At 31.6% G+C, this 70,160-nt stretch overlaps 10 protein-coding genes across 16 annotated transcripts in view; 6 read left to right on the forward strand and 4 right to left on the reverse strand.

Moving 5' to 3' along the window:
- The window catches only part of LOC114178480 (TSL-kinase interacting protein 1), a 7,084-nt gene extending 5,049 nt beyond the window's left edge, over positions 1 to 2,035 (forward strand). Inside the window, exons 11-14 of the mRNA XM_028064413.1 lie at positions 1 to 306; positions 608 to 1,015; positions 1,090 to 1,224; positions 1,473 to 2,035. The exon at positions 1 to 306 is cut by the window's left edge and continues 55 nt beyond it. Coding sequence (XP_027920214.1) covers positions 1 to 306; positions 608 to 1,015; positions 1,090 to 1,224; positions 1,473 to 1,703 — 1,080 coding nt within the window. The 3' untranslated portion in view covers positions 1,704 to 2,035. The remainder of the gene's footprint in view (positions 307 to 607; positions 1,016 to 1,089; positions 1,225 to 1,472) is intronic.
- Positions 2,036 to 6,412: 4,377 nt separating this feature from the next.
- Positions 6,413 to 11,838, reverse strand: LOC114179496 (DNA-(apurinic or apyrimidinic site) lyase 2). Of its 4 annotated transcripts, none has more exons than XR_003603479.1 (10): positions 11,494 to 11,838; positions 10,625 to 10,843; positions 10,416 to 10,501; positions 9,882 to 9,997; positions 9,700 to 9,780; positions 9,082 to 9,282; positions 8,443 to 8,603; positions 7,665 to 8,365; positions 6,862 to 7,132; positions 6,413 to 6,499 (listed from the first exon to the last, which is right to left on the reverse strand). XR_003603479.1 is itself a non-coding variant. In XM_028065852.1 (9 exons), exons 1-9 carry the CDS (start codon positions 11,735 to 11,737, stop codon positions 7,061 to 7,063), a joined length of 1,881 nt encoding a protein of 626 aa, XP_027921653.1. In that variant the 5' UTR covers positions 11,738 to 11,838; the 3' UTR covers positions 6,774 to 7,060. The 4 variants fall into 4 exon arrangements, 2 of the variants coding, with proteins under 2 accessions (XP_027921653.1, XP_027921654.1); XR_003603480.1 differs by having other exon boundaries at positions 6,413 to 6,544; XM_028065852.1 differs by lacking the exon at positions 6,413 to 6,499 and having other exon boundaries at positions 6,774 to 7,132.
- Positions 11,839 to 20,932: 9,094 nt separating this feature from the next.
- Positions 20,933 to 29,671, reverse strand: LOC114178371 (calcium-dependent protein kinase 28-like). The gene is made up of 12 exons (XM_028064225.1): positions 29,082 to 29,671; positions 28,797 to 28,927; positions 28,615 to 28,656; positions 26,635 to 26,746; positions 26,459 to 26,537; positions 26,120 to 26,289; positions 25,856 to 25,982; positions 22,667 to 22,782; positions 22,275 to 22,382; positions 22,090 to 22,152; positions 21,694 to 21,864; positions 20,933 to 21,469 (listed from the first exon to the last, which is right to left on the reverse strand). The coding sequence occupies exons 1-12, from the start codon at positions 29,385 to 29,387 to the stop codon at positions 21,311 to 21,313; spliced, it is 1,584 nt and encodes a 527-aa protein (XP_027920026.1). The 5' UTR covers positions 29,388 to 29,671; the 3' UTR covers positions 20,933 to 21,310.
- Positions 29,672 to 33,187: 3,516 nt separating this feature from the next.
- On the reverse strand, positions 33,188 to 36,345 carry LOC114179503 (naringenin,2-oxoglutarate 3-dioxygenase). Its single transcript, XM_028065861.1, has 3 exons — positions 35,801 to 36,345; positions 33,801 to 34,229; positions 33,188 to 33,705 (listed from the first exon to the last, which is right to left on the reverse strand). The coding sequence occupies exons 1-3, from the start codon at positions 36,164 to 36,166 to the stop codon at positions 33,403 to 33,405; spliced, it is 1,098 nt and encodes a 365-aa protein (XP_027921662.1). The 5' UTR covers positions 36,167 to 36,345; the 3' UTR covers positions 33,188 to 33,402.
- A 10,725-nt stretch (positions 36,346 to 47,070) lies between these two features.
- Positions 47,071 to 48,700, forward strand: LOC114176300. The gene is made up of 3 exons (XM_028061287.1): positions 47,071 to 47,237; positions 47,321 to 47,760; positions 47,979 to 48,700. The coding sequence occupies exons 1-3, from the start codon at positions 47,165 to 47,167 to the stop codon at positions 48,519 to 48,521; spliced, it is 1,056 nt and encodes a 351-aa protein (XP_027917088.1). The 5' UTR covers positions 47,071 to 47,164; the 3' UTR covers positions 48,522 to 48,700.
- Positions 48,701 to 51,113: 2,413 nt separating this feature from the next.
- On the forward strand, positions 51,114 to 51,918 carry LOC114178004. The gene has a single exon (XM_028063665.1). It carries the CDS (start codon positions 51,153 to 51,155, stop codon positions 51,684 to 51,686), a length of 534 nt encoding a protein of 177 aa, XP_027919466.1. The 5' UTR covers positions 51,114 to 51,152; the 3' UTR covers positions 51,687 to 51,918.
- Positions 51,919 to 52,666: 748 nt separating this feature from the next.
- Positions 52,667 to 55,806, reverse strand: LOC114178002. 3 transcript variants are annotated; one of them, XM_028063663.1, is made up of 7 exons: positions 55,444 to 55,806; positions 54,106 to 54,506; positions 53,978 to 54,005; positions 53,653 to 53,717; positions 53,366 to 53,541; positions 53,134 to 53,214; positions 52,667 to 52,961 (listed from the first exon to the last, which is right to left on the reverse strand). In XM_028063663.1, exons 1-7 carry the CDS (start codon positions 55,631 to 55,633, stop codon positions 52,910 to 52,912), a joined length of 993 nt encoding a protein of 330 aa, XP_027919464.1. In that variant the 5' UTR covers positions 55,634 to 55,806; the 3' UTR covers positions 52,667 to 52,909. The 3 variants fall into 3 exon arrangements, with proteins under 3 accessions (XP_027919464.1, XP_027919463.1, XP_027919465.1); XM_028063662.1 differs by having other exon boundaries at positions 52,677 to 52,961; positions 53,644 to 53,717; positions 55,444 to 55,804; XM_028063664.1 differs by having other exon boundaries at positions 52,910 to 52,961; positions 53,644 to 53,717; positions 54,106 to 54,903; positions 55,444 to 55,589.
- A 3,243-nt stretch (positions 55,807 to 59,049) lies between these two features.
- Positions 59,050 to 60,960, forward strand: LOC114175460 (fe(2+) transport protein 1-like). Its single transcript, XM_028060218.1, has 3 exons — positions 59,050 to 59,670; positions 60,001 to 60,150; positions 60,655 to 60,960. The coding sequence occupies exons 1-3, from the start codon at positions 59,050 to 59,052 to the stop codon at positions 60,958 to 60,960; spliced, it is 1,077 nt and encodes a 358-aa protein (XP_027916019.1).
- A 764-nt stretch (positions 60,961 to 61,724) lies between these two features.
- On the forward strand, positions 61,725 to 64,531 carry LOC114175461 (endoglucanase 2-like). The gene is made up of 6 exons (XM_028060219.1): positions 61,725 to 61,962; positions 62,044 to 62,329; positions 62,415 to 62,850; positions 63,308 to 63,455; positions 63,629 to 63,795; positions 63,873 to 64,531. Exons 1-6 carry the CDS (start codon positions 61,725 to 61,727, stop codon positions 64,200 to 64,202), a joined length of 1,605 nt encoding a protein of 534 aa, XP_027916020.1. The 3' UTR covers positions 64,203 to 64,531.
- A 2,166-nt stretch (positions 64,532 to 66,697) lies between these two features.
- The window catches only part of LOC114178717, a 9,614-nt gene continuing 6,151 nt past the window's right edge, over positions 66,698 to 70,160 (forward strand). Inside the window, exon 1 of one of the 2 annotated variants that reach the window (XM_028064775.1) lies at positions 66,698 to 66,852. The gene's annotated coding sequence lies outside the window, so the exon portion shown is untranslated. Of the gene's footprint in view, positions 66,853 to 66,929; positions 67,166 to 70,160 lie in introns of those variants that run through there. The other variant, XM_028064774.1, reaches the window with a different exon arrangement.

Consider the following 70,160-nt stretch of genomic DNA (forward strand, 5'->3'; position numbering starts at 1 on the left):
GCATCCGGCTCCGTCCTCACGCAATCCAAAAGTAGTGTGTATAATTCTAAGGATCAGATTGTGAATTCAGTTTCATTTCCTACGCCATCAGCTAACACTCATTCCATGGAGCTCTCTGAAGGTTGCAGAATATCCATGAACAGAAACCATACTCTCATGACCTCTTCATCTGGTGTGCCCAACACCAGAGGCAACAATGCTTACCTCAATACAAGCTCTGAGGAATCTCGTCGTCCTACAGCCAACACATCGTGGCATGAAAAAGATGTCAGGGATGGAGCTGTAACTACGCAGTTAGAAGACTTGGTAATTGCAATCCTCTCGATCTGTTTCTTCTATTAGCCGGGTAGTTCTACTTTAGACTTTCAACTTGTGCCGAAGGATCTTAATTGGCTGCTTTATTGTACTTTTTTTGGGTCTCATGATATAAATTTTCTCATTTATTGTGAGCTTGGGCTTATCTTCCCTCCTGTTTTAGATTGTTATGTTTCAATTATGCACTTCGAGGTTGAGCGGTATACATTAACGAGGCTATTTTGTATCTGATCATTTGAATTGCATAATTTGTTCAATCAACTTCCATAACTTTTAAGTTCTTCATATTCAGGATGAGTTAAGATTAAGCGGTGGAACAGGACTGTCAGCTGGAGAATGGGCTGACAGTCTTACCAACATTAGCGTGGGGGATCTACTTTCAGGAGTGTCCCAGGATCTCGAAGATGACTGCATCAATCGTCCTATTGCTGAGAATTGTCATGATGTTCAGCAAATTCCTTTTAGTAGCGATTCTTTTGATGCTGCTATTGCTGCTCACATATCTAGACACCAAGACAAGATGGGACAATCGTCGCTGGCAGCCCATATGTCTTCCATCTGGGATGCTGAAGAAACTTGTGATGCCTTTTTATTTCGAAAAGATCCCATTCTTCATGCTGATCGTCCTTGTTTGTCTCCACTTGCTTCTTTTGAGTCCGAGAAAAAGGTTCCTGAAAGAAGCTTTGAGAAATTGGATGAGGTAGTGCGTCTTAACTGTTATTACTAGACATTGCTTGCGAAGTGAAATTTTAACTTTCATAGTATTTATTGCAGTTGTCACCTGAAAGGGAGGGGCTTGGGGATGATTTTGTTCAATCAGACCGTATGCCTATGGACAGTTCCGAGTCCGATGCAGATATCCAGGATCATTTAGGAAAGGATTTTAGTGCGCTAGCAGATATATATTGGGTATTTTTCTTCTATACTTCGGTTTTTTTCAATGTTAAAGTCCACGACTTCTTTGTAGCTGTTAGATTCACTTAAATACAATTCGTTGGAAGCTTATGTCAGGGAGTTATTACCATCTTATTTACATCCTGCTACTCTGAACTATCAAACAAATAGTTAATCTGATCTTCAAGAACTTTTGAACTGTTAATATACAGTGCGTCTGACTTTATTTCTCACTATGTTTTTTTGATTCTATCATGTGGCAGCCCGATTCCTTGGGACCTTTGGATTTGGATATACCATCATCAACTAAGTACCATACCGGAGATCTAATTTTTAGTGACAGTCTTAGTGGACTGAATCGCTTGATAGCAAGCAGCCTGGATGCATTTCAGAATTGCTCCTTTTTTGGGTTTGACAAGAAGGAAGTACCATCAACAGTTGAGGCTCGAGAATCTGCCACTCTCTCAGATTTTAAAATTGGAAGTGGTATCTGAGACTCATCATGACCGGATCTTGGTAATGTTTTCCAATTCTGGCATGAACTGGGTTGAAGTTTGTTAAGAATTAACAGTTTTCCTTAATCTTACTGGAGGGTACATGCTGAAGAATTGTACCGAGTCACTTCAACTCTTCCTGTATATGTTTCTCTAATCTGTCTTTCTTTCCTTTTGTACAAAGAAACTGTAGAAATTCTCCTTTTTTAGTTGAACATACATTTTTTATTCTCTGCTTCTGGATGTTGTATTTTCAAAGGACCGGGTTTTGCAACTCCGTGGCATGGACTATTTTTAAGCTAATGGACTTTTTCTTTTATTATGCAAGATAATGGACAAGAAAACTCACTTTTTCTATTATCTGATTTATCTTATTATTTCTTTTGATAATGCGTGGAAGATAACTTGCGTTAGATACATAACCAATGCATTTGGCAGATTTAAGTTAGTATAAAAACTGGTAATTCATTTTTGGAACAAATTGTTCCACTCAGATTTCGTATGAGGTTTTAAATGATGACGGGAAGGCATATGATGACCTCGCAGGATCATATTCATAATCAATATATATGTCGCCACGGAAAGAATAATCTTCTCATAATTGTTTTTACTTCCATATATTCAATCAAAATCTCTTACCAATTTAAGCATAAAAGATTCTTTGCAAATAGATTTTCTCGTAATTTGGAACTCGATTTTATATCAACCTAATCAAATACCTGAGACCGGCCGGTCAAATCCGATAAAAACATCATGTATAAATTAGAATAAAATATTTATATTTTGTTAATTTATTCTTCAATCATGAATATTGAGATATAGATAAAATAAATATTATTGAAGTCAACATTAAATTTATTTTAATAAGAATGATACGATACAGTAAAATATTAAAATTATTATTATTGATATTTTATCAAACGGATGCAGTTATTTTTAATGTATAAAGCAACATGTTTACTCTGATTAATTCAAATCACCAATGGACTCATTTATAAGAAAGAACAAGAAAATATGTTCATTGAACTTAAATACAAAACTTTCAAATTTAAAGTTAAATCAATTTTAAAAAAATACTTTTATATTCAATTGCAAGAATCATCTCCAAGACTAATTCAGAGAATATACTCGTGAAATCAAGAATATTAAATAAACTCAACTACCACTTTTGTTATAGGCGAAACTTGTAAGATCCACTTTATTTTCTGCCCTTATTTTTAAAGGCCCACCCTAATTAGTTGGGTCTAAAGGCTAGTCCATAAAGTGTCAAAGCTCCTAAAACAGCCAAGGTCCTTCATTCTGCACTCATTTGCCAAAATTAGTGCTTTCACGCTTATCTTTCTTCTCCACAAAAACTCTGCTAGGGCTCAGTACCACCATGGTCAAGCTAGTTCGAACTCATTCCTTCTTCACGTAAGTTATCCCTCATCTTGTACTTCCATTTTGTCTAGCATTGTTGTCTTGATTCCAACAAGGGTCCCTCTTGGTAACCTTGTTTTCCTCTGTTCTAACATTTTTTCCAGCTTAGTAAGTTGTTCCCAGAACTGTGGTGCTCACTGTTTGGGTATACGAGTCTTTTGGCTAGCTCTTCCCAGGTAAGGGAAGTTAGGATTTTTTTTAATGCTTTTATAAATAATGTGCCTGTTTTGGTTCTGTTGGGTGCTCTTGATGATTTGATGTGCTTTTGATGGTGTGAAAATAATTTGTGTATTATGGATGAATTTTTTGCTTTGCATGCGTGAGAGCAGGTGAGATCTGCTATGCTCGCCTAAGCGAGTTATTTTTCGCCCAAACGAGAAGCTCTCGCCTAAGCGAGAATGGCAGTAACTCTCCCCCCTTTGGTTTCGAGTGCTCGCCTGAGCGAAGGCCTCTCGCTTGAGCGAGATGGGCTAGCTTGAGCGAGAACTCGAAGTACTCTCTGTTTTCAATCTTGCTTAAGCGAAAGCTTTTCGCTTGAGCGAGAGACCCTGTCGCCTAAGTGAGAGCTCCTTAGCTTGAGCGAGATTAACAACACAGTTGTTTAAATGTTTGTATGCTCCCATGATTGATTTGTTTACCCTTTTAAAGCATGAAATATGATGCCAACGTTTTATACAACGTGCTTGTGTTTTCTTAAATTTTTGTTGTTTGGGATTTTGTGTTTTTACATGTTGAAACCAGTGAAAATCTGTCAGTTTAGCTTAAGCGAGAGATTTTAGCTTCAGCGAGATCAGTCTAGCTTAAGCGGAAATTTCTAGCTTAAGCGAGATCAGTCTAGCTTAAGTGAGAATTTCTAGCTTAAGCGAGAATTTCTAGTTTAAGCGAGACCAGTCTAGCTTAAGTGAGATTAGTCTAGCTTAAGCGAGAATTGCTGTAGAATTTTAATTCCTACTTTAACTTGAACTTGTGGATTGATTCAATTACTTTTAAAAGCATGAATTGGGCAAATGAGTATGAGTAGAATGGTTTATGGTCTGTGATTGATAAGTTTAACATGATCTTGACATGTGACTTGTATGAGATGGTTGGTAATCAAAGTGGCATGGTGTCGGTATGAATTACACTTCTATATTCATGGATTAGGAGGGATGATTTGGAATGGATTCAACATGGAACATGTATGAGGATGGATTATAAAGGTTGGCATGAGATTTATAAGCATGATAAATATTACATGATTGTTTGAATATGATTGGTATGTTGTCAGGACCCGTAATTCCATGAGCCTCTAGGTGAGACCTTATGGTGGTGCTTCAGTGGTCGGGACGTAATTTCATGACCCCTGTTAGTGGGAGTTCATGGTGGTGCCCCATCTATATAATTTAGTAATAATTCAAGGTAAGGTTGCATCCTGACACTCTAAGGAGTCAGTTAGTCTCACATAGAGCGGACTGACTCTTGTGGTGAGAGTAGCCGGAGGCCTGAAATTCATCAAGGGCTAACCTTGTGTATGGGGGTTGAGACATTGTAACACTTAGCTCGGGGGTGAGCAGAGAAATCCACAAGTGCAAGCATCCACTGAATCCGACTAAATTATATGTATCCGGATGAGTCGAGTTTGAGTCTTAGTGTATTGTTTGAAAGGTCATAACATGTTTGGATGAGATGTACTGATTGGAATGTGAAATAACATGTAATTGTATGATAAACTGCTTTGTACTCTAGCTTACCCTGTTGCTTGTTTGATTGCTTGTGTGTGGTTCTTCTCCTTTTGCGATGATCATCAATTTATTGATGTGAGCAGATGCGAGGAACACCGGCGTAGCCCATCTGGGCTAGATTCTACTGTCTTGGGCTTTCTCATAGGGCTATGGCCCATATACTATTTTGTCCTTTAGTACTTTAATAACTACTGTCAAGTTCTTGTATTATACTTTGTATCTGGCATCGTGGTGTGCATTGGTTTCGTCTAGTTTTTTTTTTTTGGATATTGTAAAGAGTAGTGGTTATACTTCCGGATTTGTTTCTTCTACTATATCGGTGTGACATTTCATTTAAATTAAGGATATTATTTAAATGGGGTGTTACAAAACTAGTTAATTTTTTTAGGCTTAAATACCTTTTTCGTCCTCATTTTCGTAGTATTTGTTGCGGATGGTCCTCATTTTGACAGAATGTTTAAAATGGTCATCATTTTTACCAAATGTTTAAAATGGTCCTCATTTTCGCAATTCATGTTTTATTTGGTCCTTTTATACGATGTCGTTTAAATTAGTAACGGAGCACTGTACATGTGACACTGTTTGTATTGAGTTTAAGTTGCATTAAAGTGTGTTACGTGTACTGTACAAATGACTAATTAACGTTAACTTTTCAATTTGGGAGAAATTTTGCAATTAGGCCTTGAGTTGGATTACAGTCGCGTTTTTTATCGTTGGAGGCGATTTCTTCATCTTCGTCTTTCTTGAGCTCGAATTTGCAGAGGAAGCAGCTAATACTTGTCATTTCATTGTTGGATTGCAGTCGCGCTCTTCATTTCAATTTTCCAGTTAATCATCATCAACGAGGTAAGTGAGTTAGGGTTTTGTAATTCTATTTTGGAGTTTGTTTGTGCCCAAACATTCCTTACCAAAACCCTAGCTCCCCTATTTATCCCCAAATATCTAATTACCATGTCTGTACAATACACGTAACACACCCTAATACAAACAGTGCCACATGTGCAATGCTCTGTTACTAATTTAAACGACGTCACATAGAAGGACAAAATAAAACAAATTGCGAAAATGATGAACATTTTAAATATTCGATTAAAATGAGGATCATCCGCAACAAATACTATAAAAATGAGGACGAAAAATGTATTTAAGCCTTTTTTTTATATGAAATAAGAGGAAATATAACGTTTATTTCAATCATTGATAAATACATAAAATTTTCCGTCCAAATTATAGACAATCTTTACAACATTTTAACTATTACTACTGTACAACGAACCAAAAGAAGAGTAAACCTGGCTATGGATTTCTGTAGCTATGATTCTGCAGTCATGGATAATGTTTGCTGAATAAGCTCCTGACGAAGTTGGTTGCTTCTTCCATTGACAAAACTTGAGAATCAGTTTCAGAAGTGTTTCTCAAACATAGTTTTCTGCCAAATCCAAACCCCACCTATATGTTAACGCTTCTGCAACACCAGGTTCAAACATGCAGGAATAAATTTTGAAGCTCATATCCAAACCCCACAATCTTCCTTTAACAAATTCGAAGACTTGGGATTTAGATCTTCCAATGAAATAGTTGTTGGAAGACCCAAGTATTTATAATGCTTATCCATTGCTTTGATATCAATCACCCTTTCTAGCTCAATGGCCAAACCTGTCATTTGTCAAGATTCACTTTCTGCAGTACAGTAGCTCTCTCCTTGGATTATTAAAATTGTAAATTTCAATAATTATTGTAAATATTGAAATGATTATCTTATAATAATTTCATGACATAATTATAATGCAAATCTTTGTATCAAATTGATCTTGCTGTCTTTCTCTATTTAAAAATAGAACAAAGATTAAAAAAAAGTTTATACTCTGCGTATTGATTTCTTTGTATTGGTCAGAATTTGTTCAAAATCATAAAATTATATGGGTCAGACTTTTTATCCAATAAGCTTCATTCACAATTTTATAATCTGAAATACCAATAAAAGAAAGTTTTGCTGGGAGTTGTAGGCTCTAACACACCTCTTTTACATATATGGTTGCAACAGCTGATTTTACACAACAGAAGAGAACCCTACAAGAGTACTTGTCTTGAGGGTGGACATTCTTGAAGGAACTCAGTAATGATCATAATCATGCAAAACTGGTATTTTAGATCCACATAGTCGTTATGAAAGAAAGTTGGACGAGGAGGGTTTATGGAATCATCCATTCTCTTCCATTATTTATTCCTAGACTTTGAAGAAGCCCATCCAAAGTAACCACAATTTGCTTCAGGATTAGACGCAGGGCCCTGTAAGTAGAAATCACTTTAATATTTACCACCTATTACGTAGGCTGGTGTTACTCAAATTAAGAAATGACAAACCCAAAAAACACAAGGTCAAACAGAAAAATATAATAACATAACCCGTACATACTCGTGACAAGCTCAAAGATAGGTCATTAAAACAAGTAATGCTTATTATTTTTCTTCACTTATTATATGGTGCAAGTATGCTAACTCTTACAAGACTGAATCCTCATTTTGGTCCTAATATATATGACCTTTCAATTTAGTACCTAAAACTAAATTGCTGCATCATGGTAAACTCTACGAATCTAGTTTACTAATCATCAATAAATTTTCATAAACTATTGAATTTGACAACCTTGAAATCAACTAAAAGATCAATATTGTTTTAATTTTAACAGGTGACTAAAGTCCTTAGATTGACAGATGGATTGAGTTGATTCCTCACAAAACTAGAGTTCAATGCAGAAAAATAACTGTCAGAGTAAGAAGCATAATCAGTGCCTAAAACCACTCAATGGAAACAGATTACCTCAGCGCGAGCACAAACATAGAATCTGCGGCCAAAATTTGGTCCTTGTTTCTTCACTACCCGAGCAATACAAGGTTCCTTATGGCCCTTGCAAATAGGTATACTATTCTGCATCAACTGTTGTATTCTTTGCCACTCTAATGAAGCCACATTACTCTTTTCTTCCTTTGTGGAACTATCCTTTGACCCAGCTAAATCCTGATCATATGCATCAGTATCCAACGAACATTGCCTGGGACTGATACTGTGATCAGAAACTGTAGGAGTTTCATGTAACTGAGGGTTGGGTAGAGAAGGTTCATCCTGACTATTTGAGAAATCAGTATACGAGGAGCAACTGATGTCATTGTCAAGATTTGTACTTTTCTGGAAAAATGACCGAAGTGAGAGCTGGGACCATTGACTATTTCTAGCTTTTTTGTTGGGTTTTTTACACTTGTGCATTATTGATTTTTCACTTTCATTCACTGATTTAGAAACAGCCTCCTGAGAAGAACCTCTGGAAAGTTCATTTGGTTTCAAAATGCTACCTTCATAAACCTGTCTTGGAAGAAATCGACATTCATTTGGACTGGTTGCAGATGAAGCAGCTTTGTTAGCTGGTTCTTCTCCCTCACAAGTACTATGCATTGCAATGTCTTCATGTGCCATCTTGCATGATTTAATTTGTTCAGAAACTTTCCTTTTCATCAACACTGACACTGCAAGAGAAGGTTCGTAAACAAAAAATTGTGTATAAAAAGAAACTCTCATCCAAAGAAGAAACGATGTTTGGTACCCAGAGTTTGCTGTATGCCATGAACCATGGGAACATATCTAGCAGATAAGGAAGGAGTACTGTGCAGAGCGACCTCAGAAATTTCATGTAAAGACATAAAAACTGGAGCATGATCAGATCCTTCCAGTTTAATGCTGCGCCCTTCCTTCCACCTATGGGCACTGAGCAGATCATGCAACTAAGTTATATCCCAACCTTGAGGAAGACACATGCAGCACATATGCATCCAAATATTGAGCCATTTAACAGAGTAAAGGTGAATAACCACACTATGAGTTCAAAACAAAATAAAAAGTCTATTAAAATTAAGAAGTGGACTTTTAGCCTAATTCAACCTTAAAAATCAGTTTGTAAGGTGAGGTTTGCACTCACTTATATATTGTAAATTGACCTTATTTTTAATCGACGTGTAATTTTCAATAGAATACAAAGGAAAACTATGAAAAGAGAAAAATAAAAACAAGTTATGAAAGGAGCAATACCATCTTTGCAAATTTCATAAATGTGTAATATCAAATGATCCAAAACACAAGGGCATGTTAAGTTTCACAAAGTACATGACATTTACATCATAAAAATAACCACCTAGGTTCACAGGCAAAAGAGCTTAGGATTCCACATACAAGGCTTGCATAATACCTCGGTATGCTTTCAGGCTTACACCGCTTGTACTGTGTCATAATGTCACATTCGTTGACATGACATCTTACAAAACAATGGCATTGCAGGTCATCTGAATCATGTAGGCATGAACCGGCAAACAGAATATGGTCAATTCTACTCCCAAAGTTGAATACTTCTGCACCTGTACTTTGCGACCAACAGGTGTATGCTTCCCTTCTGCATACAATCTCGAAGTGTACATATATAATTTAAGAAGATCAATACTTGTCATATTGAAGGTGTGATCCCATAATATTGAAAACACCATGTAACATTTGAAAAGACAAGAACGGAAATATGGAGGATGGTACATTACTAGCCAGTAGCCGCATGGAAGAGAAATGTGTCAGACAAAAGACTAAATATAAGATTAAAAGTTAAAACATAGTTCATTATTTAAGAAAAAAAAATTCTTGTAGTCTGAATTTCAAAAAAGACTACTTCAATATGAAAGTAAAAATAATATAATCCCATATTAAAGATGTAAATTCCCATAAAAAAAATAATAATGCTGATTAAGTATCAATATCACTAAATTTTCCAGGAGAAACCTACAGATCACATCTGATATTTAGAAATACAGAGTATCCATACCTGTCAGGATGTTTAGCTCTGAAGACATCACAAAATTTACCACCGTTTTCAATTAACATTGATTTGAACCATTTTCTAAATCTACATATAAAAATTCAGGAAAAAAAAAATTAAGACAACTATTAGCATGTGAGATTTAATACCACCAAAGATGCCTCATAGAATTCGGGTAGTAAACTCACTCATTATTTTCAAAATCAGGTCCTGCATCACATCGATCAATTGCAAATGGGGCAATATTGAGATCACCAACAACAAATATTCTCCTTCCTTGATGCAGGAGAGACTCCCATCTTTTCTATTAAAGAGACTATCAACATCAATCAACCAGAAAACAAGAGAAATGGAAAGTTTCAGTTTTGTAAAACTTAACAGAGGCACAAGAAATGAACATCAAACATAAACTACAATATTGATGTCCTATATTTTTAAAAGTAGATTTTCTTCTTTTGATATTTAGTGTTCACTGAATCATATTGATTTACAGGTAAAACAAAATAAATAGTAATATACTACTTTTAAAAACTAGCTTTATAGTTACTTCGCTCTGCTCTGAACACGTTCTGATGGACAGACAATATTCCAGTCAAATTTTCTTAGCAATGATGCAATTGGATGAACCAATTCAAACTTTTCAAACATACATTCTAATTATTAACTTCTGAATTTGGTTGAATAATTTACGGATTCCATTAACATATGAACATTCCAAATACCTGTAATACGCTGTAAAATTTTTGCTTAAATTGAATCCTCTCCGTGTCATCATTTGCAGCTCGAGGCCCATACACATTGAAAAGAACTGAACAGAATTGAAAACATGTATTCAATACGTCAAAAAAAAATATATACTTCTTTTTCTAATCACACTAATGTATCATGCTTCACACAACTGGTTTCAATTTTTTCCCTCCCGTGTACTCACCAAAGTGTGTGTGATCCGTGATAATGCATCGCCCCTCACTATCAAGACTTATAAGCTCATCTTTCGAAAATTCCTTTAGATCATCTGTCATGAACGGCAATTCATCTTTGCTAGCTTGAGAGTTTTCCAGAAGTCCAGTAAAGCCTTCTTCTGCTGCCAGTGGCAATGCCACTTCATTACTAGAAAATGCTGATTTTACACGACAAAACGTAATAACGCCTGCACACACAACACAATATGTTACCTCAGAAGTATGATTTAGACACTTTGTAGCACACTCTTTCAAAGAAGTTCTTTACAGTTTAAAAAAATTATTAAAAAATACAAAATTGTGGAGTCTCACTTCTTATCAAGTAAGTGTCAATCATGATAATGTAATTTTGTTTTTTGTTTCCCACAAGTTTCCTCCTTTTACGCAATCCTGTTTGAGACAAGGTGAGGTACCAACAAGCTAGAAACTTGTCTCACCATGATGGTGGAGACTGGCCCTTAAACTAGAACCAACCTTAAGGTATCATAATTTGTAATTTTCTATAGGAAGTAATACCCTCTTCTTCCACTTTCTATTATTGATAAAAAATTATTGAAAATTACAAAAATCAGGACAGAATAATTAACTACTTGTGTGACCCAGTAAATTTTTGTGATTTCTAATCAATTCTAATTCACGAGAGAGAGAGTTCAAAAGAGTGTGCTAATAACATATTTTTCTTATCAATATATTTTTAAACAATAAAAAAGTACGCATTTGATATGCTAATGAGCATTGATACATAAAAACCAAAGAAGCAATAATATACTCTGGAAAAAAAAAAAATAGGAAACTAAGTAGGGCATTTTAAGAATGAATGAGAGAGGGGAGGGGTTACCGGAATAGCCAGTTCGGCCCCTCTGGGAGGTGCGGGTGCAGGAAAAGAAGGATTCGTAACCGTCGGCCATGATCAAGTCCGCCGTAAGTTCCTGTCTCCGAAGTTTGGTCTCCTGAAAACAAAGGATGTCGGCGTCGAATGAATTTAGCAGATTCCGGAGCGACCCGAACTGCGATATGCGCTGTCTCAGGCCATTCACGTTGTAACTCACAATCTTCATTCTTTCACTCTGTCTTCTTCTCATTCACACACATTACAATTTAGATTTTCAATTTCTTTTCTTCTCTTTACCCCCCTTCCTCTTCTCTCCTCCCCAGCTATACGCAATTGCATATGAGTTTATTTCTTCAACAATTTTTTCTTAAAAAGAAAATACAAAAGTATCCCAATTCCAAATATTGCTAACTATTTTTTTTTTTTTAATTTAGGCTTAGACTTGATACTAGTATTTCTTCCTCCACCTTCATAGTTTTCTTTCTGTACCTCCATACATTTGAAAATTTCATTTTTTCTTTAATTTTGGTTTACATAATAGAAAACAGTTTGGGAAATGTATAATATAGAATATAAAAAAATACAGAAATTTAATTTTTTATGTTTTAAATTGTACGATCCAGAATAATTTTTTATTTTACACTTTAAATTATATAATTTAAAATAATATTATATTTTGAATTATACAATTTAAAATAAAAAAATAAATTTTGAATTATACAGTCTAAAATATAAAATAAAATAGTATTCCAGGGGATTATAAATTTAAAATGTATTTTTAAAGGTAAAATGAAAGTTGTGGTAGGAGAGTGACGCACCTGCTTTATGTGGTTGGTTGAATGAAGGGGTTGCAGTAAGAAAAAGAAGATGGGGTTGATGTGAAGGTGAAGGTGGAAGTAGAAGATTGATGATATGCAAGAAAAAAGTTGGTTATGAAATATCTTAATATTGTTTTGTCCAGATCTTGAGTTTTGAATTCCTAGTCTTCTCCATCAGTGGGTGTTTGCACTTCACTATCATTCCAAAGGACGATAATGATCTCATATATAATCTTATACCATTTCATTTTAGTCCATCAGATGGTCCTAATACATAACTTGCTTCTATTAAATTTATGTAATTATCCATGTTATTTAATCTATTAATATATATTATAATAATTATATATTTATAATTATTATTTATTTTCAATTAATAATAATAATAATTATTATTATTATATAATAATTGTAATATTATTATAATAATTATATTATTATTATTATTATTAATTAGGAACAAAATTCAAATAAATGTAGTTTTGTAATATGTTACATGTTAATTTTTTTAAATGAATTAATTATATAAAATAAAATAAATCTAAATGTAAATTAAATCTAAAATAAATCTAATTAATTATATTTTTTGTTTGGTAAATTAAATTGTGTATATTTAAATTATTTTAGGTTTTTATTGAAAATATTAATAAATTATTGCATGTTATTAATGATAATATCAATAAATTATATTTTTCTAATTTTAAATAACGATTTTAATTTCATTTTAATATTATTTCTTCTATTTACATTAATGTTGTGTTTGGATTGAAGTGTGGATTTGAGGGAGTTAATTTGTCATGATTTGAGTTAATTTTTAGATAAAAATGGAGTTGTTTGAATTAAGGAAAATATAGTATGATTTGAGTGGATATGATATGAGTGGAAAATTTATGAAAATTTGTATATGATGTGATTTATAAAATTTAATAAATTATAATTTTTAATAAAGTAAATTGTATGATTACTATGTTATCCTTCAATGTAAATAAAATAAATGATTTTAAAATAAAATAAAAAATATTATTTAAAATTAGAAAAATATAATTTATTGATATTATCATTAATAGCTTAAAATAAATTATTATTATTCTCAATGATAACTTGAAATAATTTATAATATAGACTATTTAATTTATATCCCCACATTTATTTAAATTTATTTTATTTTATATAATGAATTCATTTACAAAAGATATTTATTTAAGTAATAATAATAATAATAATAATGTTATTATTATTATATAATACTAATTATTATTAATATTTAAAAAATAGGAATTAAATATATATATATATATATATATATATAATTATTATATATAATAGAAAGTAATAAATATAAATAAATTAAATTATTAAACACAAGAACAATGAAGTAATTTTAACGTGATGAATTATTTTTCCTTGTGTTTTCTGCATTTTAGAGAGTGCTAAAATCTACAATTTATGTGCAAATCCGTACTCTCAAATCAGCACAAATTAGTGGAAGCAAACACGTATCCAACTCACTATCTATCTGCATGAACAGTACTCATGCAAATCCAAACACAACATAAAAGATAAAATGGTAATCATGCAATTTAATCTATTAAGAATAAAAATTTATTAAAGTTTACCAATCACATGATACATAAACTTTCACAAATTTTTCATTCATATCTACTCAAATCGTACTATTTTTTTAAATCCATACCTCATCTTCACTTACAAATCAACACAAATCCACTCCCTCAAATCTACACTCCAATCCACACACACCATTAGGGGATGTGTTCACATGTGAGGATTGATTTGGAGGAGAGGAAGATAATTAATTTGATTGGATTAGAGGGTGAAGTTTATATTGTTCATTTTAAAAGATTTGGAGGTGAACGAGAGTGAATTTAGGAGTAACATTTGTGAAAATTTGTGATTGATTTGATTGATGCGATAAATTAATGTTGTGTTTGGATCCGTATGAGTACTGTTCAGGCGGATGGAAAGTGACTTGAAAACGCGTTTGGATCTGCTTGTTTGCACTGATTTGTGAGTGTGGATTTGCATGTGATGTGAGTTGTAAAATTTGGCACTCTTTAAAATAAAGAGATGTACAGAGAAAGCCAGATCATTGTATTAAAATTAATTTATTGTCCCTCTTTTTAACAATTTAATTTATTTATATTTATTATATTTATTAGTTTCTTTTTTTCTGTGAACGTATGCAGGAAAGATTCCTGACTTCACACCCTGCATAGGTTCCTACATAATTAGTATTATATAATAAAATATATATAATAATTATATATTAATTATATGGATATGGATAATACTCTATATTATATATATATATATATATAATTTTAATTTTAATTATTATAATAATTGGTATTATGTAATAATAATAATTAATATTATTATTCAAATAAATATCTTTTGTAAATGAATTAATTATATAAAATAAATAAATTTAAATAAATGTGGAGATATAAATTAAATAGTCTATATTATAAATTATTTTAAGTTATCATTGAGAATAATAATAATTTATTTTAAGTTATTAATGATATTAATAAATTATATTTTTCTAATTTTAAATAATTTTTTTAATTTTATTTTAATATCATTTCTTCTATTTACATTGAAGGGTAAAATGATAATCATACCATTTACTCTATTAAAAATTATAATTTATTAAATTTTATTACACAAATTTTCATAAACTTTCCACTCAAATCATACCATAGTTCGCTTAATCAAAACAACTCCATTTTTACCTACAAATCAATTCAAATCAATGCAAATCTACTCCCTCAAATTCACACTCCAATCCAAACATAGCATAAAAATTATATCTAAATGAGTTAACTTTGTTTTATAATTTTTTTTAAAAGAATAAATTAAAAAAGATATATTTTAATAAAAAAAGACAATATATTTACTTTTTCAACATTTTTTCATAAACAATTTAAAATTTTGGAGTATTAATTATTGTTCTAAGCGTAATTTCAAAAGCCATATTTTTTTATATTATTATCATAATTATGCAACATTATTAGTAGACTAGCATGAATTAAGAAAAGAAAAAAAATAAATTGAGGACATAATGGTAATCTTATTCAAATCACTCTTAAATCATTTGAGGATAGATACAAAAATAATGGAATCCCTTGTTCCTTTTTTTTCCTCTCTCAAATCCTTACAAGTGAACAGGTAATTTACTCTCAAATTATGTCTTTTTAATTTTTTTGAAGAGTTCCCTTTAAGTGAACATAACTTTAGGCGATCTCATCTCATTATATTTGTAAAGATATGAGTTAATTTTGTTTAAGTTTGTTTAGTCCGAGTTGAGTCAGGTTAGAATTGGATTGAAAAAAATCTAGTTTTTTTTTTTAATGTGGATCGAAGGCAACCTGACTTTGTTTACCCACGAATTGCTAAGTTGAAGGTGAGTCACACATCTTGGACAAATTGCTCATTCTTGTTCATCTAGAGCCTATTATGCACTATTTCAAGAGTGACGGGTTCTAGACAAACCTCTTGATGGTCCTACATTTCTACCTTCTTTATTATTGAACCTTAGGTGATGATCCATTTTTAACTCAATCCGGAATAATTCAATCCATGGATCGACTATTTTTAATCCATAAATATATATTTATATATATAACCCAGAGAGACTATATTTGTGTTTACCATATATCTCAACAGTTATAACAGGTGGGAACTCAACCTTGTAGTTGGACTACATCTCCAGAAAGTTGGACCGGGTATTGGCATAGCACAATCTTAGACACCCACTGAATCAAGGACTTACGAGAATATAGGTAGAGAGAAGAGATAGTGGTTCAAAAGGTGATGTGCATTAACCAAAGATATCAATGAATTGCAAACATTCATTAAACAACTAATTAAACTATTCTTAAAAAATGGGAAATGGAGCCCTTCCCTACTACACGCACCCAATAATTGTGAACCTTAGAAAAAATATTCTAGGATAACTTGAAGGGCATTTCCAATGGTCTTGTCTTCACTGTCTTGATGTGGTAATCTGCAAGCTCTGTTGCAATCTTTACCTGTTCTCCAGTCAGTGGTATAACAAAGTGGAATGCAGTAGAGGAGCTAGTCTTCTCTTGCACCATCTTTGCAATGGTCGACAGCAAGGGAAACCTAAACCTCTTCAGTTTTCCGACATCTTCAGAACTCCCATAGTAAACAAAAAATTGTGGGTATTTGCATCTGGCTATCATCGCAAAGGCTTCCATCAATGGACGTACCTCCGCCTGAACGGCCTCATGAATAAACACCGGTGAGGATGTGAGCATAAGGTACTCGTGTATACACTTATACGCATTCAAATCACTCCATGCCATGATTTCTAATACATAATTTGCAATCCTTCCTACGTCTTTTTCTCGCTCCCTCTCTTCCAGGAGGCACTCTATAATCTGCTTACACAACTGCCGATCAGACCGCAGAATTGTGTTTACAGTTTTTGCCATTTTCAGTTTGAACACCGGCCGGATCTCCTTCTCCTCTGGATAACCTGCTACAACCTTCATATCATTGATATGCTTGGTAAAAACTGCATCGTAGTCTTTGCTGGATACATTCTTCAAGATCAGAAGAATGAAATACCCATGGTATATCAGTATCTCGCTCCTTGTAAATTTCTTCGAGTGATCTATGTTAACAATAAAACGCTCTGCTTGAGAAGGGACTTTGACTCTTATAAATCTAATACCCTTCTCAGCACAGGTCTCACCAATGCACGGCCCCAGCTTGGCCCATGATCTACTCAACATGGACAACACGCATCCTGCAGCTACGTAAGGATTTTCTGTTACCATTGCGCTACGCATCGAGAGACCAAACGCTAGGTTAGTGTCCCTTGCATCATCCTCATAAGCATACACGTCTTCTACTGCTCCCTCGGCATAGAACTGCTGAGTTCCAACTGCATCAAACTTTTTCTCCTTAAAGTTCTCGCGAATATCTATCTCATGTCTTTTCATCTCCCAACGTATCTGTGCATCCATGGCTGATCACGGTTGGAACAAACATCGGATTTAATCAGTTCTATCTATCTTAGTTTTGTTAAAAGATGAATGGAAAACCTTACCTTCGGATTGTCTGCACCGCTTCATATTCCTTTGGTGTTCATGCTCTTTACCAAACTTTTTGGATGTGGAAGAGTACGCTACGTCTTCCTGCACACTTAGTATATATGCACACTTAGTGAAAACCAACCTAAACTACCCGCACCTTAAACTCTAAACATACCACTTTCTTAGCATGTATTTCTGTAACCACCCGCACCTTGAGGGAGATGATACTTTAAACTTCCATTTTTTTTTTTTTTACCCACTTACTTGTTATGTTATGTGACATGGAATTAAAATTTTGATTTTTTAATTAAAAAAAGAGGGCTACGATTTCAGGATTAAGAGTCACTCCTCTTCGCTTTCATCTCTTTTTCTTGATGGATAAGATCATAACTTTGTTGATACTTCTCTATTTTTCCCATTCCTGTTTTCGGTTTATGGGCTTGAAATTGGGAATCATAAACATTCATTCTCATTACAAACCGCCAGCAATGCATAGGACGAGAAGTGTCACATTCGCTGTTTTTTTTTCACATAAACACTTCAAAATCCTCTATATCCTCTTCAAAATCTCTATTTAAAATGTCTATTTAAAATGTTTAATTTTTTGGTAGACGAATTGTCTAAGTTTACAGGAAATGGCTGCGCAAAAAGCAGAAAATTTTTGCCTACCAAACCTTAGCTGCTGTCACCAATAATTTTAGTGATATTCACAATCTAGGTGAGGGAGGTTTTGGTCCTGTCTACAAGGTATAAGGAATAAATCATAAACATAATAGAGAAATTTTTAATTGGTTCATGTTTACTCACCTACTTCTGGATTCAACAACTTGATTTTTTCTAGTATTTAGCTTTTCCCCTTTTTGTGAAAATTCTAAAAAATGAAAATGCTCCCTATTGTATTTTTGCACTTGTGTTTTAGTTTCGGGGTATAAATGTGGCTTTGGATCCAATTCTGATATTATACCTAGTGCAGCCATTTCAAACTGCAAACGGTCAGTCTATTGAAAATAAGTATTTTTTATTGGTAGGAGCAAGTGAATTAAGTCTGTTACGAGAGATAATTTAGTTTTTCTGTTTGTCATAAATTAATATGTCAAAAATGTAACATTAAATTGTGAATGCCAAGAAAGAATGCAATAAAAAAACAATTGAGTTTCAATATTCTTATATTGAAAACGGTTATTAAATATTAAAATTAAAATATAAAATAGTGTTCAATGAAATAGTTCTAATAACACTAATTGGTCGTGCTTGTTCAATGGAGTAATTCTAATAACACTAATGGGTTACTCCTAATACACTATTAATTTTCATGAATTGTTTCATATACTCAATGGTTAAAGATGTAAGTGTTTTTTATGTGTAGAATTATGTCTTTTTCTAAATAAAATTTTGTACATATAATTGTTCTTATTTAATTTAGTGTTTTTCTGTGTATAATTATATGTCTTCTTCTAAAAAACAATTGTGTACATATGATCGTTCTTATTCAATTAAGTGTTTTTCTGAATACAATGATGTCTTTTCCTAAATTAAATGTTGTATATATAACAATTCTTATTCCATTAAATATTTTTCTGTGTACAATTATATGTCTTCTTCTACATTAAATTTTGTACATATAATCGTTCTTATTCAATTAAGTAGTTCATATAACATTAGATTGTTAATGCCAATAATGCAATAAAAAAAAACAATTGAGTTTCAATATTGTTATATTGAAAAGAGTTATTAAAAATTAAAAATTAAAATATAAAAACCATTCAGACATATATATATATATATATATATAATACAAATTTAAACACAATTTTACTCTTAAATTAACATTATACATACTTACAATGAAAAAAACAAAAACTAATTAGTCACCAACCCATTTGAAGTATGTCAAGTACAGGAGCAAAACAACCACATAACAATATCACTCAAGGTTCTTCCGAAAGCTGGTTTTACATGAACATAGAGTTCTGCACTACTCTCTATATCTCCCTTCTTTACATTATTTTTAGCATCAGGCTTTATGAGCAACATACTCACCAAATTCACCATATTCCGAACTATTTCTTCCCTTTATTTAAAGGGTGTGATAACTTCTTTCACAACAATCTTTCTCTCATCATTCAGCTTCCCCTACAATCAAACTCAAATCCCACTAATCACAAACACGTGAAATACAATAGAGAGCATTTTCATTTTTCAGAATTTTCACCCAAAAGGGTGAAAGTCAAATACTGAAAAAATCAAGTCGTTGAATCCAAAATTTGGATTGAATTTCAGAGAAAACATGAACCATCACGAACCAATTAAAAGCTTCTCGATTATGATTATACCTTGTAGACAGGGCCAAAACCTCCCAAGCCTAGCTTGTGAATATCACTCAAACTCAAATTTTGTGTGACAGCAGCCAAGGTTTCGTAGGCAAAAATCTTCGCTCTTGCGCAACCATTTTCTGTGTAAACTCAGACAATTCGTCTACCAGAAAACTAAACGTTTTAAACAGACAATTCCTCTCTAAACCTACCACTTTCTTATCATATATTTCTTATCATATATTTATGGATTGGTAATTGTTTAGTACACTTTGCATTCCAAAATTATCATTTTTACACCCAGCATATATATACCGATGTAATTATGTCAAAAAAATTACAAAATCATATTAAATATAGTTTGATATTGTTTCAATCATCTATATTATAGATCATAAATGATTATTAGCTTACTATTAAAACTACTATTTTTTATGCACTTATATAAATAAACTTCTTATTTCAATCATTAAATAAATTTAAATTTATTAGAATGTAATACTAATTTTTGAAAATCAGAGATAATTTTCAAAATATACAAAATAACTAATTTTTGAAAATTATAGTTAATTTATACAATTAATTTCAAAATAGTATTACTGAATAATTTTACTAAATAATACAAAATCATCTTTGTAAATTTTAATGCAATTATACTTTATGTTGTATACACCAACAGTTAGAAAATATTACATACAGACAGAAATAAACAAGAGCGAAGATAATAAAAAATAATAAGGAATAATAACCGTATTAAATTATTCAATTTAAGTTATGATTCATAAAAACAATCATTATTATTTTTCCACTTCTAAAGTAACTCGATCTTTGTTAATTTAATAAACTAATTCATCCGTGTGGTTTCAGACTACTATCGTGTTACAAAAGCAAGCCTGTGACATCATAACAAAAGATGCACGTAAAATGCATATTACCAAAGCAAACCTGTGTGTGACCTTATAACAAAATATGCACGTAAAATGCATATTACCAAAGCAAACCTGTCACATCACTGATATAAACTAAGAGCACAGGCAAGTCATCAAAGACATCAACCACTCCCTTACGGTATTACCCCATAATACATTGTTAACACCACTTCCCGCTGATTCTTAGAGTACGGTATCACACTAGTATACCAAATTTATACAATTATTTTACTAGTATCTACCAAGATCAACCGGGTGCATTCGCTTTCTGCAAGGAAAAAAAAATTAGAGATGGAAAAACATTGAGAAGGAACAGAATCTGATTCATATTTCATTTCATGATCATTTATAGTGTTTTGTTTTCCATTTTTGGCCAGAAGATTTTATTTATAGTTACAAATTACAAAGCCAATCCACGCATAAATGATACTGCTGAAACCGCAACGCTTGAAGCCAATCCACGCACGGTCTACATAAACTCTACCAAACACGTCTTGATGTAGTCCTCGTAAAATTGTGGACATAATCACCGTGAAGGGGATACCATAGTCAGCACAGATGAGTGATTAAAACTTGCATAAAAGAGATATTCTTAAGAGCTTCAGCACAATCACACAAAAGATACAAAGTGGAACTCCGGTTGCATCTCCAAATTTATCTGCCTCGGAAGTACCGCTGTTCTAGATTTTGCGTTGATACTCAGGTGGGCTTGAAACCTTTTGAGAACCTATGCTCGCAGTCCTTAGAAGCCTACGGAACTCTGATATGCTGATTTTGCCGTCTTTGTCGATATCAGCTTCCTCCAGCAAAGGATCAATGGAGCCTCTCATGCCTGTATGCTGAAAAGCCAAGAAGGAATATTAGATATAGCAACTACGTTAACTTAATTGTTTTAGACGTTTATCTGTACAAATGTGTACCGCCTAAAACCGAGAAGCGACAGCCCTCCCCAAAAATATCATAAACTTATAAGAATGCAAAAACTAAAAGAGAACTATTTTGAATCCTTTCGAGAGTTTCGCAATAAACGTGTTGGGGCATTCACAAAAGTTGTGATACCAACCATTCTAAGTTCCTCTGGAGTAATATAGCCATCTTTATCTAAGTCAAATTTCTCAAAAGCAGCTTGTGACCGCTGCTGCCACTTGCTAGAGTCGTCCTCCAACTGATGCACATGTAATGTAGCTGCCACAAACTCACTAAAATCCACTAGCCCATCAGTGTTGCTGTCTATCTGCAAACACAAGTTTGAATTATATTACTTTTGCAAGCCAGAGATAAAGCAGCATTAGTGGAAAAGAGTAATTTGGGGAAGCGACATTTATCTTCATAGAAGTAAAAGAAATTTCATCAATTACCAAAGAAACTCTGTAATTTTAGACGTAGAAATAAAGGCTGAGAAGAAGCAGCTAGCAAACAAAATTACATGTGTTTCTTGTAAAAGATCAAATATACTAACCGCTTGCAATATCTCTAGTACACGTGGTTCTTTCAACTTCCAAGGAAGATCTTTCGCAAGAGCCTGCACAAAATCTTCCCTTTAGACTAAAATAAGGAAACATTTAAGGGAATAATTCGCTCACCAATAGATAAGTGGTGTTTTTAGATATTAGTTTGTTACAAAGACAGTAAACTAAACACTACCTGTCTCATCTCTTCCAAACTAATAGAACCACTTTTGTCCACATCTATAGCATCAAATTGATCTTTTAGATCAGCCATCTCTTCTTCGTTAAGTGTGCTAGCCAATGCCTGCAGGGTAATTATTGAAATTATGTGTTTCATATGATCATCAAACCAGTAGCATTTACCTTATACAAATCATAATCCTAGCTAATTAAGGAAACAAATCTTGATTAAGAAATATGGTAGCTAATCCAAAGAGAGAAAGAAGAAATAGGGAAACTAATTCTAAAGGATAATCTAAAATATGATTAGATATTTCCATATATTCCGACAGTAATCAATTGTCAGAAAAGCTGGATGTCAAAAAGTTCCATGCCTTCTGTCATGAAAAGTCAAGAACTAATTCTTACCCTGAGTGCAAATTGTTTCAATCGACTATATTTCACAAATTGCCGCATGTTGCTAAGAACGGATATATCAATAGGAATCTCCGATGCTTCTCCTCCTTCTCTAACCCATGGATGTGCTGGAATTATCAAGTTTAATCAAAAACAGTTACACATTAGGGAAAGCTTCAGTTAAGAAAGTGGGTTGCATAGTAGATAAAATAATACAGTTTGACTTTGCAAATTCCATGAATAGATAATGCCACTTGAACAACACTAAAGACATGATGCAGTTGCATTCCATTTAGTGCAAAATAGTTAGATTAAATTAAGTGGCACAAAAGCAAGTTGAGTTGAGACTCTATATAATCTAAAGTGATGTTTATATAGCATTACCACTGTCCAGAAACAGCATAGATCATGTTCACTCAATATAACTGTAAAAAAATCTTCAGTAAAACTGCCGAGTTCATTCAGCAAAGCTAGCATGGCTGAACACTTAGGGCAGAAAGCAGTTAGAGGTTCAAAACTTCAAGCTATTATATATGCTAAAATATCTCGTTTTAGTTTATCTTTTTTATTAACAACCACTACTGTAGGAACAGTTGCATCCCCATTCTCTCAAGAACATTAACCTATACTCTTCCGCTCAATCTCACTAAATTCTCATTTTTCTGTTTCCGGTTTGTATAACTTGTTCAATCAACCAGACCATAATTTGGGGAGATGGAGCAACATATGGAATCCACGGAAAAGATAACCAAAGAAATAGAGAGCATGGTGTGCAGCTGTATTCATCGGAATCTAATATCATATAGATCAAGATGCCTGATAACATCAATGTGATTAAACTGAAACTAGGGTAAGGGAAGAAAAACATAGGCTTTGAGATGGTAGACAAAAGAGACAACGAAGGCATATTTCAAGTTCTGCAGTTCAGAGTCATCTGAATGGAATAAGGAGGCAGTGAAAATTGCAACGAATCACTCTGGTTATGAAGAATTCTGTGTGGGACACCGTCGAACATGAGTAAGGAAGAGAAAACTTTCCTATTTAAAGATAGCAACTTAAAGGGCTGGATGGCAAGAATCAAGTTCTTTAGATTCATCAAACAAAAAGTGGTAGAGGGTATAGCCTATATCAACATGAACAGCACAAAGGTTTGATTTTGGTTATTATAAAAGAAGTCCCCAGACCTTTCTTGAGAGCAAGATCAACTAACAAAGTCCTTGAAACTGGTTCAACACACAAGCTGATTACCAGTCTCCTTTCAATATGTCTCTTGAAACTAGTGGTCTGGGTCACCAATATTGCAGCTTTTGCACAGTACTAATGCTCAGCTATACCACCTGGGCGTTAGGGCTACAGCTAGTCATGAGATGTTAGGATCCAATAACAAGGTATTGGTCACTTGGACAAGCAAGAAGCAGTTTATGGTGGCAAGGAGTAGTGTAGAAGCTGAATTCAGTGCTATGACTCCAGGTATATCTTACACTCCAACTCTCATACAAATTCTTATATCTTTCTCAGGCTGATAAAATAGTGCAATGCTACATAATTACATAAAGTCTTTCAATTACATCTATAAATTTAAGTGAACCTTTAAAGAAAAATGGATTTTCGTAACAACAGGACAATATGTATAACTTAAATTATTACAAATAACTGAGCAATTACTTAACATTAAAAGGAAAATTGATCTTAGTGGAAAAAGATAAAAGCAAAATTTTAAGATATAGTCACATAGTAGAATTCAATATTTGGTATCATTCTAATTTATATATTAACGATTATTAGAAGTGGACTTTGAGACTAAGACAACCTCACAAAAACTAAATTAGTAAAATAAAATCTGCATCTAACTTATATGTTATAATTTGGTCATATCACTAGTCGATATGAGATCTTTAACACACTCTTTCATGCTGAGAACATTGAGTGTGGGAATAGAGAGGGATCCAATAACAGGTTGCATGATAAATTCAACAAACCTCATTAAAATAACTTCTGATATCATTTTAAAAAGTTTATCCTACCAGGTGTGAGGTTATGTACAAAACATGTAATTCTGAGACAAGTGTTCTATATCTATACAGAAGATGAATGGGTCTAACCATTCCACTTCCACTGCAAAGTCACTTAATGCTCCTACATTCCCAATTGATTAATCTTCAATAACACTGGAAAACTATATCAAATGGTGAGACATGTCAATCCACTAGTAGCATTGTTTCAGTGGCACGTATTGGTAATTAATTCTTCTTCTTGTCTCTCTCAATCACCGTCTCTTGGTCACTGGTTTATTGACTCTGTTTTACCCAACCCTTCCCATCCCTTACTGTTGACTTTATTTTTTATATTGCTAATTGCTCTTATAAGTTATTGTCTATTTCCTGATTGACCCAATCCCTTGATATTAACCTTAACTTCACTAAAAATAATGTTATCGAGCAAGATAGGATATCCTTCAAATGATTGGTATCGGATGTGAGTCACATGATCTTCACTATCTCTATCCATTAACATCAATATGTGCATTAATGGTCTCTCCAATGATGATTCATGCTCAATTAGGACATCTTGAGTAAATTGCAAAAGATGGTGTCAAGTTTAAAGCATTTGTCTACTTTGAATTATGAGCCATATTAATTAGGAAAACATGTTTGTTACTATTACCCTGATAGTCTTATTAATCAAGCTTCGTCTCATTTTTTGTTTAGTTTGCTATGATATTTGGGGATTGGGGAGTCCTTCCTGTGGTGTTACTCCTTTTGGTTTTAAATATTTTATTACCTTTAATAATTGTTCGAGATGTACTTGGATTTGTTTAAAGAAATATTTTCTATATTTCAAACATTTTTAATGAAATCATAACACAATTTGGTATATCTACAAGTACTTTATTGTTTTTGGTTCAAACATGATTTGGGCATAACTTCACACTTGGTGGAGATAAACTTTCTAAGAGCCTTAAATAAAAAATTCAAAAAATCTTGTAAGTTTTAACAATAAAGTAGCATTTAAATGGGTGCATTTTGAATTCTATATATTCAATGCCTAAATTTTAGGTGCTATATAGAACAACCACCTAAAAAATGATATTACTATTATCATCATCATTGATACTACTTTTATTTTAGACAAATATCACTTAAAGGCTCAAATAACATAATAAACAGTCTTCTAATTGTAAGAAAACAATAGGATACATACATAGAGCTTGAGCAGCAGTTAATCTTGCCCGAGGATCCTTTACCAGTAATTTTTTCACAAAATCTTTTGCAGCATTACTAATAGTTGGCCATGGTTTCCGTTGGAAATCAGGCTTCTTCCGTAAAACCTGCATATCAGATCATAAATTATACACAACAACAAAAACATTAGCCAATTCCCTTGTAAATATTCAAAATTACGTGAACAATTGAAGGTCAGACGTATAATAGTCATTAAGAATTACATGATAATAATGTATTCTACCTCCTTAAAAATACCATCCTCAGTCTTATCCCAAAATGGGCGTCTCCCACTCAGCAATATGTATGTAATAACACCAATGCTCCACACATCTGATTGTGGGCCAGACTTGCGTTTTAATACTTCTGGTGCAACATAGTAAGCACTGCCAACAATATCATGAAACTTCTTTCCTGCAGGATTTTTTTAGTTTTCAGCAATAGAAACCTATAATTCTCAAATAAAAATTGTAAGAGCATGTCTTGTAACTCAATCAAAGAAATAGGAGAACAATTCCGAAACAGAAAATGGAAGACAAGAAAAAGAAAGAAATTGGTCATGCAAATGAGCACTCTCCCTCACCAGGTTTAATGAAATCCGACAAACCAAAATCTGTGGCCTTTAAAGGTGAATCTTCTTTGGTTGATTTCAGAAGAAAATTCTGCACGAATATGAAAAAAAAAATCATCATATAGCATCTAGTCGTATAAATACCATTTCACACAAATTTGGCAGATATGTAAAGTGTTTGACCATACTTCTGGTTTCATGTCCCGGTGCACCAAACCATGTAAATGACACTCAGCTGCAACCTTGAGCATCTGCCTTACAACCACCGCTGCATCTTTTTCAGTATAACGACTGTCCTTCCTGATTGAAGCAAATGAAGAGGAAGTAAGTTCTGGTACACATAAATATAGACTCACAAATCATTCTTAACCCTGGTTTTGCAATTTCAATTTAGAAATTCAGAAGTTACACATAACCAAAATGTGTAAACCTCCACTTAGGCCCCCGAGATTATAAGTACTACGAAAAATGGTCCGTGAATTTACAAAACCTTCATTTTACTCCCCAAATTCATAAAATGTTTCATTAGCTTTGGTAAATAATGCACAAATACTATACATGTATCGGATACGATATGTATTTGATACAATGATTCTAAAACTATCTAGGATAGACAAAAGGATGAGCAAGGTCGCCAAACTCAAAATTCTAAGTAAACTCGTGGATCTTTCGTAAAATTGACTCAAATCCATATCACAAACTGGTAAGACTTTACCTAACATGTAAAACAATATTAAAAGTCTATTAATGACATATATGCGTAACATAATACTCTTAATACATCAATAATTCAATATTTGCTCTTCATAATAAAGAAAAGTAGCCAATCACAATAATAAATTATGATAGTACATTAGTGCTAAATAAGATGAGACTTGATAGATAACTAAATCATGTACAAATTCACAAAAACATAAATTCTTAGTGTGAAAACAATTCAAAATGGAGTAAATTTCTTCGGATAACTTGAATCTAATAAAATATAGTCATTGTAGGAGGAAAAGTCAAACATAAAATACATTTGATTTGATTTCAAAACTTGTTACTAGATGACTAAATCATACATAAATTCATAAAAGCATAAGCTCCTAATGTGAAAACTGGAGTTAATTTCTTCAAATAATTTTATTCTAACATAGTATTACCATCGTGGGAATGAAAATCAAACAAAAATTACATGAGTTGATTTCATAACTTGTTAACTCACATCCTGACTCGAGAGTTTGTGAGTATACCACAAGTTCAAAGAGTTTACCGAAGTTTACTCAGAACAGAGTTTGATAGTGAGTTAACTCATTTTCTCTAAGGTAGTAAACTCAAGAGTTTGACAACCTTGGGTGAGGATGACCCAACCCAGATTATTGGTCTAGCCAAGCTGAATTTGATTCGGATGAGTTTGAATTTGGAAATAGGCACCATGTATTTCCTAGGACTAGTGCGGGAGTAGTCACAACCCATTTTATTTTAATATTCTCTTAAAAATATAAGTTTTTTGAACTATATAGATAATGAATATTTGTATAGCATGATATTGAAATTATAGTAAATTTGTTAAGTTTAAGATATATATTTATAAAATACAGCTTAATTTAAGTTTTAAATTTTTGTCTTATTCTATGGTTTAAATATACATAACGTAAAATTGTTACATAGTATAATTATTAAAAAAAAAAAACAAGAACAAGAGAGTATAAACCAGAGTCATGATTTATTAATTGATATCATCTACAAATAGGAAAAGTACTATCAATCTCACTCTTTTCTAGAGCTAATCCGTAAATAGAACAATTTCTATTTTTTAATTCATCAAGAGGTAATACTTCTATATATCTATATTAATTATTAATTACACATGCTTCTTCTATGTCTCATGTATGTTGTTGAATTTTCATCACTATTTTTAAGGGCATGAATACTTTACCAATATGTATAGGATCAAGAGTACCAGTTTTACTAATATTGATGTTTCATCAGTTTTAGTACTTTTCCAGTAAATTTTTCACTTAAACTGAATAAGGTTTTGTAACATTAAGCAAAGTCAGGGACTGTAGTATAAGTTGTGTAACGTAAGGGACTGGAATAGCCAACACTTTCAATCTCAGGGATTAAAGTGTTGAGGTTTCCTAATACAAAAATAGCAATCATATCCAAAATCAAACAATACTTACTTGGCCAATATCCGATCTAGCAGTTCACCGCCCTCGCATAACCTAAGAAGCACGTATAAAATTTAAATCAAATGGAAAGAAAACAAACCGCAATTTGATAATTGAGCTCCCAAAGCATAAATCCAGAACATATATGTAAAAACAGAGCAACAAAAGAAGAAACGGCAACCAAAGCAACTTACTCCATAACTATATACACGTAATTATCATCTTCAAAAGCATCATAGAACTGAACCACATTCTCGTGGCCAGTGAGCGCTTTCAATATCTTGACCTCTCGCTTAACATCCTCAACGGCTATAGGCTGAACCATCTGCCATCAATTCAAATTCAAGAATAAAAAAAAAATCAAAAATCAATTCCTAACATTACATACAGCAATGAATCACAAGCACTGAATTCGAGTCAATTTGCATTCGTCATCGTAAGATTCATAACTTAAAGGACGATGCCATGAACGAAAATACCTTACTCCTATCGATCCTCTTAACGGCGACGCGATCGCCATTAGCTTTGTCGATTCCTACGTAAGTGTAACCGAATTGGCCGTGTCCCAGCAATTTGCCCAGCGTGTACCGCGTATCGAAATTTTTGTTGTAACCGAAATCGGTGCGCTTTCCGCACGGCACCTGCCGCGCACTTCCCTTGTTTCGTTCGGGATTGGCCGCCGCCGTCGGCGATTCGGGCTTCGCGGCTCGCTTGCGATTTTTCTTGTCGGTGCCGGCGGTGCCATTGGAGCCGCTGACTTTGGTGGCGGAATAGCAAATTCCCATGGTCGGAGACGGTCGAACACGCTTAAAAGATGAAAATCACGAGGAGCTTTGAAAAAGTTAAAATATCTATCTATCTATCTATCTATAATAACAATAATAATAATAGTAATTAAAGCACTTGCATTTGTGATTCGTTTGGCAAAGAAAGAGACGGGTGTGAACCGGGAAGAAAAAGGCGAAAGAAAGGTCAAAAGAGACCTTTGAACCAGAGCGATAACGGGACGGGGTCTGGTCTGGACGAGACCCCTTCCCTATCAACTCCCCCTCCACGATCAACCCCTTCAATGCAAATTAAACAACCTTTAAATACTACTTTCATGTCTTTAAATAAACTAATTTAATTCTATTTCGTTATACAAATACTAACAATATCTATAACAAGTCAACAACATCAATCAATGTCTTTATTTATAAAAATCAAAGTTTAAACATCCTTAAAGAGATATTAACACGTTGTCTCTGCAATAATAGTAATTCCCAAGAATTTTTAAATCAAATTATGGGTTCAAACAACCTCATATATTAAAAAATTGTAATTGAAAAAGAAGAACCTCTGATTTCATTTTTATTTTCTTTAAATTTAACCACTGAAGATGAAGTGTTTGTTTAAATCATTAGATTTTAGGAAAAAACTAAGGTGACTTTTTAAAGTTATTTTTAGAGTTAAAGTATGTGAATTTTGAATCATTATATTTTATTTTATTTGCTTGATTATATTTTGAATTTTATTCTAAATAAAGTATGTGACTATAACTCTTTAATTTTCTATAAGGTTGTAGTTTAGTTGTGTTAGAGTTCTTGTCAGAAAATATTTTCTTTTGTTGATTTTAGAAAACCTTCAATAACGTAAAATATAAATTAATCTAAAGACTTTCATCGATATTTTCCTTTGTGAATATCTTCCTTTATAAGACATGTGATTTCTTCCTTCAATTCAAGTATAATTTTGGCATCACTTTGTGGAAAAGAAAATTCATTCTCTCTCGATCACTAATTTCACTATATCTATTTCAAGTTTTACACCAAGTTACGATCTTTTTAAGTATAAAGATGATGGATAATTCAAGACTTATTTTCACCAACAAAAATACAACAATGTCTTCTCATTTTTACACCAAAGAAATACAGTGGTATAAGGAAGCTATCTAAAGAAATGTTTCTCGAGAATCTTATAATAAGAAACTAAACTCTAATAATGATTTACATTTTAAAAATTGATATTCTTAGAAAATATTCTCAAATTGAATTTTGTTTAATGAATAAAAAATGTACTATTACTCCTATTATGTATGATTTAATATGAGAATAAATAATTATTTCAATAAAAGTAGTACAATACTGTTATTTATGATTTGTAAATAGCATAATTATCATCTATAAAAAGTTCTCTTCATCCAAAATTGATAAGTTTTTATTTCATTAAATCATGGAGCTTTAACAATTTCTCTTGGAATAAGACACTTTTTTGTTGATGCAAGGAATGTAAAAAACCCTGATAGGTATTCAATAACATGCATGAAATTGAGAATTAAGAGACTATGCAGCCCAAGAACGTGAAACAGTTAATGCAATACATAATGCAGAATTAGTGAAATAGGAACCTGAATTGTACAAGTTTACAACACCTGATGCATAGATAAAGACTTGTACAGAATTCCTATTAAAGAAGGTAATCTATGCATAGTATAAGTCTTATATCGAGTAAAAATGAGAAATTTAAGTATTATATAAAGATTAAAGATCATAAATTTTTTGTCTTAAAATTTTAGGTTAAAAGTGAGTCAGGTAAACAAGTCCCATTAAAAAGAACGATAATATGAACAAAAGAATACTCGGTAGTTAGTTCGAGAGAGATCACGATACAAACAAAAAGTACTCGATAGTTAACTCGAGAGAAAATGTCATGTGAAAGGACTCACAATTAAATAAGAAATTGTTAGAAATCTAAGTGTAAGTCTGAATTTTACATTAAGTAAATAAGCACCATATAATCTATCTCAAAAGAGTGGCATTAGAACTTAGAATCGAAAGTCTTGAAGCATGTAATTTCTGTAATTAAAGGTGTAATATTAATTTTTAAGAATTAGTAACCTGTAAAATATTTCTTTTACTTAAAAAATATAAACTTTGAAAAGTTTTCAATTTGAAATATACATATATTTTATGATTAATATGTATATGATTACAAAAGACCAATTTAAATTAATATCTGCAAATAACTTCTGTGAAACCCAGAGTGAGGTCAAATTTTTTATGGATCAACAAATTAAGAGGTCAATCAATGGACTCAATCATAAAACACAAACTTAATAAATTATTATAAACTATATTTTATTAATAGTCACTTTTTATCTGGAACATTTTCTTATGATATAAAATTTTGAATTTATGAAAATATTGTATGTAAAATTATAATCTATAAAGTAAATTTTATTATATTTAAATAAATAGACATACGGACCTATCATTATAAATTGTTTTCACAAGTACAGAAACCTAGTTTATTTAATTAAAAAATATTTTAAAATTTTGAATCTAACATTTTTAAATATATAAATTAAGTGAAATCACTTGAAGGTGCGTCATGTGGGACACCCGTACCTTTCATATATGCATACCTTTTGAGTTAGAATTTACGGTTGCATTGTATCCCATTAATTAGGCCACGATGAGACGTGGAGAGTTAGGTACAGTGAACGGTTGAGATTCAAGCAATTCACATATCTACTATCTTTATAGTCCATTTAAATTTTAAGCTTTAAATACACCAATTTTTGTGAACATTATTTTAATGAAAGAATAAATAAACATTTAATAAGTGTGGCACGATTCAACGAATTTTCGAGCACTTTCATAATTATCGGATTTGTTTTTTCCCAATCTGTCGTTCGTATGACATTTAGAAGAAAGTAATGTATTAGTTATAACATTTCCATTTCTTTAAAGTTACTGGATCGCTTGAAGACAACTCATGAATTAAAGAAATAAAAACCATCGTATTAACATTTAATTAATAAAGGCACAAAACACCTTTCAAATTCAGCTCTTTTTTCATGTTATTTAATAAGATATTAATGAAGAATATTTTATATGTTTTCATCTTTTTTTAGAGTACTTACACTCAAGAGGGTTCAAAAGTATGAGAAACTTAACACAAATTTAATAACAAATTAGTATAGAAAACAGTTGAAAAGTATGAAAAACTTAAACAGAAACTTAATAAGAAATCTAACATATATGTACGATTTTTTAAATATGTATATTATTATATTAATAAATGATAATATTATAATATTATTAAATAAAAATATAAAATAAATTTATATTTATTAAAAATAAAATAAAATAAATGGAGAAAAAGTAAAAAAAAATAAATATTAATGAATAAAAAATGAAATAAGATCTATAATTATATAAAAAACACGTAAAAGTAACTATTAATTTTTAAAATTTTAAAAATAATTATATTATAAAGAATAAAATTAAAATTATAAATTATGGACATAAAAAAATACTCTTTTTTTTAATTTTGATAGCAGCTTAAAATAATCAGCACTAAAAATAAAATTTTAAGACAGTTTTTTCTTGGAGATTTAAGCGACTAATGCTAAAAAACTTCAGTTAACTGATATAATTAATGGAAATTTTATTAGTTTCAAAAATAACTCAAATTTAAAATATTGTTCAGAAAATTCGAAATCAGTTCCGCTTAAAATAACATGGATTTTACAAGACACTTTTACAATAGAGAATTTATTTAAGAAGATTTAGAAATGAATTATATATTTAAATCCTCTGTAAAAATAAGGTGGTGGTGATTTGAATGCCACTTATTTCCATTTAGATATAATAAGGTGTACAGAAACCACCTTGGATCCTAGGATACAAAGACAAAAGAACAAAACAAACATCTCGACAATTTCAAACTAAAAAGACAGACACAAAGAATGCTAAAAGCACCAAACTAGTGGGGAATGATGATTATTTATAGAATAATATCTGAAGATCAAACAAACTAAGCAAGAATTTCCTTCAAAGGCTTGGACTCTAGCTTCGCCTTCTCAAGCTCCTGCAATTGCTTCTCCTTAGCCAGCTTCTTCATCCTCGCCAACTCAAGATCCTTGCTCATTTTCCTCCTGTACATTTCACCAAAAGTAATCGGTTCCTCCATTACCGCTTTCTCTCCCTCTCTCACCTTCAAAGGGTACACAGTTGCATTTGGCGCTGGGTTCTGAAACGTCGCTATCGACAAACGACTGTGGTTCGAGTTCACCACTGCTTGATGATCAGCATTCTTGAACCTTCCATTGCTCAGATACTGCATATGCATCAACACCATTATTACATTATTAACTCAAACACATTCATTCATTATTAGCTTAACCATACTTAGATTCAATGATTACTACTCACGTGACCATGGTCTCCAAGATTCACAACAAAAGCACCCTCCACAGGCTGAACAGTGATCCAGGTTTTACCGTTGTCCCTGGTGGCTTGAAGTCCACCCACCTGGTCCTGAAGCAGCAAGGTGATGGTGCCAGGATCAGTGTGGCGTTTCAGACCCAGTGTGAGATCAGGTTCAGGGCATTTCGGGTAGTAATTCACCACAACCTTCTGATCCATATCCACACATGCATTGGTCAGAGCATCCTTCTCTAACCCCATTGCCTCAGACAACACTTCCAACAATTTGCATGCCAACCCCATCAGCTTCTCGCTGTATTCCTCCGTCACCGCTCTCCACCCTTCTGGTGTGTCCGGCCACCGCGAATAGTCCCTTGCTTTGATTGGGTACGAAAAGTATGTCACAATCTCTCTCCAGTCCTGCACCGACTCCCCCTACCATGTCCAAAAACAAACCCCACATCGTTAGAAACTCAAAACCCCACCGCTTAGATTCAAACATAAAAAGGTGACGTAAGATAAACCCTTTATTTCAAATTATATCGAATTAAGTTTGACCAATCAAAAAGTAGTTTAGGTTAACTCGGAAAACTATAAACTAGATGGGATCATGAGATGTCAGAGAGAAATGTAATGGGAATTGTTTCTAGAACAAAATATCATGAGCACTGATTTTTCCTTGGCTGTGCGTAGAACACGTGGCAAGAAAATGAATGGTCTATCTAGCTCTGACCTGCTTCTACAGATATTATTTACAAATTAAGGTCAATTTGTATATTTTTAAATAAGGTTGACGTTGCCCTTTCTTTCATCGAAAACTGTTTAAAATTATTAAAAATTTAACTAGGAAGTTTAACAATAAATCAGAATTATTTAATAGTTTCTTTTATCAAGTTAAAAACAATGCAAGTGTTCGTAACGGCAATTCATACCAGATTCTGCCTAAGAATTAATAGCGCGATAATGATCAATTCTTTACGAATTAAACTGTTCGTACACAATCATTCTTTCGTCTAAGAAATCTCTACTTGAACCTGGAAGAGTGTTAACGGTAGTTAAACTTAGTCATTTCATTCTCATGTTCGATCAAACTTTGCGTATCATTCACCTTCTCTTTGGGTAAAACTCGGAAATACGTGATTTGTTTTCTATGAAAGACATCAGCATTTCAAAAGAAAAATACATCTTCTTAGAAAAAAATAAATAAGGAAGTTGCATGATAGGAAGAGAAGTTACGAAAAGTTTTATAGAATTATTAATATTTATCAATTATAATTTAATATAATCAGTTATGTCATGAACATTTTATTAATATTAACATTTTTATTTTAACAAAAAAAATTAAACAATAGAATTATAAAAGTAAATAATTTATTTACTCTCATTATTTTTCTTATCCTCAGTCTTCTATTATCAAATCTAATAAAGTATTAGTCGATATAATTAGATTAAATATGTTTCTAAATTATTTTTAAAATTGTGTATCTAATCTTTTTCATGTGTAATTATATGAAAGTATTTTCGTCCGAAAAGAATACTATTCAAAGAAAAATATTCTGGACACTTCCAAGAAACATAGTCTTCAAAAAAATCTCTTCAAAAGACATACTATTCAAAAAACATAATATTCAAAAGATATATTTTTCAAAAAGACACACTCTTCAACGGGGATTATATTTACCTAATTTTGTCAGTACATTTTATGAAAATAATTTAAAATATATTTCTCAACATAGTATATTATAATTCTCTATAAATTATTTTGTATATCATATAGTCATTCATACGTGGATGAAATATATATTTAATTTATGTATTAAATAAATATATTTAATTTAAAAACGAAATATGATTTAAAAATAATTTAGAAAAAATATTGAACCCCTTTGTTATCCACTAAAAGTTCAGTTTTTGCATTAAAATATAATTTATAAATAGCAAATAATTTTGTGTGTTAAAAGAAAAAAAAAAAGTAAAAATGCAAAGCGGTTAAGAACGAATGTTACTTGGAGATGGCTGGAGACAATGAAGCCACCCTTTTTACCACCGGACATGTCGAAGCGAAGCTTCTCCTCCGGCGGCAGAGCGAAGAATTGGGTGGCGAGACGAGTCATTTCGGAGATGAGTTTATGATCCACACCGTGATCAACAACCTGAAAAATACCCCAATTCTCGCAAGCCTGAACGATTTTGTCGCAAATGTTTTGTCTGCGGCCATGGACGTCGTCGATTCCGTCGAGAGAAATAACGGGGATCTCGTCGCTGAATTGGTTGTAGGCAACCTTGGGGCGCTCGTCCTCGTCCCTGACGAAGCTAGATTCCAGGGTTTTCTCCTGCGCCAGGTACGTTAGAGTCTTGACTTTGGTGGCCATGGCGGTGAAATGAGTTTTGTGTGCTGCGAGCGGTGTGGGGACTGAGGAATTTGTGAGCACCGAGAGAAGGTTAAATAGAAGGCAGAGGGTTGAAGGATTGGTATGAGAATGGAAGATTGGGTGGTGTTTAAGAGCATGTCCACGTAGTGTGGTAGCTCCTACTTACTACTCTTTCTTTCATACGGTTTCTGCTTATTTATTATTAGTCTCTCTGCCATTAAAGTCTCCCTCACGTTCCTCACCTAACTCTCTGCGCCTTCTTTTATTCCTTACCTTGTAACCTATAATTACCCCTTAAAATTAACAATAGTAAGAAATTAACGTCCCTACGAGATTATGATCAAGAACAACAGTTTCACTAAAACTAGATTTCCTAAAAAGAGTTTAGTTTTTTTTTTAAATCACATGTAATATTATTTTTTTAAATAGATTCTAATTTTCGTTAATTTTATTTAATTTGATATTTTTTTTAATATTATTTAAATAATTAACGGTAATGAATAATGATTATCGTATATTATTTCATGGTTTTCTTATTCTTTTTTAAATTTTTTAAAATAATTACATGTGAATTCAACATTATGTCACGTGTTACGTCAATATTTTATATTTAATTTAGTTCTTATATTTGTTATTTTTATTTAATTTCGTCCCAATTTTTTAATATTGAACAATTTTGTCCATTGATACCAAATTTAATTTTTATATAAATATTGTAATGATGTTTTTAATAAAATTCAATTTTTTATTAAATAGTTTAGTTTAGGTTACAATTAATTTAAAATTAGAACGAAAATTGTGAAGATGGGCACTGATTTTAAAATTTTATATATATGTTGTCATTCTTAAAATTTTCATTCTAATTTTAAAATAATAGGAACCTTCAACCAACAATATTTAATAAAAATGTGAATTTTAATAAAAATTTCATTATAAGTTTTATATAAAAATTAAATTTAATATCAATTTTGAAAGAAAAAAGAAACTATGACTAAATTGGACAAAAATAACGAATATAGCGACCAAATCTATTACATACTAGCGTAAATACAGGCGCTATCGCGCCTGTGTATGCATTTTTTTAAATATTCATGATATTATATTAGTAGGTGATAATAGTGTAATGTTATTAAGTTAATATATAAAATAAAAGTATATTTATTAAAAATAAAATAAAATGAATAAAGAGAATAATTGTTGATGAATAAAAAAAAGGAAAAAAGATAAACGGTATTATAGAAAATAGGTAAAAGTAACCGTTAATTTTAAAAAATTTCATAAATAATTATATTGTAAATGGTATAATTGGTAAATATGGACAGAAAATCTAGAATCCTCTTTATATATTGTTATAGATTAAGAAATTAAGAAAACCTATTACATACTAAGAAAAGAATTTATTACCAAAATTATTACATTATCCATTTTTTTTTATTGACAAGTGTCACAAAAATTAATTTTTTCATCATTTTAAAATTCTGGTACAAAAGGACCTGTATTCAAATCCTACAAAACTCTAGTACAAAAGAACTCGAGTATATTTATAATATTATTTTTAGTGATAATAGTAAAATTATAATAATTATTATATTATTATTATAATTACTATCATATTTAATTCAAAAAATTTGCATACCAAAAATATTATATTTTACAACTATAACTATTATTACTACTAGTGTACACATTTTACAACTATAACAATGTAGCATATGTGTGTATGCATTTTTTTAAATATACGTGATATTATATTAGTAGATGATGATAATGTAATGTTATTAAGTTATAATATATAAAATGAAATTATATTTATTAAAAATAAAGTGAAATATGATAGAATAATTGTTGATAAACAGAGAAAAAGAGAAGAGATAGACGATTTTATAAAAAGTTTATAAAAGTTACGGTCAATTTTCAAAATTTTTATAAATAATTATATTTAAAAGGTAAAATTGATATTTTGAAATGTGGACACAAAAGGGGAAATCCTCTTTATATATTGTTATAGATTATTAATATTATTTTTATTATCCATAATTTTAATTATTATTATTATTATTATAAATGTAATTATTATTAATATTATCATTATTTATAAACTATAATTATTTTATTTTTATATTATTAATTATAATTATAATTATAATAATTAATATTATTAACTATAATATTATTATCAACTATAATTATTATAATTATTATTACTATCAATTATAAATATAATTATCATTATTATTAAAAATCATTATTATTATTATTAAAAACTATAATTATTATAATAGTCATTATTTTATTGTTATTAACTTATATGATTAATATGATTAGTGGCAGATCAAAATATTTGAAGAGTATATTCAAATCTTATATATTGAATCATTATCACTAATATAATAAAAGTATATATAATTAAAAATTTTCTAATATAATATCTTTCATTGGATATTTCCATATTTGAGAACGTTTTTCTATAATTATTTGTCTAATTATTTGAATTAAAAAAAATAGTTAATAAAATTAATAAAATGATAAAACAAATAATTTTTTTATTAATTATTTAAATTTAACAAATAATATTTAAATGCATAAAATTGTAAAAACAAAATAGGACACAAAAAATGTGGATACTTTTATATATATAGTTATTGTGTTATTATTATTATTATTTTTTTTTTCCACCACAGATATTATTATAACAATGTTATTATTATTATTATAGTTAGACACACATCTTAATTTTATTTACTACGGGATCATATTATTTCAATCATTTGTCCTTCTCACTTGTTGTACTGTTAATGCATATTTTTATATATAATTATAAATTATTATCGTTAACATTAGTCTTAATATTCGATTGACATTAATATTTACAGCATAAACATTATTATTAGTTTGTTATTATTGGTATAATTATTATTTTTATTATTATTATTACAATTCATAGTGGTGTTATTATTATAAGTATTTTTTAATTATAAAAAATGTTATTATAATAAATATTTTTGTTAACTAGATTTTTAATCTTTTTCAAATTTTATAATTTATAATTTATATTAATATTATTATTAGTATTTTTAATAGTTAAATAAACATCATAACAATTATATTATTATTCTAAAAATATTTGAAATAAAACAAAAAATAATAAAAATACATGCACGGGTTAAGATTATTATAATTATTTCGTAAATCAATTAATTGCACGTGATATCAATTTTATTTATTATACTTAAAACTGAAATAATTATCGTATCACTTATATTTACTACTTCATTACTTTAATAATAACATTTACAACACTATAACCTAATTTTCATGATATATCATTACATAATATTTTCACAACTTTATTATTTTAATATACAAAAATAAAAAAAATACAACCCGTGTCAGTCTATTAGTTGAATTTAAATCATTGACTTTGACACGTGACACATGACTGAATTGACACGTTGACAATTTTTAAAAAAATTAAAATTAAAAAAATAAGAAAAATCACAAAGTGACACGTGATAGTCACTACTCATCACCGTTATTTATTTAAACTCTATTAGCCAAAAAAAAAACTAAATTGAATAAAATTGACAAAAATTGAACAAAAATTGAAAAAAAAATATTTTAACTTATTTTAAACATATCGATTATATTTTATAAGATATTATATATTTGTTTATATATTATTAAATTTACTTTTATTGTTTATCTATGTATAATGTGTGTTTTTTGCTGAATAATGATATAAACAATTAGCAGTCAGAGAGAAAGTAGATTTGATATATTGATGTCATATTTGAAAAAAATTAATAAAAGAAAATAAATTAAGTATTTTTTAATAATAGGTGTTATTATGATGAAATACTATACTGCTAGTCAATCGCGTGATTTATTTCCTTAAGAAAAACCAAAAGAAAAACCAAAAGGCTGACAACACGTACCCGCTTATCAATGTTCCACTTCTTCTGGGTTACCTCTATCAACGGTTCTAAAATTCTAGAAAATCTATTTGTTAACCGTATTTTATTTGATATTTTTTAACACTTTAAATAATTAAGAATAATGACTGTCATATTTTCTTATTTTTTTTTAAATGTTTACGTGTCATATGTTAGGTCAATATTTTATATTCAATTTGATCATTATATTTGCAGTTATTTTTGTTCAATTTAATCTCAATTTTTTAAAATTGAATAATTTTGTCCATCTTCAAATTGATATCAAATTTAATTCTTATATAAATATTGTAATGATATTTTTAATAAAATTCAAATTTTTATTAAATATTTTTGTTTAGATTACAATTAGTTTAAAATTAGAACGAAAATTGTGAAGATGGGGACTAATTTTAAAATTTTAGATATATGTTGTTATCCTTAAAATTTTCATTCTAATTTTAAAATAATAGGAACCTTAAACCAAAAATATTTAATAAAAAATGTGAATTTTAAAAAAATATCATTATAAGTTTTATATAAAAATTAAATTTGATATCAATTTTGAAAGAAAAAAAATTAAGATTAAATTGGACAAAAATAACGAATATAGCGACCAAAACTATTACATATTAAGAAGATAAGAAAATCTATTACATACTAAGAAAAGAAGTTATTGTCCAAATTACTACATTACCCATTTTCTTTTATTGACAAGTGTCACAAAAATTAATTTTTTCATCATTTTACAACTTTGGTACAAAAGGATCCGAGTTCAAATCTTACAAAAGTCGATTTGTTTTTATTTTTTCATTTATTTACTTCAATTATAATATTAATTATAAGTAATAATATTATTTTTTATATTTTTATAAATATTATTTTTAGTGATAATAGTAAAATTATTAATAATTATTGTATCTATTACATATTAAGAAAAGAAGATACTACCAAAATTACCACATCATCCATTTTCTTTTATTAACAAGTGTCATAAAAATTAATTTTTTGGTCATTTTAAAACTTTGGTACAAGGATCCGGATTCAAATCCTACAAAAATTAATTTTTTTTTATTTTTTTATTTATTTATGATTTCAATTATAATACATATTAAAAAAAGAAGATACTACAAAAATTACTACATTATCCATTCTCTTTATTAACAAGGGTAACAAAAAATTGTTTTTTCATCATTTAAAAACTATGGTACAAAAGGATCCAAATATATTTATAAATATTATTTTTAGTGATAATAGTAAAATAATAATAATTATTATATTATTATAATTACTGTCATATTTAATTTAAAAAATTTGGATACCGAAAATATTATATTTTAACAACTATAACTATTATTACTATTATTAATATTATTTTTATTATCCATTATTATGGTTATTATTATTATAAATATAATTATTATTAATATTATCATTATTTATAAACTATAATTATTTTATTTTTATATTATTATTATTATAAATTATAATTATAATTATTATTATTAACTATAATTATCATTATCATTATTATTATCAATTATAATTATTATGATCATCATTAGTATCAATTATAAGTATTATTATCATTATTATTAAAATTATTATTATTATTATTATTAAAAATTATAATTATTATAATAGTCATTACTGTTATACTCATAGTGGCACATCAAAATATTTGAAGGGATCAAAATAATATATCCAAATCTTATATATTGAATCATTGTCATTAATATAATAAAAGTATATATAATTAAATTTTTTCTAATATAATCTCTTTCATTTGATATTTCCATATTTGATAACATTTTCCTATAATAAGTTCTAAAGAAAATTAATATGAAACTTCCCATATATAATTCTTTTAATCTTATGAAAAGAAAATTTTAATAAAGGGTTCTTCTAGTTCAACAATTGAATACTTAATATCATGTTTGAAAATAGGTGAAGAAGTAAATTTGTATTATTTTCATCTTCATGGTATCTTTCCTTGTGTCACTCTAACACAAAAATGAATATATTATTTTATTCTTCATCAATATACCTATTTTAAAATTAAATAAGATTAAAAATTATTTATCAAAATCTAATAAAAACATTGAGATGCATAATTACTACAAAAATATCTATGATTATCAAGTCACATCTAAGAAATGGTTATGTAAAAACACACCGTTCATAACTTTTCTTTCTATATTCATACAAAACTAAATATATAGAAGAACTCAAAAGATGAAAAAAATATTAAATATCAAACTAATATTTTACTGTAAAGAGACATAATATAGTTACATTTTTATCTTAAAGAACGATAAAGAACAAAGAGAACTGATGAAAATTGAGAGTAGGGAAAAACAAAAAAAATATGCAAGAGTAATAAATTAATATAATATGCGAGAAACTTAAAATAAGAGAAAACAAGAAAAATATTTCAATATACTTTATTAATTTTTATTATATTTAATTTTACATTTATTATTTATTCATTAAATAATATGTTTTATAAAAGAAATAAAAATCAATATAATTTTTTTTTAAATTATTTTAAAAATATTTTTTAAAAAAATTTAAAAATTTTGGGGGGCCCTAGCCTCCTATAAACCTTCTAAGATCCATCGATGCTCATATATATGTTTGATTGGTATCCGTATCCTTTATGAGTTAGACATCTTGAACCTATAAATAGGACTCATATTAACAGAAATAAAAAACACACAAAAGTTTCTTCTTCTCATTCTCTATTCTTCCTTTACTTCTTTTCTCTATTATTAGTTTTATTGTTATAACAATTATTATTATCACTATTATTATTATTATTATTATTATTGTTGTTGTTGTTTTTATTATTATGGTTAGATACACATTTAACTTTTACTTACTATGTATTAGGTCATATTTCAATTTGTCATTTTCATTTGTTCTATTGTTCATTTATCTTTACATTTGAACAATGATTTGAATTCAAAAAAATAGTTACTAAAATTAGTAAAATAATAAAACTGAAAAATAATTTTTTTATTATAAACAATTATTTAAATTTAAAATATAATAATAATGAGGATAAAATTGAAAAAAAAGACACCAAAGATTTTTATCTTTTTATATATGTAGTTGTATTATTATTATTATTATAATAGTTCGACACACATTTTACTTTTATGTACTAAGCGATCATATCTCAATTACTTGCAATTATGTTTGTTTTGTTGTTCATTTTATTTCTATATTTGTGTAATTATTTGAATTAAAAAAATAGTTAATAAAATTAGTAAAATGATAAAACTGACAAATATTTTTTTATTATGAATAATTATTTAAATTTAAAAAATAATATTTAAATGCATAAAATTGTAAAAACAAAATAGAACACAAAAAATGTGGATATTGTTATATATGTAGTTATTGTGTTATTATTATTATTCTTTTTCCCACCAAATATTATTATAATAGTATTATTATTATTATTATTAATTTTATTTATTACGAGGTCTATTATTTCAATCACTTGTCATCCTCACTTGTTTTGTTATTGATGTATATTTTTGTATATAACTATAAATTATTATTGTTAACATTAACCTTAGTATTTGATTGACATTAATATTTATAACATAAACATTATTATTATTAGTTTGTTATTATTGGTATCATTATTATTATTATTATTATTATTATTATTATTATTATTATTATTATTATTATTATTATTATTATTCATAGTGGTGTTATTATTATAAGTATTTTTTTAATTATAAAAAACGTTATTGTAATAAATACTTTTGCTAAATAAATTTTTAATCTTTTAAAAATTTTATAAATTATAATTTATATTAATATTAATATTTTTAATAGTTAAATAAATATAATAACAATTATATTATTATTCTAAAAATATTTGAAATAAAAAAAATAAAAAATACACTCACGGGTCAAGACTATTATAATTTTTTCGTAAAATTAATTAAGTGCACATTTTATTTATTATATTTAAAACTGAGATGATTGTCGTGTCACTTATATTTACTACTTCATTACTTCAATAATAATGTTTACAACAATATAACCTAATATTCATTATATTTCATTACATAATATTTTCACAACTTTATTATTTTAATATACAAAATAAAAAAAATACAACCATCTATTAGTTGAATCTAAAACATTGATTCTGACGTACATGTGGCATACAGTTGAATTGACACGTGGACAATTTAAAAAAAATTAAAATAAAAAAATAAATAAATTACAAAGTGATACGTGATGGTCACTGTTCATTATCGTTGCTTATTTATTTAAACAACATTAGAAAAAAAATCAACTTGAATAAAATTGACAAAAATTGAGACTTATTTGAAAAAAAATAATATTAGGATTAAAATTACAAAATTGAAAAAAATTGAAAAAGAAATTTTAACTTATTTTAAACATATTGATTATATTTTTATAAGGTATTATATATTTGTTTATATATTATTAAATTTACTTTTATTGTTTATCTATGTATAATGTGTGTGTTTTTTGCTGAATAATGATAAAAACAATTAGCAGTCAGAGAGAGAAAGTAGATTTGATATATTGATGTCATATTTGAAAAAAAATTAATAAAAGAAAATAAATTAAGTATTTTTTTAATAATAGGTGTTATTATGATGAAATACTATGCTGCTAGTCAATAGCGTGATTTATTTCCTTAAGAAAAACCAAAAGAAAAACCAAAAGGCTGACAACATGTAGTTAGACGATAAACCCGACTTATCAATGTTCCACTTCTTCTGGGTTACCTCTGTCAACGGTTCTAAAATTCTAGAAAATCTATTTGTTAACGTATTAGCATTAAATCAATATTTTATTTTGTTGATATTTAAAATTTATATCAAACTATTATATTTATTTCATTACTCGTGTCAATCCTAAATTAACCATAAGTAATGAAAAATTATAACTAAACCATTAAAACCTGAAAAATACATTATTATTGCTGTATTTACTTTGAAATATATCTAACAATAAATTTATTTTATTGTCTTTATTTTATGTATATGCAAAAATATTATAAAGTTCATTTAGGCCAAAAAATCATAAAGAAATTATTAGACTTCTAGAACCAGCAGCCAGTGTTAGATGATGCAGTGCAGGAGATAGGTCGGTTGGCAAATTAGGTTTTTGTTTGTCAACCTTTACTCACCACATAAATTGCACGATTAATTAGCAGAATACTTTGGCATAATTGATAGGGGAAGTGATTAAATTTATCAAATACTACACTATCAAATATGTAATATTTAAAGTAAATCTTTCGGAAAAAAAAAAAAACATAAGCGTGTACGTAAAGCCATGATTATGCTTTTAAGTGTGCAATTTGTTCCATGTGTGAAGTAAGTTCTGTTCGGAAAAAAAGTGGATTAAGCGTGTTCAGATATCGTTTAGATTAAAAAAATGACGAGATTCGAATGAATTTGAGTAAAAAGTTTGTATAAAATTGATAAAATTTTTATTTTTTATAGATTAAATTGTATTGTTATCACTTTATCTGATGTAGTGTAAATTTAAAATTAAACAAAAAAATAGTTAAAATAAAATTGAAGCTGTTATTTGAAATTAGAAAAATATTTATTATTATTATTATTATTATTCTTAAGATTTATTTGTAGTGTTGTTATAAAATTATGTTTGGATAACAAAAAAAATGAAGGTGGCATGGATTACAAAAACCCAATAGGAATAAGTTCACATAACACACTTCGTTGCTGGTAATATAAATCTACTAAAGTAAAGAAAACAATTTAAAAAAATAATTTAATAGAGCTTATCATTTCGATCTTTCAAATGTTGCATTCTCGTGTTGTTGTTGTCAAATAATTAGTTCAAAATTATGGTCAAAATGAACATGCTATATTCCATCTTTGCATCCTATAGTGGATGTTTTCAATTCCCCCACAAAAGTATGTCCAACTTGTCCTCATAAACACAAATAATTTAGCCTATGTCATTCATAATACTGATTAACTTGTTCAGACGCCGTTCAAGAGACATGTGAGGGATTTCCTCATAGAAAGTTTGGCAATGAACAAGAATTTTACCGTCACCCATCTGCATGTCCACTAACATTAGCTTGATGTTAGACCACCTATGTTTTAAGGGATTAATTAACAATTTTGGACAGTCAGGATTATTTTCTTGTTTTTTAAATCTATTGCCAGGGCATTTGGGATGTTATTGTTAACATATCGTAAATGTTTTTGTTGAAAAACCTGATTGTGATTTTATTGATGTTGAAAACCATAAGGCAGAATATGATTATAACGTAAAACTATTATCACATCAACACTTGACCAAGATAAATTGTTTCATATTTTTCGATGTGGTGGTGTAAAAAAATGTGGAATACTTTAGATAATACATAAAGGTACCATAAGTGTAAAAACAGAAAGAAAACATTTTATGATCAAATAATATGAACATTTCATTAGGCAACAAGGCGAAAAAATTTCTGTAATGCATAATTAATTTTAAAATTTTTGGATAGGGGAGATATAACTTTCTCCTCTTAAAAAACTTTTCTGATAGTATTGAAAAGTTTAGCACATTCTATTTTTAAAAAAATTATTCACAAATTAAAACATTGAAATGTATTTTTTGAAATATTTAAATTTTAAAATTTTAAAAATTATCCTAGGAAAAAAATATTTTAAGAAAAAATATAAATTAAAGCTATATTAATAAAATTAAGGTGCATACATAAACATTGGTTACTCAAATTTACACTTTGGGAATACATTTCAAATGGGCTGGTCGCATTAAAGCCCATAATCTCTACTAAAACCACGGGCCGAACATAAACTAGGGCTCAGAATTCAAAATAACAAAGGAGCCAACGGCTAGTTCATTCCGTCTTAATTTAGGTGATAAGCAAATATTCACACGCGCCAACGGTCATATTTGATGTCACTACCATTTTATAAACCCCACAATTGAGTCCTCAAAAACGCCCTACTCTTCTAATTCGCGATATCTTCTTCTCTAATCTCTCTTTTCTCACTGCAAAAGCGAATTTTCAGTTTCAATGGAGACTCCGACATCCACCGCAAGAAGAGTCACAAGATCCCAAACTGCCTCCAACAACATTCCCCTTTCAAGTACGTCATCGTTTCCTAAAACCCCACCACCGTTATCTTTATTTTGTCAGTTATTAATTTTTTTTTCTCTTTTGATTTCATAGGAAAAAAGAACGAGGATTCGGAAATGGCCGTGTCGAAAACCCGGCAAAGAAACGGCGTGCAGAACCAGGATCGGAGCGCCCTCGTTGACATATCGAACGATTCTCCGATTGTGGGGCTTGCAAACGGCAACGACCTTGAAACGCCGTTGTCGTCTATAGTGAAGCAGAAGAGGGTGAAGAATACGCCGGGTTCAGGAGAGGCTTTGCTGAGGGGTCAGGTGAAGACCCTTTTGCAGAAAGTGGAAGAAGAGGCTGTGATTTCGAAACTCACCATGGAAGTTGTTCCGCCCTTTCTTCAACTCGCTAATTCCCCCATGTCACTTCTTGCACCTACTCCTGCGAACACTCCTCAGATTCCCAATCTTTCTGGATCCAATGGTGATGCTTTGGCTTTGGTGTCGCCTCCTTCTTGTGTAATCGAAGAGCAATTGATCTCTAGGGTTAGTCCTTGTTATCTAGTCATGTTTTCTTGCCCCTTTCTGTTTTCAAGAAAAGATTTCCTTTTTGGTATTTGATATAAAATAAACATTTTGTTTACCCCCAAAAAAAATCAGCTTTTTTGTCTTCTTCGACCAAAAGGAACAAGGAACACAGCTATTTGTATTTTGTATGGTCTGGTTTGAAACTAAAGGATGAGGGGGTTTTCTTCTAATGGCAGGTGGTGAATGAAACATTTGAAAAGAACAAGGAGGAGGTTGAAGGTGAGAAGAGTGTGATAACACGATCCTTGCTGTTGGATTTCTCGGACAAGTCGGAGGTGGTTTCTGAATGCTCTTCTGAGGTGACTTATCAGGAAGTGATACATGGGAGTGGTGGATCCACTGAGGATGATGGTGCTTCTGTTTGGTCTATGCAAGTGAATGCAAGCACACATGATGAAGATGAGATGGAGGAGGAAAGTGGCGAGGAGGAAGAAGGGGATTATTATGAGGATGCTGAGGAGGATGAAGAGTGCTACGACAATGAAGATGGTGATGGAGGTTTGTTACTTGATGAACTCTGTGCTGGGTTGAACAACATCAGTGTGAATGAAAAAGGTTGTGGGAAGCACACAAGGTTTGTTTACGACAGTGAGGATGAGCTTGTGGAGAAAGTGGTGGAATCTTGTGGTTCTTCTGATGTTATGCATTTGAAGGGATTGCCAACACCTAAAGGAAAGCACCTTCGCTTCCCTGACGAGGAAGAAAATTGTAGTTTGTGATTTTCATTGATGATGCTGCTGTGTCTTTCTTGACACAATTCTGCTGTTTTGGTTGATCATTGTTTTGTTCCTGAATCTGTTCAGGAAGTTATTAGTGTTGATGATTGGAAGCACATAATGCTACTCCAATGAAATTGTTACTTTTCATTTATCAATAAACTTTGGTGATTTAAAATTAATGTCTGCATACATTTTTGTTTCTGTAAGGAGATCAAACGCAGTGGATAGATTTTATTTTATTTTTTTAAAATAACGTGTTCCTGATAGCAGCAAAATATTATTAAGAGATTTTCTACTATTTGTTACCATTGAAAGATAATTTAACTTTCCAATTATTTGCATGAGTATTTTAAGTATACAAACTATAATTAAAATAAAGACAAACGTTACTATTCTACCATAATTGAAGGAATCCATTTTAAACGTTTCTATAATGTTTTGCATAAAGGCTTTTTTTAATTATATTACATAAAGAAAATATTGACTTGTTATTTTTTAGTTCTAAAATATTTAAAATTATACTTTTTATATAATATTTTCTTTATACATCAACAGGTTATTAGTATAGTATATTCATATTCATGATTATACGAATGAAACATTACAATGATAACAAGACGAATATTAAATTGGACAAGATAGATTCTTGATTTGGATAAAATGTTTATTCTTTATTAAAAGTGTTATTTTCTCTTTCTTCTTTCCTTTATTTTATAATAGTAGATATTGTTTTTGTAGGTTTTGATATATTTTGGATTACCACAAGAGAATATTATAGAAATTCAGAAAGTGTGAAAGGAGTATTTTATTAAGGAATATGATCTTTAACAAACTTTTTTTTAATAAAGTTTGAGAAAGTTTACTTTTTAACACATTAAACATTTTTCTTCTCTTTCCAAGTCATATTAAATATTTATTTCATCCATTAAAGTATTGTCACGTGCCTAGATCTCGGATAAATGAAAATTTTATTGATAAGACCTTTTCAATTGTAGCCAATATTTTATTACGAATAATTCCGACAACTTCAGGAGAAAAAAGGGCATTCACTTATTACAGAGATGATGTGATTTGATTCCATTTTTTTTGACCGATTTCGGTAAAAAAAAATGGAATAAAAAAACCCCACGCGTGTTGAAGGTGAAATTTGTAAATAAAAAGATTAATTCCTTCTGTCGTGTATCATCGATTAATGAAGCCTTATATGCTTGAATTTTAGGTGTACTTTATCAAAAGTTTGTTAATAAAACTGTCAAAACATAATTTTCCTTTCATTAATTATGCTACATTAATTATGCTACTTATTATCATGCAAGGGGATTGAAATATGACATCTCAATGTGTAAATGTGTGTGGATTATGTTGGACTGACAAAAAAAAAATGTACCTTGATGTATAGATATAAATTTAGTATGCATAATAGTTGGAAAACATATATTATTGGATATTTTAAACTAGTGTTAGGACTATTTAAACATAATATGTGCTGAACATAATATATCACTTAAGTTATGAATTATTATTTAAGCAACGTTTAATTAGTAAATTAGTATGTTATCGTTTAAGTCATAGATGCTTAAGTGAGATATAGCTTAAGGGATGACTTGAGACGTGAGGGAGAGATAAGAACAATTTTATTTTCTTTAAAATAAATGAACTCAAAATGAAAAATCATATTATAGTGTGATGAGAGAGATACATTATAACTCCACAAGACATAATATTAAGTATGAAATATATTTTGAGAAGAAAATATCTATATTTCATTATTAATAATCTAATTAAATAAATAAAATATTGGGTGACGAGAAATTGAACAAAATTTTTATATTAACTCTTATAAAAGACATCGACTCTCACAACTTGTGTTTTATTGAATTTTAAATGTGAATTTTTGAATTGTTGGATAGAAGTGATTCAGTCACAAATTATTGTGTGTATGTTTAAGAGGATGTGATATAATTGATATATGTATGTGTTGTTTATATGTAAAATAATTAATTTACTCTTATGTAGTGAGTTTACACCTAATAGAAGGAAAACTAGACATATATAGTTAGATATTTTAATTTGTCTATATGTATATTTGAACATTGTTTTGGAACTTAATTTTCGGATAATTTGTATTATATATTATATAGAGGTACATTAGGGGTAAGATTCCTTAACTAATTAAGGGAAAACTAGAAGGAAACCTCTCAAATTCATAATCAAAGCACTTAAATTAGCTTTTTCCACCAAAAACTAAATATTCAAGAAAAATATTTTGAAATGAAAAAGAATGTAATCAAAGTTTTAACTGATTATTATGAATAAAATAAACGTTTTTTTTTTCCAATTTCATATATTTTAGGGAATCAGATTTTGGTCCTAGTATTTTTCAATTGACGGATTAAAAAACATGCTTAAATTTACTACTTAATGGTATTTTTTTTTAACCATCATAAAATTAAAGACAAAACTAAAAATGCACATAGTTTTTTTGGCGTTTAAAGATCAATTCATCGGATTTAAAAAATCACAAGAAATGATGATGTCCCAAAACCACAGCCCAACCCAATAAGAGTGACGGGATTATAAAAGGGGAAGTGGATAAGCAAAATATAACCACACGTTACATTCTAGGAAGCCATGGAAACCATCTCTATCTCTCCAAACTCATCTTCCCTCACCGTTCTCACTAGACGTTCACTGCCATTAACAAGACACACCCAAATCTTCTTTCCCCACCGTCACGCTTCTCTCAGTTTCAACCTCATATGCTGCACCACTACTGATAATAATAGTAGTAGCAGCAACACAAGCAATGATGATGCAGACTCAGTTCAAGCACCAAGTGCAGCACCAGTTAATCCTGTAGAATTGAGCTTCCGGAGAAGATCAAGAAGGCAAGCTAGAAGACAGAGGGAGAGGGAAAACGACATGCAATCTACAAACAGAAGGGTTGAGAGTCCCCCCAAGAAATGGGAAGACATGACTTTGAGTGAGAAAGCGGTGGAGCTTTATGTGGGAGAGAAAGGTGCTCTCTTTTGGCTCAACAAATTTGCATATGCTTCAATCTTCATCATGATCGGAGGGTGGATCTTGTTCAGGTTCGTGGGTCCTGCATTCAACCTTTACCAGCTCGATGGGCCTCCACTCTCCCCTACTGATGTGTTCAAGTGATTCCTCTCAGGTTTTCATCTTGATGAGTTACTTACTCAAAATGCTTTTAGCATCTCAACTCATCTACAGTAATGTTTCTCTGCTCTCTCAAAAAAGATTGCCATGTTACTTAGTGCTACTGCTTGTGACAGATATTATATGTAAAATTCAGGGGCGCGCGCAAAAACCAGACATTTTTGTTAGAGTTGCAATGCCACATCATCTTCTTTTATAGTATACAGACATTTTTTCAGTGCTTGGAATTTCACATTAGTTTTACAGGAGAACTAACAAACCTGACAAATTTGTGATTCCACAATAAGAGAATTTGATTTCTAGACAAACCTAATGATATGAATGATGCATGTAATCATTTTTGTTTAATGGGATAACATTATTGTTTTTGGCGTCTATCATCACTTTCTATGTTGGGCTGAGAGGAGTCTGCTATGTAATAAATAACTAGAATCAGTGGTTTTTCAAGTAAATCCGTGTATTAATACATGAAATAGAAGGTATACACCAATTTAATTGTTGACATTTTAAATCCTTGTTTTAGTTCTTGACTTTAGAAATAAATTATTTATTTCAATTTTCTTTCGTACAGTTTTTCCCTGACGCTAGAAATTAAAGTGAATACCCTTCTAAGAAATTGCTGACAAATAAGTGAGAATCTTAAAAAGACGAAAGCATTGTTATGGTTTACTCCTAGTAACCACGTATAAATATACTGCTACTTAAGTAGTAGAGCATGAGTATAAATACCCTAGTAAAGCCCTGGTTACATGCACAGGAAATTTGGATTAGTCTTCTGAGTTTTATTAGATGTGCTAATTCTCCAGCTTGCAGTTAGTGACAAATGGCATTGAAACTCACTGAACACCATAACTAAATTCCCTCACGTGAACAGAGAGGGATGTAAATGTACCATGAACACAATTCTGAACCAATGTTCTTAAAACAATATAACTGAAAAATTGAGGATAAAAACCAAAGGTCACTAGAGGAGAATACTCACAACTTGTCCACAATCCTCTATCAAATAGAATATTTATAGTAAGCCATACATTTTCAGAAACTAAAAGATATGATGGCACTGTGCATAAACCATTATGTCTTACGCAAATATAACGAGCATGTCAGAGAACATCAACGCGTTTTGCTGCCAAAATAACGCTAGAAAATCAAAACAAAACTCAGCCAAACTAGGGCACGTCATAGCAATTTAACTAATAAATTCAACATTACACAACATTAACAGGTTGCATGGGGGCGGCCATTTTTTGAGTTTTGCACCTACAAATGACAAGCATCGATTATTCAGTGCAACTCGGGTGCAACAGAAAAGGCAAAACATGTTTAATTGCTAGATAATGAGTTAAAAACGCACATAATTTTGTCTTCATTTTAAAGGCGTTTATTTAATTTGCACCCCAAAAACAGAATATAATTCGAATGAGATAATAACCTGTTACACTGTAGTCTTGAAGCATAATTATGATTATTGCAATTTGAGCACATCCAGTCTCCACTGCGCCATTGCTTTGCTCTAATAGGTACAATAGATAAAATAAAAGTATTTAAATTGTGAGCCAATCAAAGTATGATAGCATCTTTAGATGTGCTATTAAAAAATATAATAAATGTGTCTTCACTCTTCAATAATATTACACGATACTCAGGTGCGAGGAATTAGTTACCCTTTTCCAAGGAGGGCAGGTGTAGAAACTTGAGGTGGAAGAAGTGTGGCCAATGGCAAACTTGGAGTTGTACTTGAGTTCATGCTGGGATAAGAGGGGAAGACTCCAGGTTTTGGATCTGCACCTGTCCCTACCACTTGATCTAAACTTGTATATGTTTGCTGTTGATCATTTGTCTGCAAAATAAGTAAGACAGTAAGAGGCTTCTAAAACTATCAAAACAGAATTTTAAAACGACAGAAGTGCATCAGAAATTAGCTAAAAAACAAAGTCCTTACAGTTCCTACATTCAATCTCTTGTTGTCCCAGTCATAAACCAACTCTTCAGAGGCTAGTCGCTTTGTCCCAAGTGCTTCACACCAAAAAAGTGGAAACAGCATAAAGATTAACATGAGTTGCTAGAAATTGAAAACCATTTTTGATATTAAATAACCAAAAATATTCTTATCAATGCAATGAAGACCGGGAGGACTATCTGTGGGACACTAGAGCACCATAAGAAGGTATGTTCCAAGACTTGTGCACTAGTACAAATTATCTTTGATGGAAGACACATATTAGGCATTTTGCACCTAACAAGGCTACAAACTATACAAAGGAAGGAAGTCATACCAGGTTGAAAGGCATTGCATTTTTTACACTGCAAATAGTTTCAACATTGAATCAGAAAAATAATGAACACTTCAACTCTTGTACACTGTATAACTCAACAAAACTTTCAAGTAGAATTCAAGACATACCTGGGAGCGGGACGAGTAATTGTGGAAGCCACAGTTACAGATCCAGTCCCCATTGCGCCATCCCTTCGGAACAGATAAGTTCTGGTTGGTGGAATTGTCAAGCGGGTGTCCAGAGCTATAATTTCCACCAGGTAGCCATATGGAAATCGGTTGCACACCATACTTATCTGCTCCAAGAATGGGCCAACTGGAGTTTAAATGTAGTGACTGTGGCGGCGCTCCACTGCCAAGCAATCCCATATTCATCTTTTGTTCTGGTCCCCCTGGGCCCCTGGAATAATAATGTGAATAAGTGGGGAATGATGCTCCAGTCATCGCAATTGCAGGCATGGCTGCTACTTCCTTTGGTTGTCCACACTTCTTGCACTTCTCTCTTGATGCATAATTGTTGTTAGTGCAACCTATTGTTCCATGCATACAAACCCAGCCCCAGAAAGCAGCCAGAGGGGAAAGGAATCCAAGCATACGCACACCAACACGTCCCACGCACACCAACCCGTCCATCCCACACAAAATACACATACAAAAAGCACAAACATCTCAACCTAGGCGATAGCAAGTTCTTCATCTCAATTTGAAACAGAATATCATAAACCAAAATCAAATGTCATGCTAGGTCGTGCATCTTTCTAACATCAATCATTTTGTAAAACCCAACTATGTATGAAAAGAAATAAATAGAACATAATACATGGTGTCATACGTGAGTACTAGAATTTAAAAAAACAGAACAAATAAAGCTGAAATACTAACAAATTTACACTATGAACCAGTTTGAATCAGCTTCTCAAGAAGCACCTACAAGAAAAAGAACTAAATCAAGAGAGTTTATAATCTGTTTTCTCAACTAGATCCCTTTATAAATTCTATCCAATTTCAGTCCTTACAAATTACAAAACCTATGTGCTTCCAATCCTGAACGAGAGATTAAAAAGGCAGTCTTTGTTATATGGAAGGAACTAATGATTAAAAACAAACAAAATTTAAATAAAAAATATATAAGCCTATATATACTATCTATCCACTCGTATATTCTATCAAGTGTTTCACAGATGACCCAAAAAAAGACGCACACTAGGTCACGCAGTATAAAAGATGATTCAAGAAAGGTCTAATTTCCCAATTCCATTTCACTCCTACATTTTCCAGTGCACCAAGAAACACATACAAGAACAGGTTCCTAGGTGGGCAAGGAAGAACCCCTCCGGAGCAGGAATAAGTAAAACAACAATCACATAAAAATGAGTGAATGAAAGGAGAAAAAAAAGGAGAAAGGTTTATGAAAAGGATGTCTGGGAAGAAAAGGAAAAGAGAGAAAAATGGGTGGTTGGGGCTAACCGGTGCAGATCCAATCGCCAATACGAGGAAGCCACTTGGAATCAGCGGGGGTTTTGGTATCGACGAGGAGGCGCGGTTGCTTGCATCGATTGCAGAATGATCTGAAAGCATAGTTCCTGTTGTTGCAACTGCTGCACTCCCAATCCCCTTCTCTCCCTTCTCCACTTTCAGCTCCTTTCGCGCTCAACATCTTCTTCCCCTCTTAACTCAACTCAACTCCACAACTCTCTCTGTCTCTCTGTGTGTCGCACAAAACAAACCACACCGGAGACAGATTTTTATATGGGTTCGAAGATACTAACGATAAATAAATAATAAATATATATAACAGAGAGACAGAGGAAGGAGAAGCAGCGAAAATACATGTGAATTTACTGGAGTCAAAAACAAAACCTCAAATACTGATACTTTTGGTAAATTTTTACGAGTTCGGAACACATACACGGGCCTTATTCTGATCCAGTGGGCCTCCGTTATTGCTTTCTTTAGAAAGTCATTTCTACCCTTTTTCTTCTTGCACCCCTATAAAATCCCTAATCTCCAAAATACCCTTCATTAAAATTAGGTTTAAACATTTAACCCTATCTCACTCTTTCTTAGAGTGTGAGGAATGAGTTGAGGAAGAGGAAGAGATTGAAAGGATTAGAGGGTGAAATTGATGTTGTCTTTAAAGATGTCAAAAGAATTCGTATCTATAAATATACACAGATAAAACCTGTAACAGATAGAAGATAAATATTGTAACTCACATATAATAAGTATGAATCTTTTTATACTCACATGTTAATAGTACGAATATGATATCATAGTAACTATATCCATATATACCCGTTGTGAACAAATGTTTCAATTCCCTCTGTTTAGACGAAGATTTTTATTTGGTATCTAAATTTCATTCTCTTACAAATTGTTCAATATTACAATTCCAAATATTTATACTTATATATAAAAGATAATTCATATATTTTGTGTCTGCGTCTATTTTTCAATTGTACTTTTTGAAAGGCCCTTTTTCTGTGTCTTAAAGTGTTGGGCCTGGCCTTTTCGGAGGCCCAAGGCCAGCCCTTCAGTAGGACACCCTACCCTACCAGCCACCCTCACATTCTTGCTTTCATCTGTTTCAGAAGAATAGTTGCTCTCAACTTCTCTAAGAAAACAGAAGAAACTCTGCTAAGGCACAAAGCTGGTCTGCCTTCGAGCTAGGAAAAACCCTTTTCTTTTCCCAGGTAAGTAAACTTCGGGGCTTCTGGTCCGCTCAGTTCCTTTTCCTCTTTGTCTAAAGCATGTGGGTCAAGTTGGGGTTAAGTTCCCTGAGCTCGTTTTGTCCTCTTTTTCCAGTTTCAGCTCACTGCCTTAGTTCTTGGAGCTGCTGTGCTACATAGTTAGGGTCTGGTTGTTCTTGGTGCTCAAAACAAAGGTAAGGGAAGCTAGTTTTAACCGTTCAAAGTCGTTTTTGGGTGCCTTCTTGATGTATTCCATGTTTATGAGCTTGAGAAGCATGTTTAATCGAATGAAACTGAGTTGCATGTGCCTTTGGATGTTGGTTGTGTTGTTTTTCTGCCTTGCATGCGTGGGACAGTGGTGAGATCTGTTATTCTCGCCCAAGCGAGCTCGTCTCGCCTAGGCGAGAGTATCAGAGTGCTCCCTGTCACGAGAACTCGCCTAGGCGGCCCTTTCCCGTTTTGAGCGACGCATAGTCTCGCTCAGGCGAGAAGGCCTCGCCTCAGCGAGATTTCGTGAAGCCTCCACTGTCGCGCGTCTCGCCTGGGCGAGAATTTGCTGTTTTCTGTGAGGACAGCATCTCGCCTGAGCAAGAAGGCGTGAAGACCCCTTTAGCTTATCTCGCTTGGGCGAGAATCCGCTGCACCAGGAAGGTCAGCGTCTCGCCTGAGCGAGTGTGCGAGTGGGTGCTATGTTTTCTTGGCTGTTAAATGATTTATTACATGCATTGTTTTGATTATTCCTCTTAAATATGATATAAGTGAATATGCTTGGGTGTTTGGATTTTATGAACGAAATGGGCATGCTTGGTATGAGATAAATCATGGGTTTGTGGCTTCGTGATGTCTTAACATGAAATTTGAATGAATGACCAAAAAGAGGTGGGAGTAGTATGAGAAACATGATTGTGATGATGAGATAAGCGTAATTCCATGAGTCCCATGGGGAGACTTTATGGTGGCGTGTAGTGTATATATTAAGATAAGGATTCAAGTAAGGATTGCATCCCGAAACTCTAAAGGGTCAGTGAGTCTCAAGTAGAGCAAACTGACCCAAGTGGTGAGAGTAGCGGGAGGCCCTAGTCTCTGGCAGGATAATGGCCTTAGACGCTTAAAGGCTAACCTTGTGTGTGGTAGGGTGAAACCCATTGGCAATGGCTCTGCAGAGCAGTAGAGGCCACCACAAGTGCAAGCGTCCGGTGAATCCGATCTTAATATATGTATCCGGATAATTGAGTCGTAGTGTCTTGCTTGTTTGCCATAACATGACTTATGTGTCTCTGTGTTGTATGCCTGTGAATGTTTATGCACTTATTCTTTTACAATATGATAAGTTTCAAGTTACGCTAGCTTACCCTTGCACTTTATGTATGTTATGTCTTGTGTCCTTCTCTTTTGCGATGATCACCTTACTGGTGGGAGCAGATGGAAGGGATGTTCGGGATGGATCTGGGGGCAGCAGCGGTGCGGTTTAGATTTTACTACCTCGAAGACCTTAGGATCAGTTGCATGGCTATAAGGCCTTTTTGTATGAGTTGCCTTGAGGACAACCTTTTTGCAAGACTGTCAGACTTTTAGATTGTGTTTTCTTATGGCAAGGTTGTATGCCTATGACCTCTTTTAAGTGATTCCGGATGACTGTAACAGTTACCTTTTCTATGTTTATGTTCATCTGAGTGCTTCTCCTTACTATAATTTTGTGATGCTTTATTTAATAGTTGAATCTATTAAAAATGGGATGTCACACTTTTTATACACGTAATAAATAACAAATTATTTATAATAATAATAATTTTATTATTTTTTATTATTATAAAAGAATTAAACACACATATTTTTTCTTAGATAATAATGATAAAGTTTACATCAAATAATTGTTTACGATGCTGGAAGTTCATCACATTATTATTTATGTATGGACTTTCCATTTTAAAACATATTTTCAATTAGAAGTAATGCAAACTTAATTAATAAAATATTGAAAGACGAAGAAATATTTTTATTTATTTCCATGTTTTTAACAAACATTTAAATTAGTAATGTTAATTATAGAATATTACACCTAATCACTGTTTTTGAGTTTTATTACCAAAGTTTGTCGGCACGCGAAATATTGTAAACGAAAAAGTTGCACCATGTGGAACACTAGCGCCACCATGGAAGTGAAACAGTGAAAATGTGTGGGGCCCACACCTAGCACACGCAGACACGAGCATCCAAATTAGTTACATTATGTTGAGTTCGTTACGAGATCCTCTATACAGTTAGAGTAATGATAGTTTCATATCACTATTAAAAGCTTGGTTTCTATTCAATAATTTGTTTTTATATATTTAATATTTTTTCCAAAAACACCATTCATTCTCACACTCAATTTTAGTCTCCCATGGCACCTCGTCTTGTAGTTATAATAACCGCTATCGTTTTACTTCTCCTGGCGGAGGCGCGTCCTACCACAACGGAGCAATGCAATGGTAAATGGGAGGAAGGCTGTCGGAACAAGGTGGAGTCGTTGAAACTGAAGGTAATAGCCATATTCAGTATTCTTGTTACGAGCGTGATCGGAGTTTCGCTTCCACTGTTCTCCCGGTCGGTTCCCGCGCTGCGACCGGACCGCGACCTTTTCGTAATCGTGAAGGCTTTCGCTTCCGGAGTGATACTCGCCACAGGTTATATGCATGTGTTGCCGGACTCTTTCCAAGATCTCACTTCGGAGTGCCTGCCGGAACGGCCGTGGCGGAAGTTTCCGTTCACCACCTTCATCGCCATGTTCTCCGCGGTTATCACTCTCGTCGTTGATTCCTACTCTATCAGTTTCTTCAAGAAGAAGGTCGCTGCCTCTAGCGCTAACGCTAGCGGTTCCGCTTCCCTTGAAGCCGGAGAGAGGAAGGAAGTGGAAGTGTGCGGTCATGGCCATGGACACGATGTACATGCAGATGCAGATGCAGATAGAGATGCAAATATCGTGGATGCCGAACAGTTGTTGCGGTATCGTGTTGTGGCTCAGGTTAGTTATCTTTTCAATATCAGAACAAATGGTAGTTTTAATTTAAAAAAATTTCAAATGAAATGATATTGTCAAAGTTTAAGTAAAATATCAACACATAAATCACATTTAGGTTTCTGTTTTCCCAAATTACACTGAAATTTCCATATCTTAGTCATGTTTAAGGCTATTGCATATAAATTAATTAAGACATATTTAATAGACATACATTTAGTTAAAATGTCCTTATTGATTTAATCTAATAGAGTGATTTGAAATAGTTTTTATCATTGTCATGGTTGTTTTAGAGTGTTTTAACATTAATTTGATGTGGTTTGGGGAATGATTTAGGTGTTGGAGTTAGGGATTGTGGTGCACTCAGTGGTGATTGGTTTGTCAATGGGAGCTTCGATGAATCCATGCACGATTAGGCCTCTCATTGCTGCGATATGCTTCCATCAAATGTTTGAAGGAATGGGCTTAGGTGGTTGTATACTTCAGGTCATTCATTCATCTTATCTCACCATCTATAATTTACTTATGCAATAGGAGAAAAAAAATAAATTAAAAGATCAAGTACACTTTCACCCACTCTAATAATTAATAGAAATATCTTTTCAATCTAGATCATGGTGTTTTACTGAAATTTATATCGTTTTTATCGAAATTGGAATCATACGTGCTATTTTTTCACTAGCAATAACGTTACATGATGAACTGAATATGTTAACCTTAATTAAGGAATTGGTGAGTAACTTTATATATACACTTAACAATTATAAGTTGTTTTGTACAAATAAAAAAAGTTAAATTTTTTTTTAACTTGTTTTATCATGAAAATAAATAAATAATTAAAAATATAATAAGTAATTATTAGAATTTTATTATCTTTTTATTAAGGAAAGAAATGAATTTTAGTGTGATTTAAGAAGACTTAGAGTGAAGTATAATTTTGTGGTTGTATTTAAAGAAGTGAGTGAGAATAGTTTGATGTTTTTGTGACAGGCTGAATATGGAACGAAGGTGAAAGGTGTAATGGTTTTCTTCTTCTCTACTACAACTCCCTTGGGAATTGTATTGGGGATCGCATTGTCGAATGTTTACAGCGACACTAGTTCAAAGTCGCTTATTGTAGAGGGGGTTCTGAATGCTATATCTGCAGGACTTTTGAACTATATGGCACTGGTTGAACTATTGGCTCCTGATTTTATGGGGTCTAAGATACAAGGCAGTACAAAGATAATGGCTCTAGCATTTGTGGCAGTTTTGCTAGGTGCTGGGGCCATGTCAGTCATGGCAATATGGGCATAATTTTGTAGATTAGAAAGTCACAGTTTTTCTTTTTGTATCAGGGGTAGAATGTATCATAGCTTCAATTTATTATATCAAAATTTTAGCTGTATTATAGGTTCAATTTTTTACATAAAAATTTTAGCTGCTTACACAATAATATTTATGAGTTTTCTAAAATTTTTGCTTGCATTCCGTGAAAAATGGTTGGCGAGTTTGTATACCTGAGGTAAGGCCTCCAGTAAAGACAAAAGATCAGTTGTTACTTAAGGAGTGATTTGAGGTCTGGGAAGATAAAGCGGAATAAAAAGAAACTTTGTTAGTGATTTGATAAATATAATAATTTTAAAATTTTAAAATCATATTTTATAAAACAACTAAATTATTTTTATTAATATTAATTAATTATTAGGGTTAAATATTAAGAAAAGAATAAAAATAGACAAATATTTTGTATAAGAAGAGTTGGCATATTTTTTGAGCACACCCAAACCTTTCTACAAATAATCAGCAGAAGAACCTCAAATCCTTGTCTGTACGTTCTAAGTGGCACCCTTCTCCGGCGGCACAATCACTCGTTACAGTTGCGTCTTGGATTCTCATGCTTTGTTTAATAATTAATAATAATGTAGCAGTTATAGTTTTTTACTTCACTATCATTTTTACAACATCAAAGTAGAACAACACCCTCTACTTGTCTTACTCTACACTCTCTTCTGTATTAGTGGTTTAAAATCAGCATCACTTAGCTTACAAACCGTAGTAATCACCTTATTTTCAATTGAATGGAACTACACCAGCTTAAAGAACCCAACAAAAAGCACAACGTTGTTGCCTTGTTTTGGTGGTTAACAGTGTCCATGATCGCAGGTCTCCTACTAGGTGCTGCTGTTGTTTCTGTAGTAACCAAGTTTGAGGTTCGTCACTCTGATTCCGCTCAACTCACTTCTCACCCCACCAACGTTGTTCAGAAATACGCCTCTGCTCTTCAATTGGCTCTGCAATTTTTCGACGTCCAGAAATGTAATATAACCAACGTTAAGATTATTACTATGTTTCGCAAATACCCAAGTTGATTTTTTGTTGAAAAAATTGTGCTTGTAGCGGGTAAGGTGGAGAATCAGAGGATTTCGTGGCGAGGGGATTCTGGGCTTCGAGATGGGAGTGAAGCGGATTTGGATTTGTCGAAAGGAATGTATGATGCTGGTGACCACATCAAATTTGGGTTCCCCATGGCTTTCACTGCAACTGTGTTGTCTTGGGCGATTCTTGAATATGGAGATCGCATGGACGCGGTGAAGCAGCTACACTATGCACTTGACTCGTTGAAGTGGATCACTGATTATCTTGTTAATGCACACCCTTTCCCAGAAGTGCTCTACATTCAGGTCAACTACTTTTTTCCCCAGTTTTTTATCAAACACTGTAAAGAAACTGAATTAAATCAAGCATGTATTTGTTTTGTTGATTGAAGGTGGGGATCCTGAGGTGGATCATAATTGCTGGGAAAGGCCTGAAGACATGGACGAAGAAAGGCCACTCACTCAAGTTAACTCATCTTTTCCAGGAACAGAAGTTGCGGCTGAAACTGCAGCTGCATTGGCTTCAGCATCTCTTGTTTTTAAGGAGATTGACTTCACTTATTCTAGGATTCTCCTCGGACATGCTCAACAGCTGTTTATTTTTGCTGATACATATAGAGTTTCCTACAGTGTCAGCATCCCTCAAGTGCGGAACTACTATAACTCATCTGGTTTTGGGGATGAACTCTTATGGGCAGGTGTATGGCTCTATCATGCAACTAAGGATCCTTCATATCTCAATTATGTGACAGAGCAGAATGAGAAAGCATTTGGCGGTTTAGGAAGCGTATCGTGGTTTAGCTGGGATGATAAACATGCTGCAACTCAGGTACCACTTATGATCAATGATCACTGACAGACCTGCGTACACGAGGGTGTGTAGGTGCATTCCTAGTTTTGCTAAAATTATTACTAAGTATATGAAAAAAAAAAAAAAATTCTCTTTAATCTTATATATTTGAATTTTTTGATCGCTCCTACCTGTGTATAATTGAGAGTGTATAAACATTACTTGACTTATTCCGGTGATTAGGGTCTTAGATGAACTACTGGCTATTATGCAGTGTTTTAGCCTTTGGGAAATAGTCCATGCAGTATCATTCTCTTGGAAAGTCGTTCTAATCATGTTTTCAATTGATTGCTAGTGTTAAAGCTTCTTCTACTCTAAAAATTACGCAGAAATCAAGCACTTATTTTATTCACTTTTCCCTGGTATCTCTCAGATGAATTAGGCATATTAATCTTTGTGATAGATATTCTTCATGTATTTTGTGATTATGAACTAGGTTCTTTTGTCCAGAATAAGTTTCTTTGGGGCAAGAAACATCCCAGATGCAGAGAACCTTGACCTTCAGATGTACAGAGAAAGTGTTGAAATCCTCATCTGCACGCTTCTACCTGATTCACCAACAGCCACCACCAACAGAACAGAAAGTACGATTCATTTCTTCTCTCTAGCATTTGCATAATTTGTGTCTGCCTATTCTTTTTCGTTAATTCAGACTAAAGGGTACCTAGAATTTCATGTTAATAATGCAAAAAGATGGCAAAGAACATATCAAATATTAATTTTCCCATTGGATGAACCAACTATCACCATGTAACAGGTGGACTGATATGGCTGGTGCCATGGAACGCTTTGCAACATGCAGTGGCTTCTGCATTCTTAACTATTCTTTACAGTGACTACATGATGACATCTCAAACGGAGACACTATATTGTAGTGAGAAATTGTATAAGCCAGTAGATCTTCGCAAATTTGCCATTTCTCAGGTATGCAAGTCTTGCAAATAATCATCAGTATGGAATGAATGTGACTCTATTTTACATTTATGGTTGAACAATTTCAGGCAGATTATGTGTTGGGTGAAAATCCTATGAAGATGAGTTATCTTGTGGGCTATGGAACTCACAACCCCAGTTACATACATCACAGAGGATCTTCTATTCCAGTTAATGCTACAACTGGTTGTAGAGATGGATTCAAGTGGTTTCACTCACCTTACCCCAATCCTAATGTAGCATATGGAGCACTAGTTGGTGGTCCTTTCCTTAATGAGACATACAACGATTTCAGAAACAACTCAATGCAAACAGAACCAACAACATACAACAGTGCCCTCTTTGTTGCTCTCTTATCTGGTTTAATCGCAAGTTCCACCGTACCATTCTCCTTCTAAAACTTATCTGCTAAATCTATCGTGGTTGAATCCACAACTTTTTTCACTCTCCCTTTTAAACCTAACAAATCAATCTTATTTCTTCTCCCTTTTAAACCTAACAAATCAATCTTATTTCTTCAAATAGTTGGCGGAAGATCAAACCTACAACTTTTATCTTATTTTCCTTCCATCTAATTACTGAACCACCTTATCGCTGCTTAATTCAAATAAGTAGAAGTTGCATATTAAGTAAAAGTAAAAATTTAAGAATGTACAAGGTGTCAATATCTAAATCCATAGTTTAAAATTTTAGATTGGATTTGATATCGATCCTTTATTCAGATTAGACTCCGTTGAAGTATCATTGATATTGTATCTTGGTCAAAGAATCTCTTCCCTTGATAAAGACCCATCATGAGTGCCATATGTAAATAAACTTTGTGCATTACCTTCTTTGGTAGCAATGTCTTTGTAGTAAACCTTTCAAACAGTTTTGCTTTATTTGGCATCAACACCTACCTTCATAACGAAGAACTTTTCTACTTTATTAAGAGAAGCAACATAATGCGTCATGTACAGAGCTTCTAGATTCCGTTTCTTATCCTTGTGAATAGACTCTTTCTGTTTGGTGTTTTTCTTTATCTTCAATAATCACCAATAATGAAGCAACACCTTCTGCTTTTCTTTATCTTGCTTTGCTACTTCATTACAACATTTATTAATTATTTGATATTTTCAAATATCTGTGATTTATAAAGAATGTACACGCAATATTAATCAGTAATTTTTATTAATAATTGAAACTTATTACTTTACTTTCTAAGCCAATTTACATGACCAATTCATAAATTTTGGTGTTTTAGTTGTATCTCACAACAAATGATGTTATATTATTATAGTCAATGGAATGTGTATTTCTTTTCTTATCATTAAATAAATATAAGTCAACATATTTTTTTTAATATTGAATATTTAATATATTACATTTTTTAAGTAAATACTTGATAAATTATAAAAAATTTGTTTAGGCTTATTTATTTATTGTAGAATTACTATACCATTATCATCATTGCATTGAAAATATTATTAATTAATTATAAATAATAAGTTCAACCTCAATCTCCTTACATAATGTCTCATTAATTCAAGACGACAAACCATATTATCATAAAAAGATTAAGTTATCTAGAAAAATGAGTTGATACTCCACATATTTACTTAGTATATGTAGAAAAATATAAAAGTTAATGTTCTTAACATAATCTCTTAATTTTTTACAAAAATAAATTTATATTAATTTTAACGACAATAATTTGAAGAGAGTTTATGACTATTCATTCACATTAATTGCCATATAATTTTATAGTGAGATATAAATATAAACTATTATCGTCATACTAGAAACTTAAGTTATTTGCAAAAAATATTAATTGATACTTTACACCAATTACATGATATAGAAAAATGTAATAATTAACGTTCCTAATATAATGTCATGCTTTTTACTAAAATAATTTTTTATTGATTTTAGCAACAATAATTAGATGAAAGTTTTATGACCATTCATTAACATTAATTGCAAAATAGTTTTTTGTTGTGATGTCAACTTAAATTATATTCTCATTGTTATTGGGAGATTAAGTCGTTACAAAATCAATTGAACTTTACATCACATAATATAGAAGAATATAATAACCAATGATCTTAATATAATTTAGTGATTTTTTTACTGAAATAAAGTTGTATTAATTTTAAAACCAATATAAAGAAGAAAGTATTTGATTATTCATTAACATTAATTGCAAAAACAGTGTTATACTGTGATATAAATATAAATTATTCTCATGATCAAGGTTGGAGAGTTTTCAAACTCGTGAAACTTTTATAAACGTGTAAATTTATTTCGTAAACTTGTAAAATTTATCTAGTATAAAAATAATATTAAAAGTATTAATGACATTTAAGCATTACATAGTACTCCTAATACAATAATAATTTAACATTTCTACTTTATATTAAAAAGAAAAGTAGTAAATCACACCAATAAAATATTATATTACATTAATGTTACATAATATTAAATTATATAAATAACTAAATCATGTATAAATTCATAAGAACATAAGTTGTTAATATGAAAATGATTCAATAGTTAATTTTAAATAATAAGTCTATTGAGATACTGTAATTGTGGTAAAAGTAAGAGAAAATTAACATTTAATTTCAAACTCGTTAATTCATTACTGGTTTGTGAGTTCATTCGAGTTCGTCACAAATTTAATTAGTTTATTAAAAAAATAATTTGACAGTGAATGAACTATTTTTTTTACAACTAACTAAAACTTAAGAGTTAACTCCAAAGAATTAGGAAATTCTTGGTGGTAAATTATATGGATCCACATGGAATTTTCTGAATTCTCGACAAATTTTTGTGGATTAATTTGATGTCGAAGAAAATAAAAATAAAAATAAAATAAAATAAGAGAGGGTAAAGGAAAGTGAGAAATGGCGACAATGAATAAAGCACATGCTGATTATCTCAGAAATGGGTTTTCGTTGCCCTTCTTTTCTTTTTTCTTCCCAACGAAGAGAAAGAAAGATAGCAACACAGAGCCCTAACACCTTCATCATCATCATCTTCTTCCTTTAACACTTTTCATCTTACCAGGTTTTCTCTCTGTCTGATTGTTGTTTTCTTTCACTATATTCATCTTCTTCTTTTTTTCTTCTGTTTTTCTCTCATCCTTTGTTCCGTATCCAAACTCTCCAATTTTTTTCCCTTTTACTCCTTTTGGTGGGTATTCGGTTTCACCTTTTCGTATTCAACTTTCTCTTCAATTTCGATTCCCCCTTCTTCTCTTATATCATTTTAAAGTGTTCAAGAAAAAAGAAATTGGGGAATCTCAGTTGATACTGTTTAGGTTTGTTTTACTTCTGTTTGTCGAGATAACCGTTTGACGCATTGCTTCGATCTTTAACTGGTAGGTGCAATAGATTTAAGCATGGGAGCTTTTTGTTATCTACAAAGATAATAATAACAATTAAGAATAACTCTTGCAGAAAGCAAAGTCCGAAGAATTATAGCATATACAACAATTAGCTGTTTTTGTCGGTTGCTTGTTTATCTATTTTCAATTTTTGAAGGTATACTGCGGTTACCTATTTGAATTAAGTTTCCTTTGCGTCGAGCCCAGTTTCAAACAGTGACTGTACTTTGTTAAACTTTATGGGTATGTGTTTTTATAGAGTAGGTAGTTGGCTTTCCAATAGTCCCTGCAGGATAATGGCTCAGTATGGTTTGAATCAATTCTGTATTAGGATCTTGATTAGAAGTTCTGGTCATTGCATGAGATTTGAAATCTGGGAAACATGAACGATGCCGTGCTATTTGTCTAATATCAGTGCTGTACTTATTCCTTGTTAGAATAGGTGGATGTTATAAGCTTCATAGTTTCTGGCTTCAAAAGGCCTCCGGACCCCAAAATATATGTTATGTACGAATTATTGTTTGTAAACGATACAATGTTTATATTTATGTGTAGCTGCTATGACACTTTTACGTAGTAGAATTTCTTGGATCCATGATTGTGGGCTTGTCCACTATTGCGGTTGCTATGGTTGTCATGGTTTTGGCATGTGTTCTGCTTCTCTTGTCATCTATAGCAAGTCTCTGGACAATTGAGTTAATATTATGTCAGTTTTATGCATTTTATTTTAAATTTTTTTGCATACAACTTATTTTTTTTATGCATAATAATGATATATGTGTAAAATAAGATGAAATAGGGTTTTGGGATTAATCTCCCTTGTGTAAACCCTACACAAAGGACAGTTTATTTATATTGATAATGGGCCAAATCCCAGAAATACATAATGGGCTGAGCCCAACTATTAAACACAATATTATATCATCTAACACTCCCCCTCAAGCTGGTGCATACAAATCGTATGTACCAAGCTTGTTACAAAGATAATCAATTCTAGGTCCTCGAAGAGACTTAGTGAAAATATCTGCTAATTGATCACTTGAATTGACAAACTCGGTCTTGATGTCCCCGGATAGGATTTTTTCTCGAATGAAGTGACAGTCAATTTCAATGTGTTTGGTCCTCTCATGAAAGACAGGATTAGAGCTAATATGAAGAGCAGCCTGATTGTCACATATGAGTGTCATTTGAGTGACATCTCCAAATTGCAATTCTTGAAGCAATTGCTTAAGCCAAACAAGTTCACATGTGGCTAAAGCCATAGCTCTATATTCTGCTTCTGCACTAGATCTTGCCACAACACTTTGTTTCTTGCTCTTCCAAGAGATCAAATTACCACCAATTGAGACACAATATCCGGAAGTAGATCTTCTGTCGGAAGGAGATCCTGCCCAGTCAGCATCTGAATAACATACAACTTTTGTATCAGAGTTGGAATCATATAGTAAACCTTTTCCAGGAGAGCTTTTGATATACTTTAATATGCGAATAACTGCATTCCAATGTTCTTCACATGGGGAATTAAGGAATTGACTCACCACGCTAACAGCAAAGGAAATATCAGGACGAGTAACAGTAAGATAATTCAACTTTCCAACTAACCGTCTGTACTGTTCAGGATCTGAGAAAGGCTCCCCCTGTTTAGGTAGAAGTTTAATATTAGGATCCATGGGTGTTTCTACTGCTTTAGAATTCATTAATCCAGTTTCCTCCAGAATATCCAATGCATATTTCCTCTGAGATATGACAATACCACTATTGGATTGTGCTACTTCAATACCCAAGAAATACCTGAGTTTTCCAAGATCTTTGGTCTGAAAATGACGACAAAGATGTTGCTTTAAGAGGGAGATGCCAAGGTTGTCGCTTCCTGTGAGAACAATGTCATCAACATACACTATTAAGTAGATACATCCAGCACTGGAGTGACGATAAAAAACTGAATGATCCACTTCACTGCGAGACATGCCAAATTGTTGAACAACACTACTGAATTTTCCAAACCAGGCCCGAGGAGACTGCTTTAGGCCATATAAAGATTTGTGAAGACGACAAACCAATCCAGAAGACTCCCCCTGAGCAACAAAACCCGGAGGTTGCTCCATATAAATTTCTTCATTCAAATCGCCATTGAGGAATGCATTTTTGACATCAAGTTGGTGAAGAGGCCATTGGCGAAGAGCAGCCATGGCAATGAATAAGCGAACAGATGCCATCTTGGCCACTGGAGAAAAAGTATCACCATAATCCAAACCAAAGATCTGTGTGTAACCTTTGGCAACAAGGCGAGCTTTGAGACGGTCAACAGTGCCATCAGGGCCAACTTTGATAGCATAGACCCACCTGCAACCAACAACAGATTTCCCGGATGGTAATTGAACAAGATCCCATGTTCCACTATGCCTGAGAGCACTCAATTCATCAAGCATGGCCTGACGCCAACCAGGGTGGGCTAATGCATCACCTAAAGATTTTGGAATTGACAAAGAGGAAATAGACGAAAGGCATGTATAGAAAGATGGAGAGATTCTATGATAACTCAAAGCAGCATAATGAGGAGAATGATTACGGGTAGAACGCATACCTTTACGAAGGGCAATGGGAAGATCAGACTCAGTTGTTGGAACCGGAGGAGACAAATAACTCGGCACTTGATGTGAGTCATGAGTTGGTGGTTGGCAACGATGTCTTCTGCTATAAACCTGAAGAGGTGGTCTATCCGCAATAGGTACACTCGGAGGTGGCTGAGGAGAATCCGAGGTGGCACTGGAAGTGGGCACACTAGGAGGATCACACACAACAGGGATATCTATAGTAGTAGATGGTGGCTCACAACGAGAAGAGGGGTGTGTGAAGTAAAAAGAAGACTCGTCAAAGGTGACATCAGCAGAGATAAAATGACGATTGAGGGAAGGAGAGAAACACTTATACCCTTTTTGTGAGCGGGGGAATCCTAAGAAGACACATTTGTGGGCTCTCGGAGACAACT

The sequence above is a fragment of the Vigna unguiculata genome, chromosome 3 (assembly GCF_004118075.2).
Source record: "Vigna unguiculata cultivar IT97K-499-35 chromosome 3, ASM411807v1, whole genome shotgun sequence".
NCBI lineage: Eukaryota > Viridiplantae > Streptophyta > Magnoliopsida > Fabales > Fabaceae > Vigna > Vigna unguiculata.

What these genes read in the sequence shown, in the direction of transcription:
- LOC114175460 (XM_028060218.1), top strand. Translation starts at nt 59,050, where the DNA reads ATGGCACCTCGTCTTGTAGTTATAATAACCGCTATCGTTTTACTTCTC. An exon ending in GGTATCGTGTTGTGGCTCAG is followed by an intron (nt 59,671 to 60,000) that starts GTTAGTTATCTT and finishes GGAATGATTTAG; the next exon opens with GTGTTGGAGTTAGGGATTGT. An exon ending in TAGGTGGTTGTATACTTCAG is followed by an intron (nt 60,151 to 60,654) that starts GTCATTCATTCA and finishes TTTTTGTGACAG; the next exon opens with GCTGAATATGGAACGAAGGT.
- LOC114179496 (XM_028065852.1), bottom strand. Translation starts at nt 11,737, where the DNA reads ATGAGAAGAAGACAGAGTGAAAGAATGAAGATTGTGAGTTACAACGTG. An exon ending in AATTTTACAGCGTATTACAG is followed by an intron (nt 9,998 to 10,415) that starts GTATTTGGAATG and finishes TCTCTTTAATAG; the next exon opens with AAAAGATGGGAGTCTCTCCT. An exon ending in ATGTTTGTGCTCGCGCTGAG is followed by an intron (nt 7,133 to 7,664) that starts GTAATCTGTTTC and finishes TTCTACTTACAG; the next exon opens with GGCCCTGCGTCTAATCCTGA.
- LOC114178371 (XM_028064225.1), bottom strand. Translation starts at nt 29,387, where the DNA reads ATGGGAATTTGCTATTCCGCCACCAAAGTCAGCGGCTCCAATGGCACC. An exon ending in TACGTGTATATAGTTATGGA is followed by an intron (nt 28,657 to 28,796) that starts GTAAGTTGCTTT and finishes CGTGCTTCTTAG; the next exon opens with GTTATGCGAGGGCGGTGAAC. An exon ending in CTCCAGAGGAACTTAGAATG is followed by an intron (nt 21,470 to 21,693) that starts GTTGGTATCACA and finishes TTGGCTTTTCAG; the next exon opens with CATACAGGCATGAGAGGCTC.
- LOC114178002 (XM_028063662.1), bottom strand. Translation starts at nt 55,633, where the DNA reads ATGTTGAGCGCGAAAGGAGCTGAAAGTGGAGAAGGGAGAGAAGGGGAT. An exon ending in ATTACTCGTCCCGCTCCCAG is followed by an intron (nt 54,006 to 54,105) that starts GTATGTCTTGAA and finishes AACTATTTGCAG; the next exon opens with TGTAAAAAATGCAATGCCTT. An exon ending in TCAAGACTACAGTGTAACAG is followed by an intron (nt 52,962 to 53,133) that starts GTTATTATCTCA and finishes TGTCATTTGTAG; the next exon opens with GTGCAAAACTCAAAAAATGG.
- LOC114179503 (XM_028065861.1), bottom strand. Translation starts at nt 36,166, where the DNA reads ATGGCCACCAAAGTCAAGACTCTAACGTACCTGGCGCAGGAGAAAACC. An exon ending in TTGTCTCCAGCCATCTCCAA is followed by an intron (nt 34,230 to 35,800) that starts GTAACATTCGTT and finishes TGGACATGGTAG; the next exon opens with GGGGAGTCGGTGCAGGACTG. An exon ending in ATCTTGGAGACCATGGTCAC is followed by an intron (nt 33,706 to 33,800) that starts GTGAGTAGTAAT and finishes ATGCATATGCAG; the next exon opens with TATCTGAGCAATGGAAGGTT.
- LOC114175461 (XM_028060219.1), top strand. Translation starts at nt 61,725, where the DNA reads ATGGAACTACACCAGCTTAAAGAACCCAACAAAAAGCACAACGTTGTT. An exon ending in ATAAACATGCTGCAACTCAG is followed by an intron (nt 62,851 to 63,307) that starts GTACCACTTATG and finishes ATTATGAACTAG; the next exon opens with GTTCTTTTGTCCAGAATAAG. An exon ending in CACCACCAACAGAACAGAAA is followed by an intron (nt 63,456 to 63,628) that starts GTACGATTCATT and finishes ACCATGTAACAG; the next exon opens with GTGGACTGATATGGCTGGTG.
- LOC114178004 (XM_028063665.1), top strand. Translation starts at nt 51,153, where the DNA reads ATGGAAACCATCTCTATCTCTCCAAACTCATCTTCCCTCACCGTTCTC.
- LOC114176300 (XM_028061287.1), top strand. Translation starts at nt 47,165, where the DNA reads ATGGAGACTCCGACATCCACCGCAAGAAGAGTCACAAGATCCCAAACT. An exon ending in CAACAACATTCCCCTTTCAA is followed by an intron (nt 47,238 to 47,320) that starts GTACGTCATCGT and finishes TTGATTTCATAG; the next exon opens with GAAAAAAGAACGAGGATTCG. An exon ending in AAGAGCAATTGATCTCTAGG is followed by an intron (nt 47,761 to 47,978) that starts GTTAGTCCTTGT and finishes TTCTAATGGCAG; the next exon opens with GTGGTGAATGAAACATTTGA.